Source organism: Asparagus officinalis, chromosome 4 (genome assembly GCF_001876935.1).
Source record: "Asparagus officinalis chromosome 4, Aspof.V1, whole genome shotgun sequence".
Lineage (NCBI taxonomy): Eukaryota > Viridiplantae > Streptophyta > Magnoliopsida > Asparagales > Asparagaceae > Asparagus > Asparagus officinalis.
In genome coordinates, this window is record NC_033797.1 from 18,030,025 (window position 1) to 18,097,821 (window position 67,797).

General features: G+C 38.9%; 2 protein-coding genes across 2 annotated transcripts; both read left to right on the top strand.

Moving 5' to 3' along the window:
- On the top strand, positions 9,749-21,613 carry LOC109836793 (vesicle-associated membrane protein 714). The gene is made up of 4 exons (XM_020404801.1): positions 9,749-10,063; positions 12,793-12,983; positions 19,929-20,092; positions 21,193-21,613. Exons 1-4 carry the CDS (start codon positions 9,847-9,849, stop codon positions 21,281-21,283), a joined length of 663 nt encoding a protein of 220 aa, XP_020260390.1. The 5' UTR covers positions 9,749-9,846; the 3' UTR covers positions 21,284-21,613.
- On the top strand, positions 21,720-23,862 carry LOC109836794 (casparian strip membrane protein 3-like). Its single transcript, XM_020404802.1, has 4 exons — positions 21,720-22,155; positions 22,749-22,872; positions 22,964-23,235; positions 23,344-23,862. The coding sequence occupies exons 1-3, from the start codon at positions 21,842-21,844 to the stop codon at positions 23,177-23,179; spliced, it is 654 nt and encodes a 217-aa protein (XP_020260391.1). The 5' UTR covers positions 21,720-21,841; the 3' UTR covers positions 23,180-23,235; positions 23,344-23,862.

A 67,797-nucleotide genomic window follows, 5' to 3' on the forward strand; every position in this document is an offset into this window, starting at 1 on the left:
ATTACAAAGTTCCCTATGCTTTCGCCTTTGAAATTTGAACTACATTGACTCTTCAGTTAAGTGAAAGTTGAAAGTATAAGGGACTACTCTTTCCTAGCACACAACCTACATGGGATTATAGATTTTTGGGTTCCAGCAAAGATTAACACTTGTTCATACACGCATGTGTCCATATCCACCACCAAGCAATGCGATAATGCGATATCAAAGGCAGGAACATGAATTCTACAAATAGTCTTGTGTTATATTGCATTAAGTGTGGGATACTTATCTCTCTGTGTCACTTAGTTTGTATTCAGGACTATTAATTCTTATACCATTTTCTGATGCCCTTTGTGAGGACTTCCTACTTCCTAGGAAGTTACCCGTCCTCGTACTATTATCCAAATACTCTCAAGTACGGAAGCTTTTAACAATGGTTCGTCTCTTAAAATGTTAGATATGAATAATTCCCAAATGCCAGAAGCAAATAGTTCTTGAATTCATTGAAATTGTTATACACAAACAAACAAAAAGAAACCTACACACAAACACGTCATATGGGTCTACTCATTTCTTAGGTCACGAAAGCCTGTGGATGCAAATCATACGAAAAAACCCCAGAGAGAAGACCTACTCTGAAAAGGCACGATATGAGGCTTGAAATGTTTCCTCCAAATATTCACCCACCCTGTATGAGACAACTTCGATTCTATCACGGAGACATGAAACAAATATTGGCAGGTGAGGTGAGAAATACACATTAAGAGATGAATTTGTTTAGCGAACTAAACACCGGAGTACGCTTCAGGGTACGACCACGAGATTTTAGATAGCCTCCTAACACATAGTACTCCCTTAAAACGTTATGATGCAGGAAATCCACCATCAAAATGTAAAGCAAACTTAGAATGAAGAGATAACCTCTTTGTATGCAGGTTTTATAATCTTCAAATAATATATTGAAATGTATCATCGTATTGAAACTAGGTTGCACATTTAAACGTTGCACTGTAAAATAGAGTAAATCTCGAGTTTATTACCACATGAGACACGTCTTATTGTAGGCAAACATCGAAGTAATCTTCGTCATTCTGTTCTTATTTTTCCCTTGCAAGATCCAATTTTGACATAACTAAGAACAAGGGAAGAACCCTAAAATTCCATACACTTCTTAAATCAAACAATTAACAAAACCTAACCCGATCTGATCACTTCCTTCGACTCTAAAATAGCAACCCGTACGAATATGGACATATCATTTACAGATTAATTAACAATAATAATTAGCAAAAATAATTAGAAATTAGGGTGGAAATCGTTGTTCACCTTGCCTCTCCCAGATAGCTTAACAAGTTTCTGCTCCGCAATCGCAAGAGTTGGAACTGAAGCGACAGTAATTCTTTTCTCAGTGTATACTTCTTTTTTATTTTTGGGGTTTTTCCACATTAGTCACTGAATTCTAATGCCTTTAATATTTTACAAAAATATTACAGAGTAAATTAATTGACATTGCTATCAGGGTAAAATAATATCGGAAACCACCTTTACTGTGGACGATTACCAGATAAACCCTTTCACTTTCAAAATATGATACAACCCCTTAAGTTAAAATCTTAACTGTGGACAATTGACTGATAAAATCTTGAAGTTATAGGTTTTTTCCCCCTGTGGTATGTTAAAATATTTCTCCCCAAAGTACCCTCCAAAACACATGCATACATTAATAGAACACATACATAAATCCTCCAAAACACATGATACATATACACAATAAAACACACATGTACATGAACATACATGCATACTTAGATGAGAACAATTATTATTCTTTATAATTATATTAATAATTTCTTAATTAAATTTATTTATGGTCTGCATTCAATATCTTAAATGACCTCTTCCATCCACTCTCTCCACTATTTCATAAGTCCTTTCAATTTCTACTATTATTGTTACTTTTATACATGAAAGTCATTAATAAAGCACGAGTAACAATTCCAAAAAATAGTTTGTCATGTAATTTATTCTAAAGTTTGATTTTTGTATTTAACCTTGAGAGCTTATGTTAATCTTCTCATAATTAAAAATCTAAATATATAATGTTAATTAAAACCAATTGGGTAATAAAAAATATCAATACACATAAAAAATATCAATATAATATTAGGCTTTTTTTGCAATTCCTATAGTTATCGGTGGTCATGCACTTGGCAATAAAAAGAATATTAAAGAGACGTTTTTATTAACTTCAATTTCCAATAAATGTCCATTTAGTAATCTTTTAACAACGTCCATTTCAAAGGAATATCGGTAATCTTTTAATAACGTCCATTTCAAAGGAATATCGAAGAGACATTTGTACTCACCTTACTTTTCTCATAAATGTCCATCAGTAATCTTCTCATAACGCCCCTTTTATTTATAAACATTCATTTGTAAATGAGAAAGTTCCAAATTTAGAGTACATCAAACGAAAGTACTAAAGAAAATATTGGCTTGAAGCCTAAAATCTTTATCAAATAGTAGGTTGGAGGTCATTCATATAGTTCGGATGTTATCAGTTCACAGCTCTCAACATAATCTAATTCTAATGGTATTATCACTGGGTATGTCTTCTATTTTGGCCTGTGGTGAGAGAATGTTAAGTACATTTTTAGCATACTATTTGATTTAACTCTAACCCTTGATCACAGTTATCGAGTTAATGTTACTGTGAGGAAGTGGGCTAAATGTATAATTCTTCCGAGGTGAGACACTAGAGTGCTATGACCTTATGTTTTTTCTTTTTTTAAGATTTATGTTACTATCTTTTTAAGCTCTTCCAATATCAATGAGCTTTTAGATTTATGAATTTTTATTGACGAATGATGATTTTGATACTTCAATAATTTCACGACAATACATGATATTAGGTGACTAAGTAATATTTCTTTATAGGGAAGAAGGGCTGAAATTGCAATTTTTTCAAGGGGAGAGTTCTATGAGCTTCTTCTTATTTGATCCTTTTTTAGTATACAAAATATGATGAACCTAGACTACAAGACTTCTAAACTTCTAAACTCTCATCAATTTTATGAGATGTTGTAATGAAAGATATTCACGTTCTTCCTATTCCTCCTTTATTTATTTCATTTGTTTAATTCTAAAATGTCTATATGTGGAGTGTAATAGTGAAGGAATTAGCAACTAATGCATTTATGTCAATATTTTTAGTTCGAGAATAGAATACTTCATCCCACTGGTTGAGAAATTGCATTAGTAGATATCTCGCTAATTATTTGGAAGAGAGTTCATTTGAACAGTTGTAATGAATAAAAATCTAAAATAGAGTTCATTTTTATTCTTGATCTTCTATATGTGTAAATATTAAGGTAACTTTTTAAAAAAAGTATAAAGTATATTTTACTTTTACCATATATATTCACAAAATTCTATCTTTTTGGTTTTGAACAAATTAGTAATGTAATGTCAAATTGATGTTATTTTGGCCATATAAAATAAAACTTTATTATGAAAATTTTAAAAAATAAATAAATATGTCCACGTGGAAGGCACGTGCACTATACTAGTCAGGGTAAATATCGAAAACCCCCTTTACTGTGGACGATTACCAGATAAACCCTTTCACTTTCAAAAATAGGGGAAAATGTGTACAGGCCCCAAAAGTAGAAACTTCATGTGACGAGGTCCCTCATAGTTTTCCTCATGTGAATCAGCCCATTAATGTGTGACACTTTGTACTGCAGTCTTTTTTTATCAATTATTACATGCCAGCTAAGATAAAATCCACAAATTATCCTTATCTTCTCTCCTTAATCTCTCAGACCCAGCAATCATATCATCTTTCTCTCTCATCTCATCTCTCTCTCTCTCTCTCTCTCTCTCCTCTCTCTAAAACTAAGAGCTTTCTCAAGCTCGTCAACCTGGCCCTCGCCCTCCTCGCCGTTGCCGCCTCCGCTCAGGCCCCCAAAGCTCCCCTCGAGTTCGCCGCCGTCTCCCCTCCCCTCCTCCACCCGTCCTCGTCACCATAGATCGTCGCCGCTCCCCCGTCGTAGATCGCTGCCGTCGAGACACACAGAGCATTAATCCATTAGCTAGAAGAAGAAAAGAAAAAATGTTTGACCAGCTACAAATAAATGAACGATTTAATTTTAAAAAATAGTCAAAAGTTGTCCCTATTTTTTCACTTTCACGAGACATCCACGCCTTTTTGGAGGAAGCTGAATTTGCAATAAACCTAATGTGCGCAGTCTTTTTGTATTTTAATTTCGAATAAATTTTTAAAATAGTTTTTAAAACTTAATTAGCAAAATAGGCTGAAAAAATATTTAATTACCAAAAATCGTTGTAAGCTGGGACGGTAGTTATAAATCGTTGTTATAAATGAGGATAAAGTCATGTTTTTATAAATCGTTGTTAATTATATTTGATAATAGTTATACCTAATGATATGTTATTTCTAGATACTATCGTGATAGTTCTAGTAGCCCTCGAGTTAGTTCTAGTTTTTATTACTCTAGTTCTAGTTTGTATACAGCCAGTTCTAGCCCACACCTTGTTAGTTCTAAACCAAGCCCGCGTTTTTTACAAGCAAACTTGTTAATTCTAGCTTCTACGTTAGTTCTAGCTTTTATTACCCTAGTTCTAGCTTATATACAGCCAGTTCTAACCCACACCTTGCTAGTTCTAAAACCAACAAGGGTTTTTTATATGCACACTTGTTAATTCTTACTTCTACGTTAGTTCTACCTTCTATTACCCTAGTTCTAGCTTGTATACAGCCAGTTCTAGCCCACACCTTGCTAGTTCTAAACCCAACAAGGGTTTTTTACATGCACACTTATTAATTCTTACTTCTACGTTAGTTCTAGCTTCTATTACCCTAGTTCTAGCTTATATACAGCCAGTTCTAACCCACACCTTGCTAGTTCTAAAACCAACAAGGGTTTTTTATATGCACACTTGTTAATTCTTACTTCTACGTTAGTTCTACCTTCTATTACCCTAGTTCTAGCTTGTATACAGCCAGTTCTAGCCCACACCTTGCTAGTTCTAAACCTAACAATAGTTTTTTACATGCACACTTGTTAATCCTAGTTCTAAACCCAGCCCGTGTTCTAGAAGTGGCTGTATACAAGCTAGAACTAGGATAATAGAAACTAGAACTAAGGTAGAAGTAAGAATTAACAAGTGTGCATGTAAAAAAACACGGGCTTGGTTTAGAACTAGCAAGGTGTGGATTAGAACTGGCTGTATACAAGCTAGAACTAGGGTAATAGAAACTAGAACTAACATAGAAGAAAAAATTAACAAGTGTGCATGTAAAAAACCCTTGTTGGGTTTAAAACTAGCAAGGTGTGAGCTAGAACTGGCTGTATATAAGCTAGAACTAGGGTAATAAAAGCTAGAATTAACGTAGAAGCATGAATTAACAAGTGTGAAGGTAAAAAACACGGACTGGGTTTAGAACTAGCAAGGTGTGTGCTAGAACTGACTGTATACAAGCTGGAACTACGGTAATAGAAGCTAGAACTAACGTAGAAGTAAGAATTAACAAGTGTGCATGTAAAAAACTATTGTTGGGTTTAGAACTAGTAATGTGTGGGCTAGAACTGGTTGTATACAAGCTAGAACTAGGGTAATAGAAGTTAGAACTAACGTAGAAGCAAGAATTAACAAGTGTGCATGTAAAAAACCCTTGTTGGGTTTAGAACTAGCAAGATGTGGACTAGAACTAGCTGTATACAAACTAGAACTAGGGTAATAGAAGCTAGAACTAACGTAGAAGCTAGAATTAACAAGTTTGGTTGCAAAAAACGTGGGCTGGGTTTAGAACTAGCAAGATGTGAGCTAGAACTGGCTGTATACAAGCTAGAACTAGGGTAATAGAAGCTAAAACTAACGTAGAAGCAAGAATTAACAAGTGTGCATGTAAAAAACCATTGTTGGGTTTAGAACTAGCAAGGTGTGGGCTAGAACTGTCTGTATACAAGCTAGAACTAGAGTAATAGAAGCTAGAACTAACGTAGAAGCAAGAATTAACAAGTGTGTATATAAAAAACTCTTGTTGGGTTTAGGACTAGCAATGTGTGGGCTAGAACTGGCTATATACAAGCTAGAACTAGAGTAATAGAAACTAGAACTAACGTAGAAGCAAGAATTAACAAGTGTGCATGTAAAAATCCTTGTTGGGTTTAGAACTAGCAATGTGTGGGCTAGAACTGGCTGTATACAAGCTAGAACTAGGGTAATAGAAGCTAGAACTAACGTAGAAGCAAGAATTAACAAATGTGCATGTAAAAAATCCTTGTTGGATTTAGAACTAGCAAGGTGTGGGGTAGAACTGACTGTATACAAGCTAGAACTAGGGTAATAGAAGCTAGAACTAACGTAGAAGCAAAAATTAACAAGTGTGCATATAAAAAACCATTGTTGGGTTTAGAACTAACAAGGTGTGGGCTAGAACTGGCTGTATACAAGCTAGAACTAGGGTAATAGAAGCTAGAACTAACGTAGAAGCAAGAATTAACAAGTGTGCATGTAAAAAACTCTCGTTGGGTTTAGAACTAGCAAGGTGTGGGCTAGAACTGGGTGTATACAAGCTAGAACTAGGGTAATAGAAGCTAGAACTAACGTAGAAGCTAGAATTAACAAGTTTGCTTGTAAAAAACACGGGCTTGGTTTAGAACTAGTAAGGTGTGAGCTAGAACTGGCTGTATACAAGCTAGAACTAGGGTAATAGAAGCTAGAACTAACTCGAGGGCTACTAGAACTACCACGATAGCATCTAGAAATAACATATCATTAGGTATAACTATTATCAAATATAATTAATAACGATTTATAAAAACATGACTGTATCCTCATTTATAACAACGATTTATAACTACAGTCCCAGCTTACAACGATTTTTGGTAATTAAATATTTTTTAGCTTATTTTGCTAATTAAGTTTTAAAAATGCTCTATTTTAAAAATTTGTTCGAAATTAAAATACAAAAAGACTGCGCACATTAGGTTTATTGCAAATTCAGCTTCCTCTAAAAAAGCGTGGATGTCTCGTAAAAGTGGAAAAATGGGGACAATTTTTGACTATTTTTTAAAATTAAATCATTCATTTATTTGTAGTTGGCCAAACATTTTTTTTCTTTTCTTCTTCTAGCTAATGGATTAATGCTCTGTGCGTCTCGACGGCGACGATCTACGGCGGGGGAGCGGCGGCGATCTACGGCGATGAGGACGGGTGAAAAGTGTCACACATCAAGGGGCTGATTCACATGGGAAAAACTATGAGGGGCCTCGTCACATGAAGTTTCTACTTTTGGGGTCTGTACACATTTTTCCCTTCAAAATTTGATACAACCCCTTAAGTTAAAATCTTAACTATGGACAATTGACTAATAAAATCTTGAAGTTATAGGTTTTTTTCCCCTGATAACCCCTAATCCACCCCACCCCCTCTTATTTTGAAAGTTAAGGTCTTAAAGATCGTTATCTGCAATCATCAAAAGTTAAAGGAAGGATTTCGGATATTTATTCTCAATTCTAATAGGCTTTTTAGATTAGTCTGTCAAATCATAAAAATTATTGTTATAGTTTTCTCAATTATTACTCGATGTTTCAAATTAGGGGCTGTTTGGTTGCACACTTTTTGAGAAAACTTTTCTCAAAACATCTGACAATGACAAATTTGTAATTAAAAGTTTTTCAGAGATTTCTGTAAATTGTGTTTGGTTCAACAAAAAATTTACAGAAATATTTTCTATAAAATATCAAAACCTACCAAATTTTACAAAAAGCAATTTCCTCTCAAAATGAGAGGAAATCACCAGAAATCTGACACATACCATATTTAATTAAAAACCTACCAAATCTTTTTATTTTCTATAAAGTTATGAGCTATTTTCTTGTTTTGAACCAAACAAGCAAAGTACAAAAAACAAAAAAATTGGTACTTTTTGATTTCTCAAAACTTTTCCTATAATTTTTTAAAGAAATACAAGGAAATCATATTTTAGGTGGAAAACATTTCCTATAATTTCTAGAAATTGAACCAAACACCCCCTTAGCCTCTCTTGTCTAGTTGTAGCGAGGCGTAAGGTTTGGGAGCCTAGCGGTAATTCAAAGATTTGAGAGACTAAATTCAAAATAATAAAGATTCACGGGACTAATATAGAGAATTTTTTTTTGTTAAAGTTATATCCATGACCTAAGTTATTTGCCCTCAAATACCCAAAGTTTCATTCATTACCTCAACAAAATTTACCAAAAATACTCCAAAGTTTAACAATATTTTCACTTTTCCTATATGTTGCGTGACCTTTTTTTGGTCATCAATGTATTTATCTTATTATTTCTGGTTAGGTGCAAATATTATTTCTGCTAGTGCTGCTAGATTACAAGAGAGAAGGTGAAAGAGGGCTGCAGCAGGAGGTGTTCGAGCTACTGTTGTTGCTGGAAGTTTTGCAAAGTGATTTTCTAGAATGATCTTTAATTTTAGAAACTTAAAGATGTTCTGATTTTTGAGTTGTAAAACTTTGTATGACTGTGACTGGTTCTACTATTTTGTGTTGATAGTAGATGATAGTTTGTGCTCCTTTCTGGAAAAGGGTAAAGCACTATTAAGAAGTATGAGTTATTTTGTTTTGTAAATCATGTTTGAACTTGTATACACATTCTTGGTTGGGAATGTGTATCATTATGTAACAACCAGGTTTTGGTTAATTTAGCTGGCTGGATTACTGTTATGGTAATCCATCATTTTTCTCAAAAAAAAGCATTTATCTTAGAAAAATGATAGAGACACACTCTCAACCACAACTCCAACCACACCCCCTCTCTCATTTGCTACAGTGCACCGGGTCCCACATGAGATTTTAAAATTTTAAAATTCTATGTGAGCCATGGTGCACTGTAGCAAATGAGAGAGGGGGTGTGGTTGGAGTTGTGGTTGAGAGTGTGCTCCTAGTGCCACTCTATGCTATATCTTCATTGGTTATGAAATGGAAATTTTTGACCTGCCACCTAATTTGTAAGGGATAATTATATTGTATTTGGCATTTTGTTCTTGAAGATATTGAGTTATGTCATATTGAGTAAAATGTATTACTTTAAAAATATATATAGACCTCAAATTGACGAAAAGTATAAGCATGAACGTCCAATTATAAGATAAAGAGTGGTGTTAGGGGCACACCCCCTAACACACCACCAACCACACCTCCCTCTCCCATCGCTACAGTAAACCGGGCCCCACATGGGATTTTAAAAATTTTAAAATCCCATGTGGGGTCCGGTTTACTGTAGCGATGGGAGAGGGGGTGTGGTTGGTGGTGTGGTAGGGGGTGTGCCCCTAACATTATTTAAACATTAAAAATGATATTACTAATTCAATTAGTATTTAATTATATAAGGAAATTAAAATATAACTATGTACGTCAAATTATGCGATATAGTGACCAGTGATTCAACCAACTTATTTTTTGAACAATTATATCCTTGAAATGAAAAGAAATTTCATCTGTTTCTTCCTTCATCTGCCCGCCTTTGAGCATGAAACCCATTGAAATCAACAAAAATCCAAGCTTGGTCGATGTCGATGGAACCACTAACACGGTTATTGGGAAAATCTGAAGTTTAGTGGGTTTTTGGAAGACACCCCCAAGTTTAGTGGGGAAAAAAGTCTGGGAAGTTACAGGGGGAATCCCGAAAATTGAGGGGGCTCTATGAAAATTTCCCGAAAGAAAACTAACCACCAAGCAAACGTTAATTGGACTGTCGAGCAAGCCAGCCCATCTATTTTCTGCCCCCAAAACCCTAGAAAATCTCGTCCGATCTCTTCGATCGATCCATCGACGGATCTCCAATGGCGATCCTCTACGCCTTGGTGGCGAGGGGGACCGTCGTCCTCGCGGAATTCTCCGCCGTCACCGGCAACACCGGCGCCGTCGCTCGCCGAATCCTCGAGAAACTTCCGCAGGAACAAGATTCCAGGATGTGCTTCTCTCAGGATCGATACATCTTTCACGTTCTCAAAGCCGATGGCCTCACTTTCCTCTGTATGGCCAACGACACATTTGGAAGTGAGTTTTCTCGCAATTTCTCCGAATTTTGCCATTCTAGGGTTTCAGGAACCAAATCCAGGTTGCCTTCTTGATTGATTTTATGCTTGTTGACATCATATTCGAAGGAATAATTACGGGATGGAAACTAATTCTCTGGTCTTTTGGCAGAAATTCATTGAATTAGGCTTCAAAGGAACAACAGCATCATAATTTCTAAAATGAAATAATACCTAGGGCACATCTAAAGTGCCAACTTTCCCGAAGATCAAGTGGATAGTTTGGCTGGCGAAAAATTATTTAAATTACGCTAATTGTTTTCAATTGCTTTAAGAGTGGAGCGCAACTTTGCCATAGAGGACACTCTGGCTGATCTCTATTACACCACCGAGGATACGGTACCTATTTTTATGAATATGGTAGTATTCAGTTTCCATGAAATAGGAAACTACATCTGGGTTTTATTTGGCAACGTAGTAGGATCTAGTGGAAAAGCTCAAATTAGCAATTCGAAATTGTAGGCAACATTACAAATTATCAACATGTAGAAAATGCAGAACATCTTTATTTGAATTGCTAAGTTCGATATTTGCCTTCTCGTGCATAGAGTGGTGATACACGTTCATAGTGGATGTGTCATTATAGCAGTATCACCGTCAATCGTAATAAGTTTACATCGGAATAGGATGAGCTGGTGTTTAAATTATATGACCACTTATAGTTCATGAGAGATGCCCCGAGAAAGGCTCCAAATGTCAAACCATGAACATTAGAGAGCTCATAAGTGCGGTTTTGGATTAGCTTTAGATTGGCTTTAAATTTTTGGGGGCATGAGCATCATATAGGGCAGGAAATAGTTAAGATGTTAGATGCTATGGGTTAGGTCTTTTGCTGGTGGAAAAACTGTTAGATAAGAAATGATTTATAGTAGATATATGGCTGATGCTTGTGATTTTTCCTACATTGTTTTCCAGTCTCATTGTTTAGTGACAGAATGAGTAGATTCTGACATAACTTGCCATATGATGACACTATTTGGTTCTTCAGCCCCATTTTTAATGTCTATTTGCTTCTCTCTCAGAAGTAGGACAATTTTTTGGCGAGCATGGGCCCTGTGTCTCTCAATGGAGCAAGTTCAGTGATAATGCATCAACTTTATGTATATTGTGTAGATAGTTGTTTCTACATCAAAATTTGACTTTTTCCTTTTCTTTTGGACTGCCTTCGTTTATCTTGGACATGATACTAATACTGTTGTGAATTTCGCAAACATCACTACATTGTTTCATGCCTTCTTTTCAGAGTTAAATTTACCTTTCTAAAAGTCACAAGTAAGTAGTGTATCATCAGCCTCCTTAATCCCATGTGTTTTGAGTCTTTTGATATGACAGATGCCGGACAACATTCTACTTCTCTACATTTGGGCTTCTTTAAATGAAAGTAGTCTGTGAGTTGGTCATGACTCATGACATGAATGTGTCTTGAATAATTTGTTCCCTCATGATCTTATGATGTGAAATGTTTTGATGAGGGTGGTGATGTCTATCCTTCCTGAAGGTTGGGCCAATAACTAGTTGTTGTACCTTTTAACTTGTTGTATTGCTTTTATGCGCGCATTTAGATCTTCTCCTGGAGTAAACTAAGTACGTGATCCATTTGTATGAAAATAATTATGTGTGCCACCAATAGGATCATTCACCCAAAAATGGAAATCGCAGACCCCTCAAGACCCCCCAAACCAAAAAAAAAAACTCGGTTTTGTTCATGCGCTCTCTTTTGGGACTTTTTTCATTAAATGTAAATTTAAACTTCTGCTCAAATTCAACCAAGCTCGCTCAATATTTTTTTCCAAATTCAAGAGTTTATGTTTCTATTGAGTTTTGGGGATTTTTTTCTCAATTCTAGAGACAACTAATGGTGCATTCTTTAAACCCGTAAGGCATATTGTTTCCCCCTTTTCATTCTCTTTTTTTACTATGACCGACGTATAATATTGTTTAATCAAGATTTATATTTCTCTGTCATGATTGTTCTTTTTTTTTTTTGCTTTATTCATTTAAGATATGCATTGATTTGTTCTGTAAACCCGAAATGTAAATAGTTAACTTATTTATGAAAGTATATAATTATTTAATTATATGTATTTATCTTCATATTTTATATTTACATAACTTGTGCCCTTCTCCCTGAAGTTCGAATCCCGGCTACACCACTGCGTTCAGGCTCCTGCATTAGTTTTTAATCATTTAATAGAATTATATATCTACACCATCCAATGTATGTGACAAAGGATGAAGGTTCACATTTTCATCACTAGCAGCGACATAAGGAAATTCAAAGGGAGTAGCTAAAGTGGTGGTTAGGGGTTGACTAAATGACTCAATAGAGACAAGTAAAAGTTCATTTGAAACTCAATAACTTTATGGGAGTTTACTCATGTACATTTTGCTGGCAGTACTTTCTAGTCTATTCATCACCTTGTCTGGGATTATGTCTTACTATTACGACTTATTATTGAGGATCATATTCACAGTAATGGAATGTTATCAGGTTCACAGTAGTTTCAGATTAATAATATATTTCCTGCCTCACATTTTGAGAATTGCATAAGCAAACCATAGTTGCTTCTATTCTTATTTTGATAGTTAGACGTTCTGTTTGAGTTATTGCTCAAGAATTTCTGACTTTTTAATCATTCTGGCATATCTTATTTTTGTATCTCGTTATATATCGCTGTTTCTTTGCTGTAGGGAGGGTTCCTTTCTCTTACTTGGAGGATATCCATATGAGATTTATGAAAAATTATGGTAGAATTGCTCATTCTGCTCTAGCTTATGCTATGAATGATGAGTTCTCTAGAGTGTTGCATCAGCAAATGGAGTATTTCTCTAGCAATCCAAGTGCAGATACACTTAATCGTGTCCGAAGTGAAGTCAGTGAGGCAAGTTTCTCCTTATATAAAAAACTTTTTTAGGATAGCAACTGTACTGACCCTATTGTTTTTCTGCTTCAATCAGCATTTCATTTTCCTGACAGATATGGTTGGTATATTAAAAGGTGTTTGAAGAGTTATAGTAAAAAATATTTGTTTGTTATAGTTATTGACAACTATTATAGTTTGTAACCTCCTAAGAAGGTCCCCAGTTATTGCACAAGTGAAACAAGAAATGCAAAATGGTTCAGCTAAAAATATGTCTATATCAAAAGTATGTGACAAGGCTTCCTCACGAAGATTGTATAACATATTGATAGAGAACATCTGATATCAATGATGGTAAGCTTAACTCTTTAAAAACTTTGATAACATAAACCAAGGAAATAAATGGTGGCATGGGTTTTTTACCAACTATAAAACAACAGGTGGATAAAGCAAGTATAAGGGTTTGTAGCCACTTATTTCTATCAAAGACCCAGTTTAATTGGTACACAATTTGACTGTAATACCTGGTATATCTTGGCATTGCTTATATCTATTTTTTCAGCCCTTAAAAATACCTACTTTAAGCCATGTCTCAAGGTTAAGTCCACTCTTCTTGTTTTTGTTACAGATGTTGCTCTACAAAATTAACATATAACATTTTCTGAATTAATGCGTACTTTTTGCTGGAATTCATTCTAAATAGAGATTATCCCTTAGTTGGGGTTTTCTCCATCTGTCTAGTCAATTCCTTGAGTAACCTGTTGGGCCTTTCCCTTCTGCTATTTTAGCAGCTTATTGCATTAATATATGATAAATTTGGTTTGCTATGGGACTTTTTATGTGCAAAAATGAATGTCTTATGAATTATGGGATTAACAGTGATTTTATTTACAGAGTTCTTTTCCTAAAATTTAATTGTTTTTTTTTGGCTGATCTTCGGGTCTTTGAGTGATTTCACAGCTTGTAGGCAGAATTGAGCTAAAGATTGATATGTATGAATTTTCATCTGTTACTCAGCCTAGATCTACACTGGGTTATCACGTACTCAGAATACCAAGATAGTTAACGTTCTGGAAGACCTGGAAACAAATAGTTTTAAAATAGAAATATGATGTATCAATTTTCAGGGTTCCATACATCAAACTGATAGCAGATTGTGGATCTTCGACTTATACGAAGATTCCAGGTTTAAGTTTGATAGGGAGATAAAGTACAGAATCTAAGATTTCAATTCTTTGCAAAGAATGTAGGGTTTCTCATTTGAAACATATATAAAGTATTAGAATTTATTTGAAAAATATGATAAATGAAGAGCTACAACCATCAACCTTTGTACAGGCTTGAGTATGCACTTTTAAAACATGGTAAACCGAGGAGTCTGAATCTGGAACTTGCCTAAGAAAGCTTACGTGTTTAGAAAGGCTCACAAACGTCACTGTGTCTTTGTAGGTTTGGAAAATATATAATACCTGTGTTCCTTATTTTGAAAATACAATTTTCTGAAAACATTTTGAAAGGCTCCACATCTCTCATTACTTGGGGACCACAGGAAAGTTAGAGATCTGAAAACACCTTTGGTTCATATCTTCCTCCCATATATTCTTTCTTGTTATTTTGAACTTTCCATACCAAACCTACTCCCAGATCATGATTTCGAAACTTTGAAAAAAATATAATACGTGTATTCCTTATTTTTGAAATATTTATTCCTGAAAACATTTGGAAGGCTCCACATCTCTCATTACTTGGGGACCACAGGAAAGTTAGAGATCTGAGAATACCTTTGGTTCATATCTTCCTCCTATGTATTCTTTCTTGTTATTTTGATCTTATTCTTTCTTGTTATTTTGATCTTGCCATACAAAAGCTACTCCCAGATCATGATTTCAAAACAAAAGATTAAACAAATAAAATAAATATTCTAAAAGATCATCAAGGTTACCATTAGCTCAATGTTAATAGTTGGCTTAAAAGTTTGGCCAATCTTTTCATGGACCCATCTTGCTTCGGGCTGCACTGATAACATCATTTATTACTACTATTAATGGGAGGTTTTGTTTTGGTCACTATTTCTGGTGTTACACCTCTAGGAGTCACAATTTCAGAAAAATCCACTCTTTAAAACTTACGCAGAGGGGCAACGCTGGAATCCCAAAAAGAATACTAATTTATCAATTCCGAGAACTACTCATGTTCCGAAATCTCAACAAAATTATCTCTTCTCCATGGCTCCGCCACGTCTGCCTCCATGCACTCATTAACTGCATGGTGAGCAATTTATCATCCACCGATGTCTCATGCATGTGTTTCAATCTTCTTACACAGTGGCCAATAGCAAAGGGATAGTGTGCAATCCTTCTTTGTTTATCAGCTTCACCCACGGTAAGGTTTAATTTTTAAAAAACTTTTAGTCATGTTGTGGCATCAATCTTATAATTGATACTGCACTTTGTTAAATATTTGCGCTTTGTTATATATTGTTTGTATTCAATATTCAAGTAATCCGCTTTTTATTCTCTACTGATTCTGAAAGTGTCATCAAAAGTTAGGTGATTTGCTTTCAATTTTGGGATCTGATATTTGAGATATAGTACTAATTAGAAGTTGGAATCTTCAGAAGGAGGGTGATTGCAGTTCCTGCTTTGTTGCCGGCGATAAAATTAGTGAATTAGACATTGTTAAATTGTGAATTAGCATACATTTATATCACTTTTTGGAATATTTTTTACGCCTTTCATATTTGTGTCGATGCTTTAGATGTTAACAATGTTTTTTTTATAAGCACAAGTGACACACATTGCGTGCACAAGAATACTAGCAATGTTGAAAATAACGAAAATGAGTTATGTAACGTTGACCTCCTGATAAGGGTTAAGTAAATAAACGCCAAAAAAACATAACGTAGGTTATATTGTTTAATAATTATTTAGATATTTTATAAATATTAATAATTTATAATAACTTTAATACTAAGAATTATCAAACTTTTCAAGCATAATATCACAATTATCAAATATATAAGTACGATATCATAATTTCCTAACAATAATTAGTCATATATGACTAACAATCATTCCAAAATGCATTATCAAATGATCAAATACGTCGACGTTGTCAAGTTTCAAGCAATAAAACAAGTCTAAACAGAACCAAACACTTCCAAATCTCAAGCATTAATAAATACTACAAAAAAAACTCCATCCTCTAGATCCATCTCTCAAAAAATAACCAAGTTATCCTCATCTAGAATGTAATTCGCATCTTCGGGATCCACTTCATCGTCAGTAGAGATCTCTTTTCCTTTTTGCATGGAGGATACTGTAGAAGTGTAGAAATAATTTCAATCACAAACTCGAGTATTTATGCAAATAAACATGACATTAAAAATTCATAGAAAACTTACAAGAACTATCAACTCTTTGTCTCTTTGTCGTTGGAGCATTTTCATTGTCTTCTTCTGTGGTAGCTAGACTATTAATTGCAGCAACATCGAGATACTCCCTAACCCTGTCATCACCATCTAGCCAGCTCGGATCGTGTCTGGGAATCGTCTGGAAGACAAGGCTCCTCCTCCTCAACTATCCACTCATCATCGGGAGATATCTCATCCAACAGAATTGGATCCATCTTTCGCGCCTTCCTCCGCATATTTCTCTCTCTTAGCTTGATATTGTACATGACATAAACAAGTGAACTAAGGCGCTCTTGCTCCAAACGACTTCTCTTTTTAGAGTGGACATTCATCAAAGAAGAACATCTTATAAGCTTCTAAAATGAAAGATATTAGTTGAATATTAGAATTTAAAATTTTCCACACTTGCTCAAAAGTGCTCCAATTGTGCTCACATTCGGATGCACTAGTAGTGAGGGAGAGAATACGAACTGCAAATCGCTTTAGATTTGGAGTCTCATCTCCAAATCTCTCCCACCAGGAAGCTATACATTCAAATTTCAAACATTAAAAATCAACATAAGAAATCATCGCCATTATAGAATGAAAATTGAAGTAATTAGTAAATTAATACCTGGTGTACGATTACTAATAGTCTTTTGAGCCATGGATGTCCCGAACTCTCCTATTTTTTCCTTATAAGCATCTAGCTCACTATTAGCTAATGCTCTCTCATTTTCGTTGGGAATCATGCAACTCATGGACAAACAGAGTCCTTTCTTCACCTCCAAATCCTCAGTAAATTTGTCCCCATAAAAAAATTTGGATTAAGATAGTAAGCGGCGGCATGGATAAGTTGATGCAGCATATTCATCCATCTAGCATCAATTAGCTTCCAATAAGGCATGTACAGTCTCTTCTTTCCACTAAATGCATCCGCAATCTTCTTCTTTGCCCTGCCATCATCTCATACAAATATGGCATAGAGGGTCTCAAATCTGAATCTACTTCCCGGAGGAGATGAACTAGCGGAAGTGTAGTGGTGAAGCAAAAAAGCATCTTTCCCCAGAATTGTTTAGTGTAAAGAACCGCCTCCTTTGCCTTCACTCCTTTCGGCTTCTTTGCCCAAGTGCTTCAACTCCTCAGAAGAGAACATGGTCCTCAAAGGTTCTTTTAAGGAATACAACATCTGAAGTGTCAAGAAGGATGTAATAAAACGAGTAATAGCGGGCCTCAATAACTCCTTCCCACCTGTGTACTTCCTCATCAAGCTCAAAACCCAACAATGATTGTAGATAAATTATATTACTCCTTTTGCATCTTTAAGAGTGTCTCGGTGTATCTTTATTTTACCAATAGAAGGTCAATGCAATGTGCCACACATGGTGACCAATAAAGTGACTTTCTCTTCTCTATTAGCTTCTTCCCAGCATGAACATAAGATGCATGATTATCAGTGATGACTTGGTGAACATTCTTCTCCCCAGTCTCGTCCATCATGATCAAGGCACTGAAAAAGATATTCTCTGTTCTTAATTGTCGGCGACACATCAATGGACTTGTAAAAAAGTCCCCTCCGGTGAGTTAACGAGGAAGTTAATCAAACTCCTACTCTTCTTGTCCGACCATCTATCAGACATAATAGTGCAACAATACTTTTCCCAAGCCTTCTTGTGTTTTTCCTTAATAGAATCGATATTCTCCACTTCTTTCTTAAGGACCCGTGTCCTTATCTCATAAGGAGTAGGAAGCTTCATTCTGGGACCATATATTCCAATAGACTCTGTCATCTCCTTCCAGTACGGGCTGTTCAAGATGTTAAAAGCCAATCCATTAGCAAAGATTGATCGGCCAATCTTCTCTACCACCACATCCCTTTCTTCTTTTTTGACATTGCTCTCTATTGTTGTTTGACGGTCTTGGATAATAACAAATTGGTCCCAAGGACCAAATGTTCTGGACTGTTGAACCTGGCTACTGCTATCATGGCCACTTTGCACCTCGAAGCTATCAATCTCTTGTTGAATTGGTGAGTCATCATCCATCTTGCCAATTGAGTCAATCAATGCTACCTTATTCTCTTTTACAACTTTCGCTCCTTTTAGAAGATCCCTAAAATACTTCTTCACTGTTTTCGAAACTTTATCACATTTCTTCACTCCTCTCTTGGTCCCAGCTAAGTGATGCTTAAGTCGTGTTACACCCGCCGTGATATGATGATTGCAATACTTGCAATAGAGGTGTTGCTGTGGCTCCCCCTCTTTCGTAACAACATGCTCTCTCACCGGATCTAATCCCTTTGACATCGCTTCAAAAAATATCATATACTACTGCACAATCAAAAGACAAACATACAAATCAAATTAAATTTACAAACAACTTAACTAACAAACACCGCCAAGTACCGACCAAACATGATTATGAAACTAACTTAAGATCATGTTGATTAACAGATGACAATCTACGTGAGTTATGTGTAGAATATAATATTTTTAGCACTTTAATAAAAAGGGTAAATTGCAAATGATTCCCTTATGCAGCAATATTTGTTCAAGAGATCTATCCAATTATGCAAGTACGAGTCTATGACTATATGAGACTTAATAAAAGCCAAGACCCAAGAGAAGGGATGAGATTGAGGAGTATCGAATGCGGCTGCTCGTCGTCGATGAAGGGAGGCGAGTGTTGTTGGCTACTCGTCGTCGAAGCAGGAGCGGCAGGAGGGCTGTTGGCTGCTCGTCGTTGAAGCAGGAGACTCGTCGTCGAAACAGGAGGAGGCGGGGGCTGTTGCTGCTCGTCGTCGAAGCATCGAAGCAGGAGGAGGCGGGGGGGTGGCTGCTCGTCGAAGAAGGAGGCGGCGAGGGCTGGTCCGTCGGCGACGGAGGTGGCTGTCATCGGCGTCGAAGCAGGAGAGGCGGTTATTTTTTTGGAGGCGGCTGAGATAGGGTGCAGCTGAGTGAGGTGAGAGAAATGAGATTGAGAAGGAAGATAATGAGGGATCTATCAAAAATGGATGGTGATGAGATTGTCCACATGCATTTGCATTTTAACCATTTAACCATAGTTATTTTGCGTTATGTGTTAAACACATTTTAACCCGTTTTTTCGTTATTTTGAAAAAAACGTAGTGTTAAATTGTTAAATTGTAAGTGGGTTATATCCTTCTGTTACGTAACATAAAGGTCACGTTAGGTTATAAAACTCATTATAACGCGTTACGTAACCCCTTTTTTTCAACATTGAATACTAGTTGTTTATTGGAAGTATCTTGAATGGTGATGGTGATGATAGATATTCAAATGTCAAACTTCTATTTATTTATAGATCTTGAACTGTGCTGACCAGATTTAGTTTAGTTACTTCAGTATCAGTTACTTATTTTTGTTTTAATTGGTCGTGCTCATTTGGTGAATCGTTTATCAGTAGATGTGAAACTTCTAGGCTTATTTTCTTTTTTGCGCATTTGGTGCATTTGTTCGTTCTATGTAATAAATGGCATCTACTTTTTTGCTTAAATTGCTCAAAAATTTAATTACCGTGTTGCTTTGAGCTTATACCTTGGTGTCATTTTCCAGATACACACTGTCATGGTGGAAAATATTGATAAGATATTGGATAGAGGTGACCGGATTGCACTTCTTGTTGATAAAACTGCTACTATGCAAGATAACACCTTTCACTTCAGGAAGCAATCTAGGCGTCTTCGCCGAGCTTTGTGGATGAAAAATGCTAAACTTTTGTAAGTGAAATTAATTTTTGTTTCAGCTGCATGATTGACTTATTAATATGCTTAGTGGTCTACTTGGTCAATTCTTGAATATTTGTGAAATGTAACTTTGTAATAACTCAGTCTACATGATAATGATACTCACATGGTTTTATAATAGAAGCATCCTACATAGGTGAGGTACTGGTATAAGCTGGTTTGAGTAACAAGTCCTGAGGTAGTTGAATTTGTGGAAAATGTTGTATGACATTGGTTGTGTTTTGAGATTAGTATGACTTGATGTATGCTTCATTGAAAGTGAGTGTCTGACTTGGAAAAAGATATAAAAAAAGTAGATTCATAGTGTGAAGAAATGTGGAAAACGTGAGGTCCGGAAGTCTTTGATGTCCATTCTGTTAGCAGTAAATTGAAGGTTAGAATAATAGCATGATGTGTATGTAAAATGAAATAGGATAATTGGGCTAACAAATTGATATATTGGATGATTAAATTTTAGCATGTATGACATTTTTTGACTTGTTGGTAAATTTGAAGCTTAAAAATGGGCTTCAAAATTTTCAGGGAAATGGATGCTGTGAGGAATTGGGCAGATTTGAAACGCTATGTAGATGTAAAGTTACTGATTGTTACTAAAATACACATGCACGCGCACACACACACACGGAAAAAAAAAACTTCCATCATAAGAGAGTGATAGCATTTTAGGGAAGAAAGCAGTTTCGTTTAGAAGGGTGCTATTGTGAGTGTAACATGACGAGTGAGGTGGTGCCTCTGTCAAGAACATAGTTATGTGCTAATCAGGAATCACAAGTACGTTACTGATCTGAAGGAGTTGGAATCATGCATGATCCCATGAGGGAAACCATGTGCATCTATTTATTGATATGCTGATTGTTCGGTGGCCATATGAATAACCTTTTTGTTTGTAAGGAATGGGTTATATGGCTTATGCAAGCTAGATAACATTACTTTTATTTTTATTTTTTTACTTCAACTAATTTCAGTTGAGAGTTCTCACACTCTTTTAGAAAATTATGGCCTGTTTCTAGGATATTGCATTCATTCTGTTGCTTGAGCTGACAAGCTCCTTCTTTTCATTCTTCCTATTACAGAGCCTTGCTGACATTCTCAATAGTTCTGCTGCTCTACATCATTATCGCTGCTTGCTGTGGAGGCATCACTCTTCCATCATGCAGATCATAAGAGCTTGTGGGTTGCAAATTGATTGGTTCTACTTTCTCAATTCTGTGATCCTGGTCCTGTAGTGGACATCTTCACTGGTAAACCTCAGATATTTATACGTGCCGATGGCAACGTTCAGGATTACCCATGATACCGGATTACATGTTCAACAATATAAGTTTTCTGTGTGAATTCAGTGAATAAGATCTGCTTGTATAATGTTTGTTATCGTTTTCACATATGGCTGATGTTTTTTCTTATGCATGTAAATTATTTGAATTTGGAGAACTGTATTGCAGACTTCTTGACCATTGTCTAAAGTTTGATATCAAGAATACCCCTTTGGATGGAGCTATTACATAACAATGAATGATTCATGTGGAGTATGCAACTGAAGTTTTGATTGAATATTCTGACACTGCATAATTGTTCTTTCCAAAATTTGAGGTCATATGATGCAATTACAAACTGATGGAGTTGGTAGCAACCACTCCATCCCCAAACCTACTTCACTTTTCCAATGTTATCTCCGAACTATTCAATTCTTAGCTACCACAAACCTTCAAGTTTACTGCAAAGATGATTTCAGGTGATTCTGCTTCCACTGCGATCATTGTCAGAGATCCGAATATTGATTCTAAAGGGAAAGCTCCTATAGAACCAGCATCTCCTCCTGCTGCTGCTCCAAAAGTTCAACTAGCTGCTATTTCCGGGAAAAATAATGTGAGAGGATGCAGAAGATGTATTGCTCTACTTGATTTCCTCTTGAGGCTGTGTGCTATTGGTGCTTCTCTTGCTGCCACCATTACAATGGGAACCACCGAGGAGACTCTTCCTTTCTCCGGCGAGTTCTTTCAGTATCATGCTAGTTATGAAGATCTCCCTGCTCTAACGTGAGTATTTGGCTTCTCTATTTCTCACAAGCAGGCGTGGAAACTGTGAATAATTATCAAAGCACAACTATTATTTGTCTATTAATTTCGGCTAAATTTGATTCTGAAGATTGTATAACAGCAATAAAAAAATTTGTATGTTGTATTAATCAAATCAAACACGAGCATTTAATATGATTGGTTTATTTGTCAAATATACGCTTAAAAACTAATTCCTTATAACTTGTGTTATATATAAGCATATCATGGGATGTTTAGCTCCTCCTTATTTTACTTTTCTCAGTCTAGGTTCTATATTTATTTTGAGAGATTGGAGAGTCTGAAATGTTTTGTTACAAATTATTCAGATCACAGATTTAATTTGATTCAATCTGTTTCCTACTCTAGTAACAACATATTTGCATGCTTTCAAGACAAACTGTAAAGCATATATATGCTCACCGTCGCTTCATAACAAAGAAATTAACGAAAACAATCTTCATGAAGAAGGATACAAACATTTGTGAAAACTTACATAGAGTCTGACCCCTAGAGAAAAAATATCCGCAGTTTGTTATAAGCAAAGTGCGTTATCGACATTGTGATACATGCAGGTTTTTTGTGATTGGAAACGCAGTCACAGCAGGCTACCTCGTCCTGTCTCTCCCGTTCTCTCTTGTTACCGTCATTTGGCCACAAGTACTCGGCCTAAAGCTTCTCCTCCTCGTCCTCGACACTGTAATCTATCCAACTTCGTTACACATTTAATTTCTACTTACTTAAAAGACACCAAATGTTTCTACTTCTCTCTTTGTGATTGTGATTTCAGGTTATGCTTGCTCTGGTTACTTCTTCTGCCGCTTCCGCTGCATCCATTGTTTATTTGGCGCACAATGGGGACCCGAAAGCAAACTGGGTTTCCATCTGTATGCAGTTCCATGGCTTTTGTCAACGTATAAACGGTGCAGTTGTGGCCTCATTCGTCGCTTCGGTTGTCTTGATAGTGTTAGTTGTGATGTCTGGTTTGGTACTGAGAAAGCACTGAATATGCCGATCAAAGTTTTGTGATGTTGTGTGATCCTCGAGTTTGTTGTGCACTTGGTAATTCTCATGCCTAAAACTGCAGTTCAGTTTTAAATTTTTTTAATTAATTTCGCCCCCTTAATATAGCCCAATCGTGACTGAACCCATGTAGTTTTCTTGGTGCAGATAGACCCCCCAGTGAACTTCTCTGACTCTTTTTAGAGTGAAAAATGATTCATTTAGGGAGTGCATCTGCACTTGGAGGAATAGTACAGGAGATCTATCCCGTGGCAATAGAACTATAATGGGTCTATCTGCAATATTGGAAGATAGTACAGGGGGTCTACCTGCAATTAACGCTTAATTTTTCAGCTTGTGATTGCAGTTGTGGTGACATTAGCAAATATCTAAGACTTCATTAAGAGGCTGATTGTGATTGGAGTTGCAACATAGGCTCTACTTGTATATATAATGTTTTATTATTTGCAATGAGGCAACTCGTTGGGACTGATCCAAAATGTCTCAATCTGTACGAAAATAGCTGCAATCCATAAAGTTGCACGAACCAAGGTAGTGGCTTAAACGAGAGAACTTTCTCTCTCTCTGTCTTTGGAAACAAAATGGAGAAATGAATAAGAAAGCGGAACTTTGTGCGAGCTTTTAAGCGAGGAGTCTTTTCCAAGGGTGGTTGCCAACAAAATATGACAAGGAAAAGCAAGAAAATGACAACGAGAAAGATTGAGAGGGAAAGGTTTAAAGGAGATAAAAACGGAAAATTTGAGGAGACCGAGCGAGAGTCTTTGATCCAATGCATCTCACTTAGAAAAATGGCTTTTGGGGATGTGTCAAGGTCAATAATTAGTCCGTTGTTGGACCCATTATAGAATCTATGCTTTATTCAGCACCATCTTGGCTATTTAAAAACCTTAAAACAGTCTTTCATCCTGAGTCTTTTTAATTATTAACTCTTCATGGTCTTTCTTTTCTCTTCGCCCCCTTTAAAAAAAACGTTACTATCCATTGCCAACTTGTCTACAACTTATTAATAAAGAATAAAAAGTAATAGTAGGCTTCTTAAAAAAAGTCTTGATTTTGATATTTTTCCATTAAATGTGGCTAATAAACTGATACTGACTATATATAATATCTCTTGGCGGCTCACGAAGCACGTCGCCACATCATATATGTTAACATACATATCTACATTAATATTGTCTGTTGTCCATTCTACTCTTTTTACAATTTGAACGAGATCTCAATGACAATAACTGAGAACAAAAAGGAAAGCTAAAGTCAATATTATCCAAGCTGACAAACTAATAGGAATGATATTATGTTTGATATTTATTTTAACATACTAGGTGAATTGCACGTGCAACGCACGTGGTATAAATTATTAGATTTGGCTAAAATTGACGATCTAGTTTATCATTTCACTCTAATTTATTCATTGAATCCTTTTAAGCTAATTTAGAGTTTATATACATGTTTAAACAAACATATGATAGCCTAGTGAAGACCCAAAAGGAGCACCGTTTTTTTACAAATCTTATATCACTATTAAAAGGATAATTGTATACTAAGACTTAGTTATATTTTAACATGTAGCATTGCAAATCTTATATCACTATTAAAAGGATAATTGTATACTAAGACTTAGTTATATTTTAACATGTAGCATTGATTCATTAATTTGCATTCAAGATAGATAATTGTATACTAAGACTTAGTTATATTTTAACATGTAGCATTGATTCATTAATTTGCATTCAAGATATTTCAGATTTTTATTTTTCAGTGTACACAAGAATATAAATCAAAATAATTTATTACGCTTATTTTTAAATGAATATTTTCTAGTAAATGAGGTATCAAATTGTTAATGTTAGTATGTAGAAAGATCCTTTGACTCGGTTCCAAACATTTTCAGTGGAAATATAAATAAAATTGTAATTTTACAATTGACAGTTTTATTCCTCTTTATAATGACAATAAAGGAATTGAAGCACGCATGCTCTGTATAATTTTATACAATATGACTAAAAGCAAGAACAAGAATATCAGTTTTAAACACAACTCTACATTATAATGTGCTTCTCAAGTTACCTCTCCTCCATGTTCTAGTACAGTATCTTCAACAACACCACTTAGCATTTCAATGGACTGGTAAAAGCCAAAGATGCATAGTCTTCTTTTAGTGTCAAATAACTATTTAACTACATCATAAAATATTTTTACATTATTAAATTCATTTGTTTTAAGAAAATAAACAAATTAATTGAGAGAATGCGCTTCTTAAAAAATGTCACCTTTTATTTATATGAACCTGTGTGTATAATAAGTTTCCCTTTCTACAAGGATTCATTGCCCTTTCTTTTTGGATGTAAAATATCAGCAAAAATATTCGAAAAGAGATCTAATAGTAACACCGGAGTTAAATAAATTTTAAGATATTGATAGAAAATTTTAGCATGTCAAAATAATTCCATTGAAAAAAAATTCATGAACAACCTTATAGTTCTAAATTTGTGAATAAATATCTGATAAGTTCTCAAGAATTTGAAGGCCTTCAAGCGATTAACAGTTCATGGTGCATTTCAACAGAGCCTAGAGTGAAATTCAGAACCTCTTTTAAAGGAATCAACGTCTCCAATTACTTTTCCGAATTCATCACTTTTCATGGCTCCTTCATGCTTACAGGTATTGTAGGTCCATACATGAACAGAAAATTAGCGACAGTTTGGAGATGATGATCTCAGATATATGTTGTATGAGTTAATAATATTAGTCTTTTGAATTGTTCTTATCTCCTCTGCTTCCAATTTTGAAGCTTAACCAGTGGTGCAATGTGGTGCATTGAGAATTTAATCTCCCCACTACTTTTATTAGGTAATAGTTATATTTTATCATACTCTTTTTTTGCATGCTTGATGTTTATGATGTTTTAGCTGATCTGAATAGGATTCAAAGAACTTTAGAAAATGGCTATTAAGACAAAACATTTCACTAATAAAGAGACATAAACCCTTTAAAGCTTCAACTGCTTATTTGATCAGACTATGTACCTTGGTTTCATTGACTACTCAAGTCCTTAAGGTTAAGCAAAACACCATCATTTTATAGTTACAAAATAAATTCAGTATCTTGAACAACCACCTGAAAGTATGACTCAATAAATGCCAAATGTTCTCGCCAAAGAAGTTAGATTGATGGTGGCGTGTGAGAGGTATTTTGCACATAACCAAGTAATATTACAAACGTAAAATAACCAAATCGTATATTCTAAGGTCCAATGAATAAAATCCATTAGGGGTTATTAGAAGTGGTCAAAGCAGCAAATGAAGCCACAACACTCATGTAGACCATAGCACACAGTCTAGAAGGATTGCACGAGCAATGCACATGGTAAAGTTTTTAGAATTATATATTTTAAGTTGATAATTTTATTTAGAGAATGTTATTGTAAAATTTTATTGAATATAAATGATGGAGCAAACATATGGACAGAAGCTAAAATTCACAATGTTTGAACAATGAAATTATATTTAGGGATCAATTGGGCGATAGTACTATGGGTGCATCCTCAACAATAGAAAACAAACTATGTTATACAAGCCAGAATAACACTTCATTTATTCATCAATAATATACATCACTCTACTAAATAAATATGGAAAACAAGTATCATTCAGGCTACAACCAGAATCAAATCATGCAATTATATAGGATGATGATATTCAGACATTTGGATGAGACAAATAATGAATGTGTATTAACAACTATCTTAACTTGAAAGCATAACAATCCTCAGCAGACCAACAATAATAATATTATCAACTATCTTCCTCAATTGAGAGCGCTAGGGCAAAGCTAGAATTGCTAAGAGCAAAGAAAGGCAAGTCAATTCTGAAACAAATTATAAAATAACCAAATATTATCAACTATCCTCCTTAATTGAGAGCGCTAGGCCAAAGTTACAAGTGCTAAGTTGGATGTTGGTTTTTAGATTTTTAATTTTTTTAAAATTGTGTAATTTTTATTACATTGTGTTAAAAAAATTGTTCTGAGTTATGTTTGAATTAAAGTATTATAAGGAATTTTACATGATACCCTCAACAAAACAAACATGTCCAATAAATGGTATCAAAGTGAAATAGGTAAGAAAATTTGAGGTATTAAAGTTTAAAAGTACATTGAGTGTACCAAATTGTTAAAAGAGGTAAACTTTAGGGTACCAAAGTGAATAAATACCCTTTTTACATTTCCACACAACGTGAGTACAACTTCATCATATATGATAGGCTTGTGTTACTCCAGCAAGTGTTCACCTAATTTACAGATCAAATAAGGCTATTAGAAGAAACATTCTAATTTCTGTATAACCTATATCTTTCAGGAAAGTCTCTTCTATACTATTTTATCAAATATACCAGTCTACCAACCTGATTAAATTTTATTAAAATAATATTAGTCCACTGTAACATTGCTCATAAACTTTACCATTTTCTACTTACATCCTAACATTATTAATATAAATTGCACATCAAAATCAGAATACACCCCACTATCCCTCAAAAGCCTCTTCTCCTCCTCCATATAGTTCTTCCCCTTCCTCGCTTGCCTAAGATCCCTCTTTCTCTTCTCCTTCTGTGAAAACAACTTGCTCTTCTCTTTCTTATCAAAGAAATATTATTTACTACAATACCCGTGACATTTTATTAAAACTCTAGCGATTGAAGTTATAACTAAGGATACGAGGGGATATTACTAATATACGTGAGCATATCAACAAACAAATTGTATGCATGGGTTCAACTATTTCTAACAAGAAAAAAATATATGATAACAGGGAACAACATCAAAGAAAGCTAAGAATCAAGAAAGAGAGGGTATAGACAAAGAAATTTTAAAATTAAAATCAAAGTTAAACATTTACAGAAATCATACCAAAATTTTTTTATTCATAATCACCTTCCTTAATTTATTTCCTTTGTGATGCACTAAAATTTGAGATTTGAAGAGATGGTGGCAAAGAAGGTGTAGTATTTTTTTGAAAACTTGATTTGGGGTTGCATCTAAGATGATAAGGACAATAATAACCATCATTATAAATTGATTGCCCATTGATGAAGGTAGAGAGAGTAGGGATACATTGAAGGATCTGAATAGTAACCGAATGAGAGGGAGAAGAATGGAAAGTTGAGACTTTTGACTTTCTGATTTCTGTGTATAAACTTGATTATGTTTTCAACTATTTCCATGAACAAATGAATGATGAAGAGACTCAATTAAAGTTATATTTTATCTACAATATAGTTACATTTCCTTATTGTTTTTTTTTTGTTATTTTTCTATATCCGATGAAAGATTCCAGTAAGCAACTTCTTCATCCTTGCATTGATGAGTGTCTGAACACCATCATCGATCCTGCATGCGAAGCTCTGATTAATGTCATGATCTACAATCTCATAATTTTTAAAAAGAAATCGGAGGTTAAAACTAAAATAGATAGGCCATGTCCTACATTCTTTCACTTTATACACCAACTTATCAATTAAATTATTCATTAATTTGGAGCCAAGGAGAGTTGAAAAGCCTAATTATGAATTTTTTTGAGAGAAGGTCAATTATAAGATTCATTAGTTTGAATTTCTTTTTGATAAATAATTAACCGGAAGTTTAAGGGGTTAAGTATGAGAACTTCTCACAAACCTTAGTTTCAATCTTCAAGTAGTCTAGCTTCTCAAAGTATTCATCTCTGGTTTAGTCTATAAAAATTTTCTCAAGAATGAGCATGTAATTTAACTCACGTTATGAAGTAAAAGAAGATAAAATTATTCAGATACAACACTCATAAAAACTTTAATCTTTCCTCACTTACATATCCTAAAAATTCCCCTAAAGTACCCAAAAATCACATGAGATTAAATTAAGCGACAAAATAAAGTCGACTAATATTTATCATGATGGATCAGGAGAAGGCAGACGAATTATATAAACCTGATATGTACTATATTGAAATTCCTCATCATTTGTAGTTCCTAAAAGGGGGAAAAATTAGACGCAAGTAAAATAATAATTTTCTCTAAAGATTGTATACTATCTGCTTCTTTTCATCATATGTAGGTGTTTGTGGAAAATTTGCAATAAGAAAATAAATGAAAGAATTGCGTTTGATTTTATTCTCTCTAACTGCTTAGAAAAAGAATGTTTACAAATCTCTCAACTCTCGGTTACAATTGGATTTCCTGATTACAAAAGTGAGGAGAATGATCTGGATTCTCCCCTTTGTTTAATTCTGGGTTCTTCACGGTGGCGATGAGATGCCTCCCTCGATTTCTCGCGTCGAGTTTGCTTCTCGTTGACGATCCGACGTCTTGTTTCACTGGAACATGATCTTCTCCTCACGATTTTGACGTTGTGGAGAACTTACGTGGCAAGTTTTAGAACTCTTGATGAGTTAATTGATCTTAACCGTAATTGGTTAGACCAACCAAGGATCTCTTCTTTGTTGCCAAAAAGAAGGATGAAAGATCTAGCAGACCGAACCCCGAACTGAATTGATTTTTAGTTATTTATAGAGGATTAAGGGGTGTAACCACCTCCTTAATTCGCTCCTAAGTGGGGCTAATGGAATGTAACCTCCCCCTTAAATCACTCCTGAGTAGAGTTGTGATCCCCTCAGATCGTGGGAAACGGTTTTGAAACCGTTCAGCTCGTGTTTGAACGAGTCAAACACAAATCCTGTATTCTGGAATGAAATCTGCGTTTGAACGCAGCGTCTGGAGGTTCGGACGCAGCGTCTTGTTGGAAGCTGCGTTTGCGGCTGTAGGGTGAAAATTTGATTCTTCCGAAGAAAGTAGTTTCGTTTGTATTTATAAGAAAGCTTATTACAAACTAACGAATCAAATGTTTACAACAGAAGCAGAGGGAAGGCCCTCTTTGTTTAACGTGGGTTCCTCGGTGGCGATAGGACGCCTCGCTCGGTGCTCGCGCCGAGTCTGCTTCCCTTGGACGATCCGATCGAAGTTGCTGCCGGAGCTTCAGTTCTCAAATGAGGGAGCCCTTGGCGAAGGTCCAGGTTCAACCTTTGGGAGATTAGCCAGCAGAATATGCAATGACCAATCCCCTTCTTCATGCTGCTGAAGATGGGTTTTAACAGGCAAGGGATGGCATGGACCATCCCTTGATTCATGGGATTTGACCACTAATAGAGGTGAGGGAGATAGCTTGACTGCTCCTTGAATTATGGGATGTGACCACACGTTGTTCGGAGACGTCCTGCTGTTCATTCGTACCGTCAATGGTCATTCGAAGAGCTGTGCTCTGCATCACGCTACATAGGAGTGGGAAAGCCCCTCCTCGTATGCGTGACAACGGCTGTCAGATGCTTGCGTGGATCTGACCAACCACCGAGCGTTGGCGGCTCTCGTCCCTTCACCTGGACAACTGAGGTGAGCCGCATTTATGAGGGTGCAGGCTGTTTCGGCGCCTGTCCGCTCATTCGTACCGTGGACGGCCATCTGACGGGCCTGGAGTATTGTGCCCTCTCCCTTGATTTGTGGGATTTGACCACTGATGTAACTGTTCCCATACTCCAAGTGGGCAGTTGACAGTGAGCTGGCGAGTCTGCAGCTTGGGTCTGCAGGCGAGCTTGCAGGCGAACTGGGTCTGCAGGTGAGTTTGGGACTGCAGGCGGACTTGGGTCTGCAGGCGAGCTAGCAGGCGAACTGGGTTTGCAGGCGAGCTCAGGTGCGCAGGCAGACTTGGGTCTGCAGGTGGATTTGGGACTGCAGGCGAATTTCGAGTTGCAGGCGAGCAGGCAGACTTGGGTCTGCAGGCGGATTTGGGACTGCAGGCGAATTTGAGTTGCAGGCGAGCTCCTGAGCATGGATTGAAGAATAGGCCGTAACTTTCAAACCGTAAGTCGGAATTGGACGAATTATATATGAAAATCGCCTATCTCGACGAGAGGGAGCCATCCGAACCCAGCCGAAGGCTTAGGTTCGAACGCTGATGGAGAGATTGTTCCGGCACATCTCGATGAGCGTGGCCTCGGAAACTCGATCGCGGGAATGCAACGATCGGTTTCTGAATCTCTTGACAAAGCTGCTTACAGACTCTGTCTTCCTCTGCTTCACAGTTAGCAGGGTGGCCATAGATACTTCTGTGTCATCATCGAAGAATCTGGCCACGAAGAGCCTTTCCATGTCCTTCCAGCAGGTGATGGACCCAGGCTCCAATCTGCGAAACCATTCAAAAGCGACCCCCTTGAGGGTACCAATGAACAGTCGAGTCATAATGGGATCGTTTCCCACTATGTGTCCAGTTTGCGCCTGGAAGTAGTAGATGTGCTGGGTAGGAGAACCCTTTCCATTGAACTGCAGGAGGTCCAGCGGCTCGAACTTTGCCGGGTAGGAGACCGCATCCCATTCAATTGGATACGGTCTGACAACCCCCAGCTTGTTCGCATGCTTCTGGAGCTTCAAGGCGTCGAGTTGACTTTGGAGATCGTCAAACCTCTTGTCTCTTGGGTTATGGCCCGAAGATGACGCTCCTCTAGATGACTCGGATGAGGAGTGAGAAGGAGTAGGCACCCGCTCTTTGTGCTTCAAGGATTTATGCGAAGCCCGCGAAGTCCTCTCTCTCTTCCTCTTCTTCTCGCTCAGGAGCTGCTCCAACATCTCCTTCAGGGAGTCGATGGTTGCTTGTTGCTCGTCGAGCCTCCTAGACATCTCCTCAGGGATGTCAGTCATGTGCACATTTGTGTGCTTGCCCTGAACTGAGCTTGAAGTCTCCGACATTGCCACTGCTGAGCAATCGTCGTCGTCGTCGTCGTCAGAGACGGACGTCAGACCCGTGCAGGCAAACGAGGTGGCCACCCCCATTTGGGCGTGAGCGTGTTGGCGAGGTTCATGCTGGCGAGGTTCGCCCGTCAGGCGAGATTGGCACAGTGTGCCTGCGCCTGTCTGGCGAGCTGTTGCTTCGCCTTTCTGGCGATCTTGGGCCGTCAGGCGAGCTTGGTGAAGTTCGCTTGTTTGACGAAGCCCTCTTAAACTGCAGAGTTCGCCAGGTGCCCTTGGTTCGCCAAAATTGAACACCTTGCTCACAGAGTGGGACTCGCCTAAACTGCTAGGCTCGCCCGATTTGAGCGGTTCGCCAAAACTGGGAACCTGGCTCAAGAGATTGGGCTTGCCTAAGCCGTTAGGCTCGCCTGATTTGAGCGGTTCGCCGAAGCTGGGAACCTGGCTCAAAGAGATGGGTTCGCCTAAACTGCTAGGCTCGCCCGATTCGAGCGGTTCGCCAAAAATGGGAACCTGGCTCAAGAGGTTGATTCGCCTCAAGCCTGAATAATAATTCAGGCTGTCGTGGGGGATGAGGGATTGCGCCTCGAGACGAGCGAGAGCTTTTCGTCGCCGCTGTTTGGATCTTTTTGAACGAGGAGCGTTCATGTCGACGACGGAGGCGTATTCTGCGTCGACACAAATGGTTGATTCCTCTTGCACAGGGGTCTGCGAGGATCGTTCATCGACCCATTCAGCAGCCCCTAGACCTGCATTCTCGAATCTCGGCTCGGCCTCAACTGGTTCGGGGGGAAAAGAACCCCCTGCCTCGGCTTGGGTAGATCCCTCAGGCTTGGTTGCCTCAGCCTCTTGGGGCTGGGCCACCCGCACGACTCTGCAACCATCGCGAGATGTATTGCTGCGAGAAGAGGACGATTGTAAGTACCCTTCGAATTTGATCACAAGGGACTCAACAGTAGTCCCTGCAGCAACTTCGTCAGACTGCGCCACCACCAATTCATCTGAATGAACGGATTCTCCCACTGTGGTCGCCATCTTCTGTAGGGTGAAAATTTGATTCTTCCGAAGAAAGGAGTTTCGTTTGTATTTATAAGAAAGCTTATTACAAACTAACAAATCAAATGTTTACAACAGAAGCAGAGGGAAGGCCCTCTTTGTTTTGTGTGGGGACTTTAGGTGGCGATAGGATGCCTCGCTCGGTGCTCGTGCCGAGTCTGCTTCCCTTGGACGATCCGATCGAAGTTGATGCCGGAGCCGGAGCTTCGGTTCTCAAATGAGGGAGCCTTTGGCAAAGGTCCAGGTTCAACCTTTGGGAGATTAGCCAGCAGAATATGCAACGGCCAATCCCCCTTCTTCATGCTGCTGAAGATGGGTTTTAACAGGCAAGGGATGGCATGGGCTATCCCTTGATTCATGGGATTTGACCACTAATAGAGGTGAGGGAGATAGCTTGACTGCTCCTTGAATTATGGGATGTGACCACACGTTGTTCGGAGACGTCCTGCTGTTCATTCGTACCGTCAATGGTCATTCGAAGAGCTGTGCTCTGCATCACGCTACATAGGAGTGGGAAAGCCCCTCCTCGTATGCGTGACAACGGCTGTCAGATGCTTGCGTGGATCTGACCAACCACCGAGCGTTGGCGGCTCTCGTCCCTTCACCTGGACAACTGAGGTGAGCCGCATTTATGAGGGTGCAGGCTGTTTCGGCGCCTGTCCGCTCATTCGTACTGTGGACGGCCATCTGACGGGCCTGGAGTATTGTGCCCTCTCCCTTGATTTGTGGGATTTGACCACTGATGTAACTGTTCCCATACTCCAAGTGGGCAGTTGACAGTGAGCTGGCGAGTCTGCAGCTTGGGTCTGCAGGCGAGCTTGCAGGCGAACTGGGTCTGCAGGTGAGTTTGGGACTGCAGGCGGACTTGGGTCTGCAGGCGAGCTAGCAGGCGAACTGGGTTTGCAGGCGAGCTCAGGTGCGCAGGCAGACTTGGGTCTGCAGGCGGATTTGGGACTGCAGGCGAATTTGAGTTGCAGGCGAGCTCCTGAGCATGGATTGAAGAATAGGCCGTAACTTTCAAACCGTAAGTCGGAATTGGACGAATTATATATGAAAATCGCCTATCTCGACGAGATGGAGCCATCCGAACCGAGCCGAAGGCTTCGGTTCGCTTCCTCCGTTTTGCCAAATTCCTTACGGTTTGGGAGATATCTGCGTTTTCCCCTTTTTCTGCTATTTCGGGCGAGGTTTTAGCAGTTTTGTTCTGAACTTCTCTGATAAGGATTTAAAGGCAATTTTTATTGCCTACAAAACCCCCTCCAAAGTTTTCAGACCTGAATCAGGCCGCATGGGGTCTGGAACACTTTGGATATGAAGTCCCGTAAAGTGATCCCTGCTCTTCACTCGCAGCTGATGATCGCCTTCTAGGATTTTGAGCAAACCCTCAGCTATCAACGGACTTGATTTGTCTTTACCAACTGCCGTTTGAGTTGGACTAGCCATGCTCTTGCCCTTAGCATGGTAAGTTGTTGAGGAGTTTCTTTTAGGCTCAATGCTAAAATTTCTCCTCTATCCTTAGCCTTTCGAGGCATTTGGATTAAGAGTGTAGGGAGCAGTTTAGACTCATGCACCAGTTGGAGTATAAGGGGGCAGTTTAGACTCATGCACCAGTCGGAGTATAAGGGGGCAGTTTAAACTCATGCACCAGTTGGAGTGTAAGGGGGAAACTTGTCTTCTCTTAGGGCAAAGATGAAGACGAACCCTGATTTGTCTTCTCTTGGGGCAAAGACGAACCCTGAAATAGCAGCACATCGCATAGTAGGCCACTATCAAACAACAACGCCTTTTATGGGAAAGACGGTGCTGGGAGAATCAAATCGTTCAGGGACGTATGAGTATGACGACTGATCGGACAACGTCATTTGCGGGAATGACGGTGTCGGCTATCAGAGGTAATCGTTAACGTGATAGGAATTGCCGCGATCGGAGCGACTTTGAGGACCTACCATCCTTTTGAAGAGGATTGGTAAGTTGATTTTGTCAGAGGTGTAGTGTTAACATGACAGTGGGAGTTTATTGCGATTTGAGCAACTCTATGGACCTACCATCCTATTGAAGAGGACTGGTAAGTTGATTTGTCAGAGGTAACTGTTAACGTGACAGTGGGGGTCCCGCCATCCTATTGAAGAGGATTGGCGGGGGATTGTGGCTTTGGTCCTAACTATCTGAAGGTTTGACCAAGTGGGAGTTTGATGCAGCCCACCTGAACTGCTAGTCTCGCCTGTTTTGAGCGGTTCGCCATAAATGAAAACCAGGCTCAAGAAGTGGGGCTCACCTAACTGTTAGGCTCGCCTGATTTGAGCGGTTCGCCCGTACTGGGAACCTGGCTCAAGAAGTGGAAGTGTGGGGAATAGTTTAACCTCTTATACCAGTTGGAGGATCAGAAGAAGCAGTTTATACTCGTGTACTTGTCGGAGTGTTAAGGGAGCAGTTTAAACTCATGCACCAGTTGGAGTGTCAGAAGAAGCAGTTTATACTCGTGTACTTGTCGGAGTGTTAAGGGAGCAGTTTAAACTCATGCACCAGTTGGAGTGTCAGAAGAAGCAGTTTATACTCGTGTACTTGTCGGAGTGTTAAGGGAGCAGTTTAAACTCATGCACCAGTTGGAGTGTCGAAGAACTATCAGAGGTGATTGTTAACGTGATAGCTTTGTAGGCCCGTCGTCCTATTGAAGAGGATCGACGGGAGATTGTCAGAGGTGTAGTGTTAACTTGACAAGATTGTCGCGATTAGAGCGACTATGTGGGCCCGCCGTCCTGTTGAAGAGGATCAACGGGGGAAATTTGGAGGATATGAGGGATCGGTCTCCACTACCAAGGCATCTTGGTCATCATCCCCTCGAAATTCATGCGGGTCTTCGTCACCCATATGCTTGAGCATGCTCTCGACTTGTTCTCCTTGGCGGAGTAAGTCTTTCCATGAGCGAGCTTCAACAGCGCCCATATTGGACAGAACGCTGATGGAGAGATTGTTCCGGCACATCTCGATGAGCGTGGCCTCGGAAACTCGATCGCGGGAATGCAACGATCGGTTTCTGAATCTCTTGACAAAGCTGCTTACAGACTCTGTCTTCCTCTGCTTCACAGTTAGCAGGGTGGCCATAGATACTTCTGTGTCATCATCGAAGAATCTGGCCACGAAGAGCCTTTCCATGTCCTTCCAGCAGGTGATGGACCCAGGCTCCAATCTGCGAAACCATTCAAAAGCGACCCCCTTGAGGGTACCAATGAACAGTCGAGTCATAATGGGATCGTTTCCCACTATGTGTCCAGTTTGCGCCTGGAAGTAGTAGATGTGCTGGGTAGGAGAACCCTTTCCATTGAACTGCAGGAGGTCCAGCGGCTCGAACTTTGCCGGGTAGGAGACCGCATCCCATTCAATTGGATACGGTCTGACAACCCCCAGCTTGTTCGCATGCTTCTGGAGCTTCAAGGCGTCGAGTTGACTTTGGAGATCGTCAAACCTCTTGTCTCTTGGGTTATGGCCCGAAGATGATGCTCCTCTAGATGACTCGGATGAGGAGTGAGAAGGAGTAGGCACCCGCTCTTTGTGCTTCAAGGATTTATGTGAATCCCGCGAAGTCCTCTCTCTCTTCCTCTTCTTCTCGCTCAGGAGCTGCTCCAACATCTCCTTCAGGGAGTCGATGGTTGCTTGTTGCTCGTCGAGCCTCCTAGACATCTCCTCAGGGATGTCGGTCATGTGCACACTCACGTGCCTGCCTCGAATTGAGCTTGAAGTCTGCGACGTTGCCACTGCTGAGCAATCGTCGTCGTCGTCATCGTCAGAGACGGATGTCAGACCCGTGCAGGCAAACGAGGTGGCCACCCCCATTTGGGCGTGAGCGTGTTGGCGAGGTTCATGCTGGCGAGGTTCGCCCGTCAGGCGAGATTGGCACAGTGTGCCTGCGCCTGTCTGGCGAGCTGTTGCTTCGCCTTTCTGGCGAACTTGAGCCGTCAGGCGAGATTGGTGAAGTCCGCTTGTTTGACGAAGACCACTTGAACTGCAGAGTTCGCCGGGTGCCCTTGGTTCGCCAAAATTGAGCACTCGCCTAAACTGCTAGGCTCGCCCGATTTGAGCGGTTCGCCAAAAATGGAAACCTGGCTCAAGAGGTTGGGCTCGCCTAAACTGCTAGGCTTGCCCGATTTGAGCGGTTCGCCGAAACTGGGAACCTGGCTCAAGGGGTTGATTCCTTTCAAGCCTGAATAATAATTCAGGCTGTCGTGGGGGATGAGGGATTATGCCTCGAAACGAGCGAGAGCTTTTCGTCGCCGCTGTTTGGATCTTTTTGAACGAGGAGCGTTCATGTCGACGGCGGAGGCGTATTCTGCGTCGACACGAATGGTTGATTCCTTTTGCACAGGGGTCTGCGAGGATCGTTCATCGACCCATTCAGCAGCCCCTAGACCTGCATTCTCGAATCTCGGCTCGGCCTCAACTGGTTCGGGGGGAAAAGAACCCCCTGCCTCGGCTTGGGCAGATCCCTCAGGCTTGGTTGCCTCGGCCTCTTGGGGCTGGGCCACCCGCACGACTCTGCAACCATCGCGAGATGTATTGCTGCGAGAAGAGGACGATTGTAAGTACCCTTCGAATTTGATCACAAGGGACTCAACAGTAGTCCCTGCAGCAACTTCGTCAGACTGCGCCACCACCAATTCATCTGAATGAACGGATTCTCCCACTGTGGTCGCCATCTTCTGTAGGGTGAAAATTTGATTCTTCCGAAGAAAGGAGTTTCGTTTGTATTTATAAGAAAGCTTATTACAAACTAACAAATCAAATATTTACAACAGAAGCAGAGGGAAGGCCCTCTTTGTTTTGTGTGGGGACTTTAGGTGGCGATAGGATGCCTCGCTCGGTGCTCGTGCCGAGTCTGCTTCCCTTGGACGATCCGATCGAAGTTGATGCCGGAGCCGGAGCTTCGGTTCTCAAATGAGGGAGCCTTTGGCAAAGGTCCAGGTTCAACCTTTGGGAGATTAGCCAGCAGAATATGCAACGGCCAATCCCCCTTCTTCATGCTGCTGAAGATGGGTTTTAACAGGCAAGGGATGGCATGGGCTCTCCCTTGATTCATGGGATTTGACCACTAATAGAGGTGAGGGAGATAGCTTGACTGCTCCTTGAATTATGGGATGTGACCACACGTTGTTCGGAGACGTCCTGCTGTTCATTCGTACCGTCAATGGTCATTCGAAGAGCTGTGCTCTGCATCACGCTACATAGGAGTGGGAAAGCCCCTCCTCGTATGCGTGACAACGGCTGTCAGATGCTTGCGTGGATCTGACCAACCACCGAGCGTTGGCGGCTCTCGTCCCTTCACCTGGACAACTGAGGTGAGCCGCATTTATGAGGGTGCAGGCTGTTTCGGCGCCTGTCCGCTCATTCGTACTGTGGACGGCCATCTGACGGGCCTGGAGTATTGTGCCCTCTCCCTTGATTTGTGGGATTTGACCACTGATGTAACTGTTCCCATACTCCAAGTGGGCAGTTGACAGTGAGCTGGCGAGTCTGCAGCTTGGGTCTGCAGGCGAGCTTAGGACTGCAGGCAGACTTGGGTCTACAGGCGAGCTTGCAGGCGAGCTGAGTCTGCAGGCGAGTTTGGGACTGCAGGCAGACTTGGGGTCTGCAGGCGGATTTGGGACTGCAGGCGAATTTCGAGTTGCAGGCGAGCAGGCAGACTTGGGTCTGCAGGCGGATTTGGGACTGCAGGCGAATTTGAGCTGCAGGCGAGCTCCCGAGCATGGATTGAAGAATAGGCCGTAACTTTCAAACCGTAAGTCGGAATTGGACGAATTATATATGAAAATCGCCTATCTCGACGAGATGGAGCCATCCGAACCAAGCCGATTCGCTTCCTCCGTTTTGCCAAATTCCTTACGGTTTGGGAGATATCTGCGTTTTCCCCTTTTTCTGCTATTTCGGGCGAGGTTTTAGCAGCTTTGTTCTGAACTTCTCTGATAAGGATTAAAGGCAATTTTTATTGCCTACAGCGGCCGAACATGAGCTGCGTTGGCGGCTGAATCTGAGCTGCGTTTGTAGCTTTTGGAGCTGCGTTGGCAGCGTTGGAAGCTGCGTCTGAGCTGCGTTTGCAGCTTTTGGAGTTGCGTTGGCAGCGTTGGAAGCTGCGTCTGAGCTGCGTTTGCAGCGATTTGGAATTTCGTTGGCAGTGTTGGAAGCTGCGTCTGAGCTGCGTTTGCGGGGAGGACTTCCACATCTTAATTTGAAGAGACCGTCGATTTGTAGTCTGTTTCTGTTGAAGTGTTGCAAAGATCGTCATTTTGTAATCTTTGCTTTAGCTCTCTGATATGTGAGAGTCGTTTGTAATCTTTGCTTTAGCTCTCTGATATGTGAGAGTCGTCAGATTGTAACTCCCGATGTTGATTGTGGAGGCTGTTGATTAGAGCTTTCATCAATTGTTGTGAAGGTCGTCAGATTGTAACCTTCATCGATCAATGTGAAAGTCTTCAAATTGTAGCCTTCTGGAAGTTGTCAAATTGTAACTTCCATCATCAGTGTTTGATAGGGATCAGCTATCTATTGTGATTTTTAGACAGTCTACAGAACCCCCTCCAAAGTTTTTGAAAGTTCGCGGTTGACTGGGACGAATTTTCGGAATACTTTGGATCTTAACTCTAATCTTAGAGCTGTTGATTCCTTGTGGTAAAGGATTTGTTCTCTACACTTGCTTCGAAGGCATCTTGGTTGAAGGGATTTGCCACGTAGGACCTGTGTGAAGGTATGCGCCATAATCCTGCTTCTGGAATGTGGGGGTGGACCCTGCATTTTGAACTTGAGATGCGGGTCTCACCCTTGCATGTTGAATTTGGAACACGGGTGTGACCTCAACGTTTTGACTTAAGATATGAAAGTGGCTTCCGTGCATTTTTGACTAAGTCTTTGAGACTTGTCTTTGGCTCATCTGTTTTAAGTCTCGGCTCACATCCATTAAGCTGATGGGCCTGCAAACGTGCATAGGATTTTTGGCAAACCCTCAGCCATCAATGGATTTGATAAGCCTTTACCGACTACCGTCTGAGTCGGGCTAGCATGTGGATTGTTTAAGTCCGTTCCACATGTAACGTTGTGCTAAGAGAATGAACCCTCCTAAACTTGATGCTATGATTTTGAATACATAGACTTTGTCATTTTCACGGGATAAGACTAACCGGCAACGCGTGTTAGGCGTAGGTTTATCTCTAATTAGGGATCGAGATAAAGTCCCCCATGTGTGTGAGGCATGGATTTTGATGTTCTTTTCTCGGTAAAAGACTAACCGGCAACGCGTGTTAGGTGTAGGCTTATCTCTAATTAGGGATCGAGATAAAGTCCCCCATGCGTGTGAGGCATGGATTTTGATGTCATTTTCTCGGTAAAAGACTAACCGGCAACGCATGTTAGGCGTAGGCTTATCTCTAATTAGGGATCGAGATAAAGTCCCCCATGCGTGAAGGCATGGATTTTTGGTGTTGTTTCTTCCTGTGTGGCTTGAAACACCGAAAAAAAGTTGGAAGTGCCAGAGGTATGGTATTAACTTGGCATGAATTTTCACCTAAAGTAAAATTCAAAAATTTTCTTTATTATCACTAGGATAATTCTAGAAAATCTTTAATCCGCTGGGGATTTTATAATGAAAACTTGTTATTCTTGTTAAAAAAAGGGTTAACAAGTTCATTGGGGTTTTTGACTGTTAGAGGTGTGATGTTAACCTAACAGTATTTTATGGACCTATCGCTCTAATGAAGAGAGTCGATAAGTTGATTGTGTCGTCAGAGGTGTGATATTAACTTGACGGGTATGTGGACCTATCGCTCTATTGAAAAGAGTCGATAAGTTGATTTTGGTCGTCAGAGGTATGATGTTAACTTGACTGGTTTGTAGACCTACCGCTCTATTGAAGAGAGTCGATAACATCCTATTGAAGAAGGTTGATAAGTGAATTTTGTCAGAGGTGTGATATTAACGTGACAGGAAGATGTTGCGATCAGGGCAACTTCGAGGACCTATCGCTCTATTGGAGAGAGTCGATAAGTGGATTGGTTGTCAGAGGTGTGATATTAACGTGACAGGAAGATGTTGCGATCAGGGCAACTTCGAGGACCTATTGCTCTATTGGAGAGGATTGATAAGTTGATTGTCAGAGGTGTGATATTAACGTGACAGGATTTGTGTTGCGATTGGAGCAACTTTGTAGACATATCATCCTATTAAAGAGGATTGATAAGTTGATTTTGTCAGAGGTTTGGTGTTAACGTGACATGATTTGTGTACTTGTGATTTGAACAAGATTTTGGGGACTAGTGTCTCGCTGGGGAGAATTGCTAAGTGAGTTTATCATCAGGAGCGATGAATTTTGATACTAAGATTTTGAAGACTTAGTGTCTTGCTAGGGAAGATTGCGATTTGAGTAATTTTGAGGACCTATCATCCTATTGAAGAGGATTGATAAGTTGATTATCAGAAGAGGTATATTGTTAACGTGATAAATTAGGAGCGATGCCAACTGAATTCATACTCTGTGAGGATGATGATCGTTAGAAGTATAATGTTAACTCGACGATGTGAAAGATTCATTACTCTTAATCCAGTAGATTCTAAGTAACCAACCCCCAGTCTTGATTAAGACTTAGCATCTTAATCGAATGGATTCCAAGTAACGAACCCCCAGTCTTGATTAAGACTTAGCCGGGGAATAAAAAGAGGTAGACAAGGCACATCACCTAGTGGGGCACTATCCATGAAGTCGGAATAGAGGCACATCACCTGGTAGGCCATTATCTGATGAGTTTGACTATCAGAGGTAACTGTTAATGTGATAGTTTTGTGGACCCGCCATCCTACTTGAAGAGGATTGGTGGGAGAATTTAGAGGAAAAGGACTATCAGAGGTGACGGTTAACGTGATAGTTTTGGTGGACCCGCCATCCTACTTAAAGAGGATTGGTGGGGGAATTTAGAGAAAAAGGACTATCAGATGTGACGGTTAACGTGATAGTTTTGGTGGACCCATCATCATATTGAAGATGATTGATGGGGGAATTTGGAGAAAATGGACTATCAGAGGTGATCATTAACGTGATAGTTTTGGTAGACTTCGTGGTTGACAGAGGTATTCTGTTGAACATGACAACTCAGAAAATTTATTATTCATAATCCAATGAACTACAAATAAACCAACCCTCAGTCTTGAATAAGTGCAGGGGGAAAAAGGGTAGACATAGCACATCGCCTAGTGGGCCATTTTCTAACGAGGTTGACTATCAGAGGTAATTGTTAACGTGATAGTTGTTGGACCTGTCATCCTACTTGAAGAGGATTGGCTTCAGTGGTTGTAGTATCTTCTCCTTCTGACTGAGAAGATTGGGCTTGGTCCGATTGCTCAGGTGAAGATTGGGCTTGGTCCGATTGCTCAGGCTGATCCTGCCTACTTTGTTCTTCATCTTTGATCCTGGCAATGATCTTTTGAGCCTGTTCGCCTTGAGAGATTAGTTGTTGTTTGTGGAAAAATTTACAGTAAAAGAAATGAAAGAAATTTGATTTGTATTCCTTTAATCTTAATTACAATTGGATTTCCTGATTACAAAAGAGAGGAGAATGATCTGGATTCTCCCCTTTGTTTAAATCTGGGTTCTTCACGGTGGCGATGAGATGCCTCCATCGAATGCTCGCGTCGAGTTTGCTTCTCGTTAACGATCTGACGTCTTGTTTCACTGGAACATGATCTTCTCCTTACGATTTGACGTTGTGGAGAACTTGCGTGGTAAGTTTGAAACTCTGGACGAGTTGATAACTCTGAATGAGTTGGAAACTCTTAAAAAAGAGTTGATTTGAACCGAGAATCGGTTCTCAAGCCAAGGATGAAGAAGATCTTGTTGCCGATCTCCAAAGCTCCAACCGAAGGATGAAGGATCCTCTTTTCGCTGCCAAGAAGTTATGACCGACCACCCCCCCGAACTGAATTGATTTTTAGTTATTTATAGGGGATTAAGGGGTGTAACCACCTCCTTAATTCGCTCCTAAGTGGGGCTAATGGGATGTAACCGCCCCTTAAATCACTCCTGAGTGGAGTTGTGATCCCCTCAGATCGTGGGAAATGATTTTGGAACCGTTCAGCTCGTGTTTGAACGAGTCAAACGCAGGCCCGCGTTCTGGCATGAATTCTGTGTCCAAACACAATGCCTAAAAGCTTGAACGCAGCATCTCGAAGCTCGGACGCAGCGTTTGGAAGCTCATTTGCAGCGATTTAAGAGCTGCGTTTGGCAGCGGATCTGAGCTGCGTTTACAGCAATTTGGAAGCTGCGTTTGTACAATTTAAGAGCTGCGTTTGGCAGCGGATCTGAGCTGCGTTTACAGCAATTTGGAAGCTGCGTTTGTACGATTTAAGAGCTGCGTTTGGCAGCGGATCTGAGCTGCGTTTGGAGCTGGATGTGACCTGCGTTTACAGCGTTTGAAGGCTGTGTTTACAGCGATTTGGAAGCTGCGTTGGCAGCCGAATCTGAGCTGCGTTTGTAGCTTTTGGAGCTGCATTTGCGGCCGAACATGAGCTGCGTTGGCGGCCGAATCTGAGCTGCGTTTGCAGCTTTTGGAGCTGTGTTTGCGACCGAGCATGAGCTGCGTTTGCAGCTTTTGGAGCTGCGTCTGAGCTGCGTTCGTGGCTATGAACGCGACACATCTTGATGCTGGTATGCGGGGAGGACTTCCACATCTTGATTTGAAGAGACCGTCGATTTGTAGTCCCTTTCTATCGAAGTTTTGCAAAGATCGTTATTTTGTAATCTTTACTTTAGCTCTTTGATATGCAAGAGTCGTCAGATTGTAACTTTCGATGTTGATTGTGAAGGCTGTTGAACTAGAGCTCTCATCGGTTGTCATGAAGGTCATCAGATTGTAACCTTCAGCGATCTACGTGAAAGTCTTCAAATTATAGCCTTCTGGAAGTCGTCAGATTGTAACTTCCATCATCGGTGTTTGATGGGGATCAGCTATCTATTGTGATTTTTAGACAGCCTACAGTTGTCTCCAGGAACGACATTCTGCAACTCCTATTCGGGCTAGGAGGTCGGTCTGCAAGTTGTGTCGATAGGTCTCTACTAAGGTAGACTGTGTCATACCTGACGAACACCGGAGAGTCATGGTTCAGAACCTCTTGACGAAGGCTTTGACGGACTCCCTCTTCTTCTGCTTAGTGGCGAGAAGAGTATGGATGGAGACTTCTGTATCCTCTTCAAAGAATCTTGACAGGAATAGTCTCTCTAGATCTGCCCATTTTTGGATACATCCCGCAAGTAGTTTTCTGAACCATTCAAAGGTAACTCCCTTGAGGGTGCTAATGAACAATCGAACCAGTATGGCGTCGTTTGATATCACATTCCCAGTCTGTAACTTGAAATGATAGATATGTTGGTTCAGTGATCCCGTGCCGTCAAAAGTTTATAGCGTCGGGACTTCAAATTTTGGAGGATAAGGGGCCGCATCCCATTCGGCAGGATAGGGCCTAGTAACTCCCTCATCATGGAGCTCGCTTCTGTTAGCAATGGCACTGAGGCGGGCTTCCAATTCTTCCATTTTAGCAGACTGGAGATTCTGCTCGTTCTCCGTCTCTCTTCCTTCATCAGAGGAAGATTCTAAGTTGTGGGCTTCTTGGTCAGAAGCCGTGTCATCTACCATTTTCCCCTTCCCTTTACTTGTGTGAAGTCGGGATGAAGACGCTTTTTCTCTCCGGGAAGATTCTTGCCTAGGTGGCGAATCTGTCTTCTGAGATTTGGTCTTGTCTGCGACGATTTGAGTCAATAGGGCCATGAGTTCATTGAGGGTCTTCTGCTGTGATTTGAGCATGACGTCTTGCTCAGCAACCCTCTTTGAAAGATCTTCAGAATGTTCTGCCATGTGGGTGAAACTCTCATGCCCAATGAAAGAGCTTGATGATTGAGACTCCGCAATGGCTGAGTGTTCATCATTGGAATTGGTTCCTCTAGCTAACCTCCGATAGTTGACAGGGGGAATGGCTCCTGTTCGCGTCCGAGTGCGTTGGTAGATTCCTTCAAACTCGTTAGCGATTTCTCTGACGGTCGGTGAACGACTTGTCTCAGAGTCATTGGAACTAGGACATGAGACTTTTCCTCTGCCGATTACGTTGATAGTGACCCCAAGATATTCGGTCTTTGGAGACTTCTTCCTGTGAGAACGTCGTCGTTGGTTGGGCAAAGCAACGTTCGTAAATTGGTCGAACACCAACAGTTTGGCCGCATATGAGCAGCATTGACATCTCGAAAGGACCGTAGGAATCAGCCGTTCACATTGGAATGAACGAATGATTTGTTGCATCGGTCTTTCTCTCGATATGAACTCTCTCAAATCTGTTGTGAAGATTCGAGGAGAACTACTCACTGATCGTGAGGTTTGAATTGGAACCCCCAGTCCATGGATCGGGTTGAGATGCCTTGACTCTATGGACTTCTTATATCCGCCCCTCAATCTAGTCGCGCTACGCAGAGTATTCGGGGGTCTCGCTGCCCGGTCAGCGAGCCCCGACGGGGGTTTCCAAATTATCCAAAAGCCCAGAATGAAGTCGTGTAGCCTGTAGAAGGCGGAGAAAATCAAAAATCCAATATGATAAGAAATCATATTCAAAATGGTTGGCCACAAAGAAACGACGATATCTCCTAATCCGGAAGGCGGAATTTAACATATAATATATGAAAATCGCCTATCTCGACGAGACGAAGCTATCCGTGAAATCAGAATTTGGAAATAATGAGTATCGATGTCGGCATCGATGTGGGCATCGATACCTGCATCGATGCCTGCATCGATGCAGGTATCGATGCCAGATTACTGTAGCGCGCGTCAATGGCTGATTGTGCTTGTCTTGGGGCTCAAGTTTGATCCAATGGCTCTCATTCACTGATGTTTACTATAAATAGGGGTAGAGAGTGAGGGGGTAGAGGTGTGAAAATTTTGTAAACTCCTTTTGGAGAGGAGGGCTACTCTTAATTGAGAAGGCCTTCCAAAATTGTAACTTTTTGTTGCAATTAATAATAATAATTTTTTCACCACTTAAAAAAAAAAAAAAGAAATTGTTTTTGGTGCATGCAAAACGTGGATTAGGGACAATACACATCAACAAATTCATTTTGAACAACCCTCTTGCCTTAGATTTATTTCATGCTTATAGAGTAGATTTATTTTCTTGCATTTAATTCTTGCAATTTTATTTTGTAGTTTAGATTTTGCACTTTATTTTGTAGTTAGATTTTAATTTCTTATACTATTCACCTTGAGGCTAGAACCCTCTTGGGTTTAGTTTTTCTTTTTGTTTATTTTTATTTTGTTTGATTCGCCTTTAGGCTAGAACCCTCTAGGGAATCACCCTTTTCTAAGAAGTGGGTTCAATTTTAGATTATCCATATCTATAATTGAATCCACCATCTTTAATTTCTTGCATTTTCTTTTATTCTAGAATTTTGTTCTTTATTCTTGATTTTTCATTTGTTTCTTGATTTTATTAATTTTTTTTCCTTCTTGCCTTATTGATTACTCATTCTTTTTCAAATCCACTCTCACTTACACTTGCACATATTTACACATCATTTTCACTATCTCAATCTCTTCACAATCACATTCACTCATCAATCTTATTTGTCACGCACACAACATAAGAACCGATTTTATATTTTCTCCTACAAAACACCTTCCTCGTGGGATCGATATCTTAAATACTATAACTTGACACGGTTGTGCACTTGCAACCTTTTTGGTACATGTTTATGCCGCATCAAGTTTTTGGCGCCGTTGCCGGGGAGGGTGCTTAAGTAGGTTTTAATTATTTTGGTTCTTTAACTTGTGTGTTTATTGTGAAAGAACTACTTGGAGATTAAAGATCAAGAATTGGAGATTGAGGAATTGGATATTCGCTTGTGGTAAGTCTTCTTCCTTATATTTTCAATTCCACACCTTTAGTTAGCTTCTTCACAATTAGAGACAATTAGGACTTTAAAAAAAGATTTTATTTCCGTTGACCATAATAAAATTCACCCTCCACTTTGACATTTACTAACAAGATAATAAATCCAAACAATTTTCCCTTCTCATTTGTTTGATTGTTAACCCTAATTAAAAAAAAGATTTTTTTTTCATCATTTTTAGTTGCTTTTAATTCATAGGGTTGCATTTCATATAGTTAGTAGGAATTCACCAAGTGATTTGAGCATCTTGATTTAGCACACACTTCAAAATATTTTTAAGGGCAAAACCCCATAATCAAGATAAGGTGAGGGATTTCATCACCCTTTCCTTAGCCCAAAAATCACTAATTCCTCACTACACCACCCAAGCCTAATAAAACTCATTAGACGTTGGCCCCTAAGGATTCGAGCTCAATAAGGAACAAGAAATCCTTAAGTGAACCGGTTTAAGTTTTCTCAGATTAGTTGGTGTCTAAGGCAAGGTTTAGGGGTTGCGTAAAGCGCTCCGCAAGGAAAGAGGTACTTAATTGATCTTTGATCACCCTCTAGTACTATCCTTACCTGGCTAACTACCCGGGTAAAAATTTTATCTTTTCACTTTAGGAATTTTTGGTTAGGAGCTAGTCTAGTTGAGTTAGGCTTAACCCTAGAGTTAGAGTGATTGAAAAGTGATTGATTTTGATTTGTTTTAGTTAGGATTTTCCTTTTTCTTCAAAAAAAAACTAACTTTTATTTTTCCAAAATAAAAAAAAAAGTTATATAAAAAGTAATTGTTTTTGGTGCATGCAAAACGTGGATTAGGGACAATACACATCAACAAATTCATTTTGAACAAATGGCTAATCCACAAGTTTTTCAAAATTTATGTTATCCCAATAGGATTGAAATCTCCAATGAAGCTCGGGAGTTTGTAGAGAGTCCATCTCAGTATTCGGTGAATGATCCATTTTTTTCAACCTACAACCCAGGTTGGGCAAGTTACACAAACATTGCATGGAATCAGGGAAACCACTCCGAAACTCAAAACTTCACTCCCTCTTTGACCCAACATTTTCCTAAGGAAAATACAGTTCCTTTTAATTCTCATCCATAATTTCAACAACCCAGTCTGTCACATCAAAATCAGTCTCCTCATCATCAAGTTGTAACTCACACTCCTCTTGATACAGATCATGATGAACGTCTCAATTTTTTGGAAAAAGGTTTTGAAATCATTATTAAGGCCTCCACACTAGCCACGGATATGTTAACTCAAACATCCTACACGATGAACTCCTTTATGCAATCAACCGAACTCATACTTAACTCTAACACTCAAGCTATAGCTAGATTAGAAACCCACATTGATCAACTAGCTAGTGCCATAAGTGAAGAAGAGGAAGGAGAAATTTTGAGTCAACCCGTGGTCAATCCTAAGGACACTCAAATGAATGCACTACAGTCAGGAAAACAGGTCGATAATCAGGAAAGAACACCTTTAAAGCCAAATTCTTGTTCCAATTCATTCTTCCCCTGATAATTCAATTCAGGAAAGACCAGGGGAAGAAGAAGAAGAGTCAGATCTAAGTTTTGAGGAAATTTTCGGTGAGGAGCTAAAAATATTAGGAGAAGCAGATCGGGTTTGTCAAAATAAAGAAACTGTGTTGGACAATTGCTGCTTTGAACTGAATTTTGAAAAACTCTTTCTTGATGAACTAAGATTTTTGGAAAATAAACAACAACCAAATTTTTACACATCAACAATGAATCCTGAGGTTGAGAAAATTGTTAAAGAAAAATTGGTTGTTAGAGAACATACATTCACAAATCAAGAATCTGAGTCCAATATGCATGACACCAATAATACCTACCTTTCATTGCCACAAAAATAATTGAACACCCCGGAATGCTTAGAATTTCAGCACATTGTTGATTATATCATGTTGAATTTATTTAAAATCCGTGGGAGAATTTTCAGCAATAAGGTAGGATTCAATGTAGAACATGAACTCTTCATGTTGAATATTTCATTCTACATTGATTATTTTGTTTACTTCAGAATAATAAAAAGAATTTATTCTTCTCTCATTTAAGAATTTATTCTTCATGTTGAATTGATTATTTTGTTTACATTGATTATTTTGTTTACATTGATTATTCAGGAAATTTATTATTTTGTTGCATCGGTCCTTCTCTCGATATGAACTCTCTCAAATTCGTTGTGAAGATTCGAGGAGAACTACTCACTGATCGTGAGGTTTGAATTGGAACCCCCAGTCCATGATTGGACAGGACTGGCTCTTGGTGAACATAGATCTGGTTGAGATGTCTTGAATCCATAAACTTTTTATATCCGCCCCTCGATTTAATCGCGCTACGCAGAGTATTCAGGGGTCTCCTCGATTTATTAATGATGTCTTGTATACACCAGGTTCTATATTGGGTTTTGTCACCCCGAACGCATGCCTGAGCTCCAGGTGTTGCTGGTGAAACGCAGTTCTGAGGGCTGCGTTCAGTCTTATTCACACAGAGCCTATGTTTGGGCTCATGGACGCGAGGCTTGCGTTCTGAAGCTGAAACGCAGAGCACATGGTTGCGTTTAGGCTCACAAACACGAAGCTCGTGTTGACTTGAGGATCAGCATTCTCGAAGTTGTGCTCGTCGTCGAGATCTTCTTCTTCGTCGAGCGGCGTTCTTCTTAGCCTGCTTCAAGGCCTTTGTCACCTCCATGGGCATCTTTCGACCCGATACCCGTCGTCTTGGCGCGGGTTTGGCTAAAGCTGAGCCCACCCCATCGGGGGAGGGGCTGTCCGAGCAGTCTTCCTTAGGCGGTTCGGCTGCAATTGGAGCAGTTGGAGCTTTAGTCTCTTTGGAGACTTTGTGGATCTTGCGTATAGCCTTGGGGCTAAGGGATCCGGAGGAGAGGGCCTCCTCAAACTTGGCTTGATCAAACTCTACCACGAGAGTTTCGACGGTTGTTCCAGTGAGATGAAAATCGGATTGCACCACCACTTCTTCGTTAGAGAAGCTAGTCCCCAGCGGAGTCGCCATCTTTTGTTTGTGGAAAATTTGCAATAAGAAAATAAATGAAAGAATTGCGTTTGATTTTATTCTCTCTAACTGCTTAGAAAAAGAATGTTTACAAATCTCTCAACTCTCGGTTACAATTGGATTTCCTGATTACAAAAGAGAGGAGAATGATCTGGATTCTCCCCTTTGTTTAATTCAGGGTTCTTCACGGTGGCGATGAGATGCCTCCCTCGATTGCTCGCGTCGAGTTTGCTTCTCGTTGACGATCCGACATCTTGTTTCACTGGAACATGATCTTCTCCTCACGATTTTGACGTTGTGGAGAACTTGTGTGGCAAGTTTTAGAACTCTTGATGAGTTAATTTATCTTAACCGTAATTGGTTAGACCAGCCAATGATCTCTTCTTTGCTGCCAAACAGAAGGATGAAAGATCTAGCAGACCGAACCCCGAACTAAATTGATTTTCCGTTATTTATAGAGGATTAAGGGGTGTAACCACCTCCTTAATTCGCTCCTAAGTGGGGCTAATGGAATGTAACCGCCCCTTAAATCACTCCTGAGTGGAGTTGTGATCCCCTCAGATCGTGGGAAACGGTTTTGAAACCGTTCAGCTCGTGTTTGAACGAGTCAAAAGCAAATCCTACATTCTGGAATGAAATCTGCGTTTGAACGCAGCGTCTGGAGGTTCGGACTCAGCGTCTTGTTGGAAGCTGCGTTTGCGGCCGAACATGAGCTGCGTTGGCGGCCGAATCTGAGCTGCGTTTGCAGTTTTTGGAGCTGCGTTGGCAGCGTTGGAAGCTGCGTCTGAGCTGCGTTTGCAGCTTTTGGAGCTGCGTTGGCAGCGTTGGAAGCTACGTCGGCAGCATTGGAAGCTGCGTCGGCAGCGTTGGAAGCTGCGTCTGAGTTGGAGCTGCGTTGGCGGCGTTGGAAGCTGCGTCTGAGCTGCGTTTGCAGCTTTTGGAGTTGCGTTGGCAGCGTTGGAAGCTGCGTCTGAGCTGCGTTTGCAGCGATTTGGAATTGCGTTAGCAGTGTTGGAAGCTGCGTCTGAGCTGCGTTTGCGGGGAGGACTTCCACATCTTGATTTGAAGAGATCGTCGATTTGTAGTCTCTTTCTGTTAAAGTGTTGCAAAGATCGTCATTTTGTAATCTTTGCTTTAGCTCTCTGATATGTGAGAGTCGTCAGATTGTAACTCCTGATGTTGATTGTGGAGGCTGTTGATTAGAGTTTTTATCAATTGTTGTGAAGGTCGTCAGATTGTAACCTTCATCGATCAATGTGAAAGTCTTCAAATTGTAGCCTTCTGGAAGTCGTCAGATTGTAACTTCCATCATCGGTGTTTGATGGGGATCAGCTATCTATTGTGATTTTTAGACAGTCTACAGTAGGTCTGTCCATCCGGGCTGGCCCGGATTTTTAAATTTTTTTTAATTTTTTTAAAAATCTCTTTAAAATTTAAAATATACATAAAAAATTACAGAAAATTATAGAAAATAAAAATAAAACAATCATATTATTAATAACTTGAAATGACATAAATTACAAATATAAAAAATTATAAAAATAAAAGATGATAAAAATAACTTCTTTATAAATAATCAATAAATCTTTTACAAGTATAAATTTATTTCGGAATTCGTCGCATCACAATAGATGAGTACATCTCAACTAGGTTGACACCTACTCACCTATATCACTATTATTTGCAACTGTTTCCAAAATAATTTATTACAAATTTAAAGCTAAGAAATAAAAATTATAATTTGATGAATATTATTTAATCTTTATATCTATCTGCTAGTCTCAACTCTTCAAATTTATCTTCAATTCCAGGCATCCGATTGATGCCTTGCGTTCGCTTCTCGTACCTCCACCAATCTTGTAAGCACATCATCGTTTGTATAGTATACAGATCTAAGCATGTATTGTGATCGTCAATCAAACGTCCTGCTGTGCTGAAGGCGGATTCCGAAACTACCATCAAAACCTGCACTATTAGTAAGTCATGAACCATGGTAGAAAGTATAGGATATAAAACTGATTCATATACTCTCCATCATTGCAAAACATCTAAAGCATTTTCTTGACATTTAACTAAAGAAGGAGATAAATATTCATCTATTTCATAAACCTCCAACGATGATCCAAGTCCAAACCCACTAGTTAGCTCAGCTACCATTACATGCCTATCAAAACTTACACTTTTACCTCGGCTTAAGCTCGAAGGCGTCGAAGTTGCAGACTGTTGTGCAGCTACACCATGTCTAGCTGCGTACTCATCATATAAGGTTTGAAAATAATTTCTAATAGCTAAATGATGAGAAGTTACAGTAATGATGGATCCATCATCTAAGTCTATAATATATCCACTATACAATGACTGAAACAAACTTTGAAGACCAATATCCTTCAAACATGGATCAATAAGAACCCCCAAACAAAAAATATGAGGAATAGGCCTAAAATACTTATTAAATTTGCTCTCCATTTGCAAAATTATACTTCCAAAAGTATCATTCATACGATATTTGTTAAATTTTTTTTGAATATTTAAAATTTGTAAAGCAGCTAAAGTAATAGTTGGATAATAACAACCAGATAATAACATAGTAGCATCATAAAAAACTTGTAACATCTTATTTAAATTATATATAATTATCCATTCATCTTTAGTTATTCTATAAGAGCCACTAGAGCTAGAACTAGAAACAAAATAACTTATAAAATTATTTATAATTTCTTTATATTCTATAGCTACACTTAACATTGCATAGGTGGAATTCCACCTATGGTCAATGTAAGGACCATAAATATTAATACTAGTTAAAATAATTTTTTAATATTTTAAAATATTTAATTATTTTTTTAAAAAGAGTATTTGTATTTTTCTCGATTTTCTACAATTTTCTATGATTTAAAAATCTGATTATATATTTATTTAAATGATTTTGATATTTATAAATTTATTTTGTGTGGTAAAAATTTCTAGAATTAATTTATTATGTTATTGGTACTATTACATATTATTTTAAATAATATATTGTATTATTAAAATTATTACATTATTTCATATAATACATGGTATTATTAATTACGTGTTTTTGGTATAATTTGTTGTATTATTTCTACTGTTACATATTATCTGTCGTATTAGTATAACTAGTACATTTTACTATGTACGTAATTGTCCCATAATTATTTGATTTTAAATATAAATAAAAATATTTTTTATTATTAATTATTCTCGTTTAGTTATATAATATATGTATATTTTGACTATTTCGTATCAACTATTGTATTAGCACAACAGGTACGTTTTTATTTTTAGGTAATTATTATGTAATTAGCTTAATTTTTAAATACCCTTAACTATTTTATTTTAATTATTTTTCATTATTTAACCCTAACCCTAACCCTAATATTATATATATATATATATATATATATATATATATATATATATATACATATAAAATTATATATATATATATATATATATATATATATATATATATATATATATTATATATATATATATATTATATATATATATATATATATATATTATATTATATATATATATATATATAAATATTATATATATATATATATAATATATATTATTATATATAATATATATATATTATTATATATATATATTAATATATATATATATATATATATATATATATATATATATATATATATATATATACCCATAACCAAACCCAAAACCCAGCCGCAAAAACCCCCTCTCTCTCATCTATTATTTCCTCTCCTCCTCTCTCATCTCTCTCTCAGATCCTACACACCTCCACCGCCATGTTCGCAGCCTCGTCGACGACCGTTGGCTGCCGCCTCGATCTCACCCCTCTCCCTCTCCTGTCGCCGCCCCTCCAATTATCGGCCACACTTCATCGCCCCCATCGAGCTGCCTCCCGCACCGGCCACCCACCTCCATCAGCCTCCCCATCTACACCCGCCATTATCACCACTATCCTCCGCTCCATCATCCTCCTCTCCACCAGCCTCCCCCGAGGGCGGAATTTGTTTTAAGAGGTGTAGAATATAAGGATCATGAATTTTGATACTAGTTAAAATAATTTTTTAATATTTTAACATATTTAATTATTATTTTTTAAAAGAGTATATTTGTATCTTTCTCAATTTTCTACAATTTTATATGATTTAAAAATCTGATTATATATTTATTTAAATGATTTTGATATTTATAAATTTATTTTGTACGGTAAAAATTTCTGGAATTAATTTGTTGTGTTATCGGTACTATTACGTATTATTTTAAATAATATATTGATATTGTATTATTAATATTATTACAAATTATTTCATATAATACATGGTATTATTAATTACGTGTTTTTGATATAATTTGTTGTATTATTTCTACTGTTACATATTATCTGTCGTATTAGTATAACTAGTACGTTTTACTGCGTACGTAATTATTCCATAATTATTTTATTTTAAATGTAAATAAAAATATTTTTTATTATTCATTATTCTCGTTTAATTATACAATATATGTATATTTTGACTATTTTGTATCAACTGTCGTATTTGCACAACAGGTACGTTTTTATTTGTAGGTATTTATTATGTAATTAGTTTAATTTTTAAATACTCGTAACTATTTTATTTTAATTATTTTTTTATTATTTAAGCCTAACACTAACCCTAATATATATATATATATATATATATATATATATATATATATATATATATATATAGTAATACCATAACCAAAACCAAAGCGCAGTGAAACCCCCCTCTCTCTCTGCTATTATTTCTCTCGTCAACTCCTCTCTCATCTCTCTCTCAGAATCCCAGCACACCTGCCACACCAGTTCGCCAGCCCCGGCCGACGACGCCGCGCCTGCGCCTCCGATCTCACTCCCCTCTCCCCTCTGTCGCCGCCCCGTCACGACCAACACAGTTCGTCCCCTCGAGCCTGCCTCCTCAGGCCAGCCCAACTCCATTTCCCTCCCCCACCTACACCCATCATCACCACCATCCTCCTCTCCACGTCAGCTCGCTGTCCGCCGAACACCACTCACGGCTGTCCCTTCCCACCACGAGTTCCCGTCACCGTTCGCCGCTCGCCTAGCCGAGCCCCTCCTCCTGCACGCCACTGACCGCCTGCTCCCTGCCACCGTCGACCGACGCCCTCTGACCACGCTCCCTTTGTGCGACCGCCAGCGCCCTAGCCGTAGGCCGCGCATCCTGCCTCCTGCAGCCTCCCGCAACTAGCGCCCTGTTCGATGCTCAGTCACGCCCGTCCCAGCTCCGAAGCCCATTCCCGCTCGATCGTCCATCGCTGTCGTCCACTCATCCAACCGTTGCCGCCAGATCCTTGCCGCGTTGATCCACCCACTGCGCGTTAGTCCAGCCGAGACGTCACTGCCTTCCTCCTCCGAGCTCAGCGAGCTCTGTGCGTCACGTCCACCGCCGCCGACGCCGCTAGCCACACCCGCAGCCGACTCGTCGTAGGCAAGATCCCTAATTTCACTTGATTTGTCATTTAAAATTTAGATCTGTTTTCTTTCAATGATATTTTTAAAATGATGTGGGAGCATGGATGAATGCTACTGATAAGTACTAGAATATGCAAAACATAAGAAGTACTAGAAGAAGTTAGGAGTAATGTGGATAACTTGCCCGAAATATGAATATAAAACATGATACTACTATGTTAAATGGATATATGTGAAATTATTGATTACTGAAATTAATAACATAAAATCATGATCAGAGAAAAAGAAAGAACAGAAAAATAATAACTTGTTTAGGAAAGAATATTATTTGGACAGTGCCTGAGTCGACCCGACCTGACGTGTCGACACACGTGAGTCGACACGAAAGGCGGAGTGTGACGACCGATCTTTGAGTCCACATCGTACGTCAACTCGAAGGGTGGTGAGACCCGACCCGACAAGTCGTAGGATTTTATTGGGAGTAATATCGACATTTCATGTGTATAATAACTACTAATTATGATCCCTCTTATACTGTTCATGCATAACGAATTGTTCGTAGTTTCTAATTATGTATTATAATCTTTATTTTATTGTATTAGTCTTAAGTACTTGTTGTTTTATGCCGTGATTGAGAATCTTAGCAGTTTATGATTTAGTGGCCTCGTGCGTTATAAACAGACCTAGTGACATGTGTGGGTTTGTTGACTGATTTAGATGGTGAACCAGAGATATTGTGGACTTTGATTGTTGGCTTAGAAAATGAGAAGAGTTGGGATGGGAAAGTCCATGTTTATGTAATCGGATAAGACTGTTGATATATCTTCCAGGCTTGCACCAGTGGATCGGTGTCGCCACTGGGGTTGGTTTGTTGAGTCATAGTGGATTGGTGTCGCCACTAGGATTGGTTGGTTAGGTCAAAGTAGATCGGTGTCGCTACTTTGGCTCTTGAATTTATTTGATGGGATGCACGTAGGGGATATGTGAATAGTCAGCTATCCGATGATACGAGCGTTGACTCTGTGAGATGTGAACCAGTTATCTATTTAGAATGGCTAGTTACATGACCTTGATTCTTGGCTAAGTATGATTCTTGTGAGATGTAGGCCAGTTGTGTTCCTTTTCATATATAGATCGGGATTAATATTTAATTATTTACAATTCGAAACATATGGTATAAACATGAGGGTTTCCTTGTTTGGATTATTTTGCTCGATGTACTACATCTCGAGTTGTAGATTTTTAAGTATTAATTCCATCTAGTTGCATGACCTTGTTACTTGGATGATTATTCTGATTGCTAGCTACATGACCTCGTCACCTGATTGATTTTTGGATTCTTTGATTATTATATAATATTTGTGGATGTCATGTAGTTTTTAGTATTCTTGCTCCATGCTTCTATTTTTATTACTATTTTTCCTTGGTCGTTCGACCATTTCTTTCTCACTTGTGGGATCTTGTCGTGTGCCATGCACGCTGACGTACACCTGTTTTCTCTGGTGTACGTCAGATTTAGGATACAGACAGCCTCAGTTCGGAATCATACATGAGCCAGAGGATTCTTAGTAGGGATGCCTTGCAGAAGGAGTAGAAGATCCAGCTAAAGCATAGTGATTTTCTTCCGTAATAGTAGTTGGACATTAAAACTCTTTTACCGTACTTTTCTTTTGTTGATGATGGATTTAGTATTTTAACAATACTTTCTTTATAGACTATGTATTTCTTATTCCTAGTTGGACTGTTTTATAATAAGGGTATGTTGGATCCATATTTTTATGTCTGGGATGATTTACTGTTGATGATATGTCTATTTCTTATTCTGGGTTTGTAGGCATTCAAAAATGCCAAATTCTAAAATATGAGAAGGGTGGTCAGGAAAACGAACTTCGTCTCAATCAGAGACGAGGCTTGTCGTTTAGTGAAAAAATATGAGAAGGGTGGTCAGGAAAACGAACTTCGTCTCAATCAGAGACGAGGCTTGTCGTTTAGTGAAGATCAACCTCAAGAACGAGAGTCGCCACGTACTTCGTCTCAATCAGAGACGAGGCTTGTCGTTTAGTGAAGATCAACCTCAAGAACGAGAGTCGCCACGTAGCGAAGCTCAACATCAAAATACAAAGTTTATTATTGAATGAAACTGATCTTGTGACTTGAATCTCGTCGTTGGACACGAGGTTCGAGGTTCACTAGTGGATACGGGGTTCGGAGCTCGTCATTGGACACGAGGTTCGAAGCTCATTACCAGACGTAGAGCTCATTAGTGAAGATGAGGCTCGTCAAAAGGAAACTTACAAGACTTGCTACGTAGTTGGATTCAGCTGTCGAAGACGAAGTTCATTAGTGAAGACGAGGGTCGTCAGACGAAGCCAGTGAAGACAAGATTCGTCAGAAGAAGCTGGTTTACTGTAAAGTTTGCTTGGTAAGACGAACCTCACTGCGTATCGAGACTCGTCTTACTTGACGAACCCCATTTCAATTAAAGATGAGTTTCGTCATCCATGTGAGATTTATCTGTAATGGTTCCGAAGACTTAATCAGCCACGTGAGCTAATCTTCATGAGCACGTTACGGCATATGCTGATTTGGAGGAGGCAGTTACGCCCCTCTACCCGTGATTATAGCACGTCAGTTACGTGCTTAAATCCTATAAATAGTCATGGATGGCTACATAGATAGGAGCTGGAGATTTTAAACTTGGACTTCAAGAAGTATCAGTGATCAAAGTTTCTGCGCATGGATCCGGAGTTCGAACCTTGATTCCAGCCGGTCAACAAACGTGAGAAGCTTTAGTGATCTTGGTCTGATCGTCAACGAGAGGCAATCTCGACTCGAGTATCGAGGAAAGCATCATTTCGCTACCAAGAACCCACCTTAAAATAAAAGAGAAGCTGAATTAATCTTCTCTTCATCTGTAATCGAGAGAGAGTGCGAGTGATTGTAAGGGTTTCGTACCAAGCGATCAAACCCATTTCTTAAAACAAGAGAATCAATCCAACATCAATTTTTCAACCCTACAAGGTTGTCTTTATATTATTGCTATTGTGATTGAAATTTATGTGATTGAAATTTATGTGATTGAAATTTATGTGTTTGACGCTTAGTGTATTGGATTGAGAAGAAAAGAAAATAATAATAATAATGATACTGTATATTTTTTTCTCAATCTAATACGTCGCGGGCTTGTTCATGTTCTGATTCCCCGGTATTTTGGGAAGCGGGGCGTGACAGTCAATATCTTTTGGAATTAGTCTAGCCTTAATATTTTTTCTTTTACATATTTGTTTTCATCTTTTAAGTCTTTGTTCAGAAGCAGTACGCATATAAGCAATTGTTCTAACCTTTTCTATCATGGGTTTAATTTTAGTAAATGCACTATGAACAATTAAATTTAAAATATGGTATATACATCTGTTCGCGATGAAAATCGTAGCTTTCTTCATCATTGATTCCATTGCAAATTCTTGTAATAGTTTATCGATTACAAAGATCCGGTCTTTTTTTAGATCCGGTTACAACGAAAATCAAATAAAAAAGAAATAAATAAAAATTACAACTTTCTCCTTTTGAACAAATCGCGAGCTCCTGTTTTGCGGTCGCTCGCTTTGTGTGGGTTCTTTGCCGACGCCGGGGTTAATCCGTGGACCACCGCACGATCTAGATCCGGTCGGATCTACACGATTCGACGGGTATTATTCCGCGAAGGGAATAATAGCCGGGGAGGATTAGTTCACCAAGGAAATAATCGTCCAAATCTCGGGATCAAAGGCCAAGCTTTGATCCGGAGTATAGTTTCGTGTAGATCTCAGATCTGAACTGTACCTCTCTCGAACTCCTGCCTTTTGTGACGTGGATGTTCGCCGAGAATCAGATCTGAATCTTCAAGTCCTCAAGTCTTCAAAACCCCGAGCTCGCTCTCCAATTCGGCAGAGTTTCGGCTCTCAAAGTTCCAACCTTTTGAAATTAAACAAGGGGGGCCTATTTATAGGCTCCCTTTACTGTGCCCGGGCACAGATCTGGCCGGCCACCTCAGGGTGGCTCGGTTTTGGCCGAGTCCCCTAGGTGTTGGGTTCCGTCGTGTTTTCGTCTTTCGGTTCTGTCCGTGATTTGGTTGATTCAGACTCTGGTTCGTTGATCTGATTTGGCAGTAAGTCGGATTCCGGATTTGGCAGTAAATCCACTTCTGAGTTCGAGTCCGAAACCGATCTTGATTTGGTCGTGATTCATCCGAGTCCGCTATTGTTTGAATGACTCGTTGATTCCCCGAACTGTTGGCTTGATTCCACGCTCGAATGGATGTATCCCGTTGCTTACATGCGGTTCGTCAACCTCGTCGCCTCGTTGGTTCGTCGGTTTGTGTCGAGCTATGCTAAGGGACCTATAAGCAATTTTATATGCCTACAACATCTAATATGAAAAAGTTCTCCATGACAGGGCAATGACAGAGTTATTTTGAGAAAATCTACAGCTACATTGTTATTACTTGCATTATCTAGTGAAAGAGAAAATATTATATGATCAATTTTTAGTTTCATAAGTTCTTCAACTATTAAATTGGCTACATTAATACCAGTATGTGACTCTTCAATTGTAATAAAAAAATAACTCTTTTAAATATTTGCCAATTTTTATCAATCTAGTGTGCTATGATACATAAATAACATGTTTGTGCTCTAGATATCCAAATATCAGAAGTTAAAGAAAAATTACAGTTTAAATTTTTAAAATAAGAAATTATTTTTCCTTGTTCCATTTGATAATGTTTTAAAATGTCACGTTGATAAGTTTGACGAGAAATTTTTTAAAAAACGGGATAAAAACCATCTCTAAACAAATCTTCAAATTCATCATCTTCTACTAATTTAAAAGGAAGGTTTTTAAGAATGATAAACCTGATGACGTATTTCCTGGCTCGGGCAGCGTTATAATTCTAAGTACCGAGACTACCAGAAGAGGAGGATTAAGAAATCATAGATTGTCAGATATCACCTTAAGGATTCTGGTCTTTGTTGTGTTTTTCTATATAGCGTTTGAGGTGGTTGGTGCTGCTCTTATGATGAGCTTGGAAAGTTAGGCCGTACAACGCACATTTAGCCTTCTGGGTGAGGATTCTACCGTGTTCATCCTTGGTAATGTCTATCTTCTTAAAAAATTCTATACATCGGATCTCGGCCTTTCAGGAGCTCTTGGTGCAGATTCGTCACCACCGGATTCGAGATTACCACTGGTAGGATCGGTAGGAGGAGTAGTTATTGTTGTAGGAGGACTCATTTCAATATCGGTAGGAGATAGATTTTGCTCTTCATAATCAGATCCAGAAGCCATTTGATAAAAGGATTAGAAAGTATAAGAGATTATAAGAGAGTATAAGATTGTATAAGATAGTATTAGAGAGAAGTAGATGAGTTTTGGTGTGAGGAGAAGAAGTGAAAGCCCCCTCTATTTATAGAGGTAGCCTCCTAGGCAAATGACCAAAAAACCCTCACCAAATAGCCATTTTTGACCGTTTTAAAGGACAAAATGGTCAAAACGTAAAAAATCTGATCGTTTTTGCCGGGCCGGGCCGGACCAACCCGGGCCGACCCAGATTTTTGCCCACAACGGTCACCAAGGATGACCGTTGCGAGCAGCTTGGTGGACACGTTGCGGAGCGGACCGGCGCTCGACACCTCCGGGCCTGCCCGGCCCGGTTTTTGATTTCCCTGCGTCAAAAGCTATTCCTGGGGTCGGGCTGCTGGCACCGACGAGATGGCGACCCGGGACCCGGGTGTCAGCCCGCACCATCGGATGGGCCCTGGGCCTGGGTCGGTTCCCGGTTCGTGCGGGCCCGGGCCAGTGGGCTTTTTGGACATGACTAATCATGTGCTTAGAGTATTTGTAGCTACAAATGAAGACTATCAAAATTCATTATTAATAAAAAATGACTCTTGGATATCATTCCAAAATAACTAGATGACACATAAAGACTAATAACAAAATGTAACTCCTATTACATTTAGTATGTATTATTAGACATTAAAGCCGTGCAAACATTCAAGCATGTAGTGGGCTTTGCATGCTAATCCACGTCTATAACAATATAGTTTTGGTTATAACAAATGTACCATTCAAAGTTATAGTATAGTTTATAAAATATATTATAGTATAGTTACATACACATATATTAAATTATATTTTAGTATACATTCTTCTTTTATGTATAATACACTGTAGATATAAAATTTAGTATATTATAGAGATATCGAACTATTGTAATTATTTATATCATACATTATTTTTAAGTGTACATATTTATTTGATTATAATTATAATTATTGTATAATGTATAATATAATATAGATATAAAGTTCATTAATTATTAATACCTAAACTTTAGTATAAACTTTTTATACTATAGTTCAAAATTATATATTTAACTATACTAAATATAAGATTTGGTGTTATGTGAAAATTTTGAAGGGATATAGTTTATGTATGTATGCATGTAGATACACTTGTTGTCCTTTTATTGGGATCTTCAGTGAACCATAAAGAACAAGTAGCACAAAATTTTATATGAAACATGTCAACATAATTAGAACTATACATCCTAAAGCAAATGATACATAACAAAGTTCTTTTAGCATTAAAAGATAGACTTTGTGACTATTGCACACAAAGAGCCTCTCTCTTTGTGGATTTATCTTTTCTTCCTAAACCTTTTTGTCTCAATTTACCCCAAATATATAAGATGAAAAAGAAACAAAAAGATGTGGATAAGAAATGAGTTTCTGCAATTACGACAACACACACCACACCGAAACTTCAATTTAGATAATATAAATTCATTTATCCATGCACAGAAGTACTAAAAAATGTGAATGGATGGAACTCACGTCCTAACTTCATCATGAGCTCCTCCGACACCCTCCTTCTCCACCGAAACCTTCATCACCACCTCCAAATCCACATCCCCTTCCTTGATCAAATTACTTGCCACTACTTTCTTTGTTACACCCACCATATTCATCGAATCAACCATAATTTCCCATCGAACCCAGCTCCTCCACCTCCTCTAACATCGTCTCCGTCCCCTACTACCGAAATTGTCAAGCTTGCTACAACCCCCTTCATCAAATTCACCTTACCGCTAATACCGAGCTTGCCTCAATGGAACAAGCAAGTTTTCTAGTATTTGAACTCCCCATCTTCCTTCAATTTCCTTGCATTGGCAGAGCAAAGAAGAGTAGCAGAGGGGGAAAAAATAGAACTTGAACACTTTAATCATTTGATTTGACCTAGTATTTATTATGTGAAGAGTAGTAGAGGGGGGACCTGGGAAGAAGACTATATAGGGAGTGAAATGAAACAACTGGAAGTTGGAGGGGTTCATGATAACTGGTTGGAGGTATCAAGAGGAGCTCACTTGTCAAATGTGTTAATACACGAAAAGAAACTTTCCAAACTACTAATTTTCTTCTTTATGAAATATTTTCATTAGAGGGACATCAAATTTTCATTCATTAGAAAATCTAAGTTTTGTGGGGACTACTTAAGGTAGAATTAGAGAAGTGTGAACTATTTTCTATATTGATTTGTGTCTCTGAGGCACTATAAACTATTAAAGTCTGAATAAAACATTTCATCTATGCCTTTACATATGCGCACATAAACACCAAGTTATTGTTAACAAGTTGATTAAATAATAATTAATTTATTAATTTAATTAGAGTTATATAATTAATTATTTTACTTTTTATTTAAAACCACTCTAGATGAGATATAAACATTATTTGTAGCTAATAAGCACTAAAAAAATTAATGTTTAATTATAATCTTATACTATTAAAAATCTAATGTTTAATATAAATTTGTACTATTATAATCTAATTGGAGTTGCATTATTACATAAATAATAATTCCTACAATATATTAAAATATCATACACTTGATAATCTAATACTATTATGATAATTGATTTAATTATTATATTAGATTTAATTTATTTAATAATCTAAAGAATAGTTATACTATAGTATAAACCTTTAATTAATGTGACTTCATAAGATTTAATTAATGTGATTTAATAAGATTGGGAGTTATGATAAGTGATTAAATTGGTTAATTTCATGAAAGATGAAGGATAATTTTGGGAAATAAAAGCTTTTTTAGTACTTCCTCTTTTAAAGGGAGAATGATTTATTTGCTACAAAATCAGCTCAATATCTATAATATTTTAGGGGGGTTTTAGGAACCACCTTATATATAAAGTATAGGAAAATTACATTTCGATTTCAATTTATACATAAATTTTTTATTTGGAATGTACATAAAACATATTTAAAGTGTTTTTTATTAGAAATAAACCACATTCCAATAAAAAAATTCACTAAAAATAAAAAATACCCTTAAATAATTCATATTTAAGGCACGATGCTCATTTTTTAGTGTTTAGATCATACTAGGATACAATTCACTTTTGTGCATCTTGAAATTTTAAGCTCGTTTTGGTTTTTAATGAAAAATTGATCGGATGCGGTTGATTACAATAGAAAAATTCACTTTAGAAATGGTTCATTTATAAATTAAAATCAATAGGTAATTTTTGTATAATTAATTTGGGGAAAATACTTCCAGCACCCAAACCCAAGAAAACATGCTTTCCCCCTGTTATGGTGATTTACCATCTAGAGATAAGAACGTCGAAAGATTGACTGTAAAGGCCCAAAAAGCCATGGTCCTGACCGACTCAAGAAACTCAGAAGCCCGGCCGAGGTCAAGTCTATTGACCAGTCAAGCAGGCGAGCCCTCTCTCGACCAAGAGTCGTCATAACCGACTCGAAGCGCGGGACCAGTCGGTCCCCCACAATTAAGATGACTCCCCGAGCAGACGTCCTGATGGCGCTCTCGTCCCAAAACTCACTCGGTTGTCGGTCGACAAATCATAGTAATGACTCACGGATCAACACTGCATCGACTAAAGGGATAAGATCCGACCAATATCACTTCAAATGTCACTCGACGCTACAGCGTTGACCAGTCCCATCAAGATATACGCTCTGACAAGGATCTCCTGCACAAGCCGCCTATTCTACTCACAAGTCATTTCCCAGAAAAATACCATGATGCTTCTCTATATACGAATGACTTCTCCTCCAATTCCCGACCGCCACCTGGAGAGAAGGACGGCCACACAGCCAACCTATCCTACACACTGCCTACTCTGACAAACCCAGAGCACTGAGAAGACCTTTCTCCCCTGACACTGAATGACTTCCCTCCCAGTTGCCTGTCGACACCTGGAGGAAGAAAGATGACTCAGCAGCCTACCTGTTTACCTTTCAAACCGCCTCCTGTGCATAGTCAACGAAAGCCGAGGGTCAAACTCTTAGAGGCAAGGGGGCTATAAAAGAAGGTAAGGAAGGTAAGGGAGAAAGGGCTCTCTGCTTCTTCTTGCTCCTTAATGTTACTCCCCTTCGGATCTTTTTCATCCAGAATATTTCAATAATTTTAGAGGAAAAACCCCCTGCAAGGACCTTAATGGCCCATGGGCCTCTCAACAAATCCTCCCCAAGTTCATCAACTGACTTGACCGTCGGAGGTACCACGAGGGAAACTAGCCCCGTATTCCTGCAATTCTTGTATGTGCAGGCTATCAGTCCACCCTGCACGCTCAGAATCGGGCATAAAGTTGGAGGAGGAGTCGGCCCCAATATTCATCCTCTCATTCTTCCCCACCGTCACTAGGATCGAAACTGCATCCGATTGCGGGAAACCCCCATCGACTGTTTGTTCACGAGCATCAACACCCCCCAAGACTTTGTCAATGAGTGCTTTCCCCCAAAAAATAAAGATTTTATTCTCTGAGCCCCCAAAACACAAAACCCAAAAGATTAAAATATGTGAAGATCATAATACCCTTCTCTCTCTCTCTCTCTCTCTCTCTCTCTCTCTCTCTTTATCATGATGTATTGAGATGATAGTTAAAATAATTGATGAGGATTATTTTATTATTTTCATTGTTGATGAGGGGAACTAACTATTTGTATTGGGAGATTGTTAAAGTTACGAGTTAATTGTTAAGGTTACGGGTCAATTGTTAAAGTTATGGATCCTTTCTCTCTCTCTCTCTCTCTATCATGATGTTACTGTGATTATGTTAAAATAATTGAAGGGGATTGTTATTTTATTATTTTTATTTTTTATTATTTTCATTATTGATGAGGAAACTAATTGTTTTTGTTTGTATTGGCAGATTGTTAAGGTTACGGGTTTAATTGTTAAGGCTACAAGTTTAATTGTTAAGGTTACAAATTTGTTGTTAAGGTTACGGGTCGGTTGTTAAGATTACATGTTGGTTGTTAAGGTTACGTGTCGGTTGTTAAGGTTACGGGTCGGTTGTTAAGGTTACGTGTTTAATTGTTAAGGTTACGGGTTTAATTGTTAAGGTTACAGGTTTGTTGTTAATGTTACATGTTTGTTGTTAAGGTTACGAGTCGGTTGTTAAGGTTACGGGTCGGTTGTTAATATTACGGGTTGATTGTGAAGGTTACAGGTTTAATTGTTAAGGTTACAAGTTTAATTGTTAAGGTTACGGGTTGGTTGTTAAGGTTACGAGTCGGTTGTGAAGGTTACGGGTTGGTTGTGAATGTTACGAGTTTGTTGTTAAGGTTACGGGTTTGTTGTGTAGGTTAACTTCACAACCAAAGCGTAACATTCACAATCAACGCATATCATTAACAACAAACCCATAACCTTAACAACCAACCCGTAACCTTTACAATCAACCATTATCCTTAACAACGAATATTCTAAAAATATTGTCGCTGTAGGGGTTTGAACCCCTAATCTCCTGTCCAAACTCCCAAACTTTACCACTAGGCCAAGTGACCCAAAGTATTCATTCCACTCAAAATATATATACATATATACCCCAACGTGTAACCTTCACAACCAACCTGTAACCTTAACAACCTACCCATAACCTTAACAACAAACCCGTAACCTTAACAATTAAATTCGTAACCTTAATAATTAAACCCGTAATCTTAATAATTAAACCCATAACCTTAACAACCAACTCGTAACCTTAACAACCGACCCGTAACCTTAACAACAAATCCGTAACTTTAACAATTAAACCCGTAACATTCACAACCAACCTGTAACCTTAACAATAAAATCCGTAACCTTAACAAACAAAAACAATTAGTTTCCTCATCAACAAAAAAAATAATAAAAAAACGAAAATAATAAAATAACAATCCCTTTCAATCATTTTAACATCATCATAGTAACATCATGAGAGAGAGAGAGAGAGAGAGAGAGAGAGAGAGAGAGAGAGAGAGAGAGAGGGGATCCATAACCTTAACAATTGACCCGTAACCTTAACAATTAACTAGTAACTTTAACAATCCCAATACAAACAGGTAGTTCCCCTCATTAACAACGAAAATAATAAAAAATAAAAATAATAAAATAATCCCCATCAATCATTTCAACTATCATTTCAGTACACCATGATAAAAAAAAGAGAGATAAATGTATTATGGTCTTCACATATTTTAATCTCTTGAGTTTTGTGTTTTGGGGGCTCAGAGAATAAAATTTTTATTTTTAGGAGTAAAACAACTGTTGATAAAGTCTTGGGGGAAACACGTTTTCTTGGGTTTTAGGGGCTGGAAGAATTTTTCCCGATTAATTTATGTTTAAAATGGTTTCTATGGGAAAAGAACCCCAATATTTTACGCGTATCAATTTTACTGGCAATAAGGTTCCAGAAACAGAGTGTAAAAATCACAGCTTATCTTCCGAATAAAGCTGACGGCTTGGTTTTTGCAAATGATCCGTACGGGGGATTTCAATCAAAAGGCAGAAGGCGAACAGCAGAGAGCCCTCTCCAATCAAATCATCACTTGAAACGCGTCCGTAAATTGCTACTTCGCCCTTTTGCAAATCTGACTCGTCCGGGTTATTAGCTGACTCGGTCTGACGCCACCACGTCCTCTCCTCTTTCTTGCAGAGCCGCGGTTCGTAAAAGGCGAGAGAAAATGTTTTACCATTTTACCCCTGACCGAAGAAAAGGTGACCGCTTTAGAAAAGCCGAGTTATTATCAATGTTAAAATAAGTCGTCTTGAGTAAAGTACTCCACGAACAATCTTCCCTGATAACTGACATGAAATCCGTGCACAGCCCGTGTGCAGTGAGCAGTGGCCTCCGCTGGTGAACGCACGATCATCTGCCACGTGTCGTGAACACCGTCGCCGAGTCGCGTCAGAGTGGGACGTAAATGCAAACGTCTGCCCCGAGTCCCCGACCGTTCATTCTGTTCCAAGCG

Bases quoted from the DNA above. Each gene is read 5' to 3' on its own strand.
- LOC109836793 (XM_020404801.1), top strand. From the start codon at position 9,847: ATGGCGATCCTCTACGCCTTGGTGGCGAGGGGGACCGTCGTCCTCGCG. The intron at 12,984-19,928 runs GCAAGTTTCTCC...GTCATTTTCCAG, and splicing joins TCCGAAGTGAAGTCAGTGAG to ATACACACTGTCATGGTGGA. The intron at 20,093-21,192 runs GTAAGTGAAATT...TTCCTATTACAG, and splicing joins ATGAAAAATGCTAAACTTTT to AGCCTTGCTGACATTCTCAA.
- LOC109836794 (XM_020404802.1), top strand. From the start codon at position 21,842: ATGATTTCAGGTGATTCTGCTTCCACTGCGATCATTGTCAGAGATCCG. The intron at 22,156-22,748 runs GTGAGTATTTGG...TGATACATGCAG, and splicing joins GAAGATCTCCCTGCTCTAAC to GTTTTTTGTGATTGGAAACG. The intron at 22,873-22,963 runs GTAATCTATCCA...TTGTGATTTCAG, and splicing joins TCCTCCTCGTCCTCGACACT to GTTATGCTTGCTCTGGTTAC.